At 36.8% G+C, this 72,089-nt stretch overlaps 1 protein-coding gene across 1 annotated transcript; it reads right to left on the reverse strand.

The window, feature by feature from the left end:
- Positions 1–28,030: 28,030 nt before the first annotated feature.
- Positions 28,031–30,906, reverse strand: LOC105231248 (trypsin-1). Its single transcript, XM_011212440.4, has 5 exons — positions 30,615–30,906; positions 30,251–30,492; positions 28,591–28,740; positions 28,282–28,513; positions 28,031–28,201 (listed from the first exon to the last, which is right to left on the reverse strand). Exons 1-5 carry the CDS (start codon positions 30,757–30,759, stop codon positions 28,080–28,082), a joined length of 891 nt encoding a protein of 296 aa, XP_011210742.1. The 5' UTR covers positions 30,760–30,906; the 3' UTR covers positions 28,031–28,079.
- Between the last annotated feature and the right edge of the window lie 41,183 nt (positions 30,907–72,089).

Raw genomic sequence — 72,089 nt, forward strand, 5'->3', positions numbered from 1 at the left:
ATCCAACATGGGCATAGTGTCTTGCACAAACTGCCGGTTCTGCGACATAGAATAGGAAACTCTCTAGCATCTGATTCTGGATTGCCCAGAAATTTGCAGAAGCAGACTGAAGACCCTAGGTTCCATCTATGTGGACATGGTCTACATTACCTCATTCGCGCCCAGCAGACTCCTGGAATTGTTCAAAATGCTGGACCTTTGAGACCATACGTGATATAGGGTCTATCTATCTATTTTCGGCAAGGAACGTGCAAGATCTGGTCTCACATTGCCGGCCGCAAAAGTTCGAAGTTTTTTAGATATCGTCCTGTCAGGTTTAGGTTTCAGTGTTGATCTCAGCGACGAAGACGGTGAATCCTATTTGGCTAGTTGAAACATTGACCACTTGTGATGCCAAAACTCTTGATTATGAAACAAGAGACTCTTATTTCTAAGCGCATTAAGTTTAATCTGTTGAAGCACACGATATCCTGATCAGCCAATCCACCCTTTTCACAGAAGTTGGGACATGTAACAAATTTCAACTTCGCTTCAGTGGATACTCTTTACAAGCTGATTTCTATACAATCGATGGTTCCATGACCAGGTGTGGCACATTCTTTGACTTTTTTTAAAGAATGAATATTTCATTTTCACATAATATTTACGGTTTTAGTAATCAGCAAACACATTTGATATATTTTTTCCTCTCCTTTCAAGTTTTCAACACATTTATTATTGTAAGTCTATCCACTTCTAAATTATCTTCTAAACCTTATTGCTTTTTTCTTTTTGCATTTCTTTGCTTGCGCATTGTTTCCGATTATTGACTCTTGATCTACGAGATTAAGCTTGAGCTGCTCACTTCTTACGCCTTCAACAGCCAAAAACGGCCTCTGGCAATAAGTAGATAATATTTTGTTTGTTGTTTTTGGTGTTTCGATAAATTTGAACGATGTAGCTAACACCCGTTTGCGGGTGCTAAGTAACGCGTGCGCAGAACAACGAAAAAGCGGAAAAAAGCGTACGCGCCAAAGGCGTTAGTCAAGTGATTTGTTGTGAGCATTTGTAAAAGTGTTTGGGGCATGTTAAGCTGTTAAGCGATACAGTGAGCAAACTTATTTAGAAATAAACACTTGTGTCACAAAGCAAGCAAGCGAGTGTATATGAAAGCCACTGAGCTGAAAGGCGAAAAAGAAATGACGCTGTTGTGTGAAGAAATGTGTCTTTTTTGCTGTTGTTTTTTCGCAATAAAGTAGCTGTAGTTTTGTGATGAACGAAGGTAGCGAAAAGTTAATAATAACTACAGTGAATATAATAGTAATTCAACAAGTTATGAGCAGTTTATTTAAATTTCTTTTGAGTCATAAAAAAAACTGCAAAAATAAACTTTTCAAATTTAAATATTTTGCATTAATACTTTCTTTATTTTGGTATTCATAAACAAATTTTCAAATCACGCAATATAAAATATGGAATGTTTATTTTCATACATTTTTCTTTTTAATTTTTTCTCTTTTTTCATTCGTTTTGATACTAGGCCGTTGAACTCTTCCGCAGATGCTAATCAATTTCTGCACCCAAACATTAAATTATAATTTGCTTTTTCACATAACTACAGTAGAAAAGGTTGTTTTTTCGTCTACCAAAAAAAGTAACCAATAATTACCTTTCATCGACTGTGTTTTGCATAAGCCGCCAGCCGATCTGAGCGCGATAAAGAGTTCGATGAATAGGAAATGCTGAAATTCTTTGACTAAACACGCACATTTAAGTAGAAATATTATACAAAACTTATACTTAAACGAAGAGGAAGCATATTATTTAAGTTTCTTTAGTGCAAAAAATCACAAAAAATTTTTGTATGCCTCACAAGTATAGGTGCAGACTTTAAAAGGTATGAAAGACCATCATTTAAATAAAAAAAAAAACGAAAAATAAACTATAATGGAATAAATTAAAAAATATAATAGAATATACATATTTTTTTATTTTTGTAACCAAAAAAATATTTTTTAGATGCATACTATTTGAAAGTTGAGATAAACCTGCTCCCTACATACATATTTTTTGTGGTTAGGCTGTAACTGGTGATCCAAGTTCCAACAGGTACTTTTTCCTATAGCCTGTTTTGACAGATCACACGTGAATCCTGTCATTTTTTTGTTCAGTATTGTTTGGCATTTCAGCATGGAATATTTCATTATCCTTTAAAGCTGAAGCTCTTGTGTTTTTTCTTTTGAAAAGTACGGAACGTCGAAATGTATAACCCTTTTTATGAAATTACCATGTCTTTACTTATAAAAAAGATATGATTACAAGTGAAGATAGAAATATTTGTAATATGAATATTTTATCGAGATCAGAGTTGATCCTAGCGTATAATATGGCTCTCACGGAGGTCGAGTTCAGATAACAGAAACGGTGAGGAAGAGATTTCTTCTCGACTCTAATGGCGTTGTGGTTCAATAGACTATTCAACGTAAAAGAGTTTTTTCCAATATTCAACAAAAATTTTATGATTCTATAAAGTAAATAGTATAATATAAACTATATATTTAATAATTTTATATGTACAGAGTTCAGTCGGCAATATTATAAAGCCAAGGTCATGTCTCTAGCTCCAACTTTTTTTATTTTAAAGGTTTATTATCTGCTGGATTGCGAGCGGTGTATGACGTGACTGTGATAGAGCTGCGCCCTCAAAGAAGAAGTGTCCTTTCGTATTACCTTTGAGCTTGCGACTAGGGCAAATATTGTTATAAGGCATTCCCCTTTTTCGCGCATGTTCTTCAAATGACCAATGTCTAGTTGTGCTGACTGTAAATTTATATATACAATATTATTTCTGATCCTATTTAGTAAGTCCAGAGTTCTTGTCCTATCATATTGTGGCCATATCAGTTTCACCGCCATGTGCATGTTTATAGATTTTCACCTATTCTGAGCTATTTGTTTAAATTAATTTTTAAATTTTAACTACCTCCTGATGGTTCACAGTGGGCATGCCTCGGACTCCTCTAAAAAGGATTTTAGCTTGGACAACTCGTCTGACTTTTTATTGCCAAAAATATTCGTGTGACCGAGATCTTTAATTTTTAACAAGTGGAGTTATTATATATTCTTCCGTTTGGAAAATGGTAGTTGAGTTTAGAGAGATATATCAAGATTCTCGGAGTACGGTATAACCCTGTCTCTACTCCGCAGCCCATTTTGAACCTGTTGGTATAGATTGAGATAGTATCCTCTTCCATTAGTAAATCTCTTCTCCAGTCGCGTGTAGAGGGTGTTTTCACCTGTAAAGAAATATTGAATTCCAACGTTCGGAATATTTATTCTGATCTATATATACATGTATTTGTTTTGAACTAGTAAATCTCATAAATCTACACTTCGGAGTTGGGCTTTAAGTATTCAAAATCATTCAGCTGTTATTGCAGCCAATGGCCTTTCCGCAGCCTTCTTCCACATGATAATTGCACAATCGCAATGAGAACATCAACTTATCCATTACAGGAATGCGTGTGCTCCAGCACAATTCAAATAATTCGACGACAAATTATTAACGAACCTAAATCAGCGCTAAAAGTATATATTATTATTGTCTTAATGCCCCACTGATTATGCGAAATTATTGCACATAATTGGCGCATGTCAACACCGCACACAACTGACAGCCAGGCAGCCAGACATATAGGCAATACAAACACACACATACACCAGGGCAACTATGCGATAAGATTTAGCCAACTTTTACGATCAGCTAAGTTCAATAATTAATCCGCTTAAATATGATGATTGTAATTTTCCCCAGCGCTTCTAAGTGCATGTGAATGCGGACAAGGCGTTGCAAGCAACGGCTGTGGCAATGGCATTGGCAAATAATGCCAGAAATGCTACATACAGGCGCATACTAAGCACAACCATGACCATGATCATGACCATAGTCACGGCGAACGCGGTTGTGGCAAGCAGTTGTTTGCAGCGATTGTGATTGTGTTGCGCGCAACATATCGCTGACGCATCTTTGCTGCTGCAGCGCTGCACAGCTAATCGCATTGTGGCAATTACTAGGCATATCGGCGAGCGTGGCGCGTTGGTCATTGCATTGTGGGTTTGTGTCTTAAGTCTTTCGCTTGCCATCATATTGCTGTGCATTGTTGTTGTAGCAGTTTTTTGCTCATTCACTCGCAAATAGATATTTTAAGATTTTATTTGATTTTTAATTTCGCATATGTACAATATAAAGATGTTGCATGTGTCGCTGCGTTCTTCTTTGCATTGTTTTCTTGTACTTCCCTTTATGGCAGCAGCATACTTCTGAAGGCCGTTTCATCATCGTCGCCGTCACAAGTAACCAAAAGTCACTCTATGTATGTACGCGTATATGTGTATGTGCGTGGTCGTTGTCGCCTGTCCTGTTGCTTGTTGTATATATAGAAGGCTGCGGTCCGCGATTCGCTCGCCGCTGTGTCCGACAATAATTTCGTTTGGCTTTACTGGATTTTTCTTTACTTTACGGCTCGCTGGCGATTATGTGTGATAATCTCTGAAATTACTGCAGCCAGGCGCGTATTTATATAACCTGCCATATTTGCCATTTGTAACGCCGGAGCGTCGCCATGAGGCACAGTGGTCAGTTTCGAACGTTTTATGGATTACATTTTTTTATTTTGAAATAACTTAGTATTGATATTAGTAAATAAAAAATATATTTTTAATATTTTTGTGGGGTTGCCACCCCGATTAAATACGGATGGGTTATATAAGTTTTGAAAATAATCTTGACATTTGCGTTATATGGTGTGCAAGGTACATAATTTATAAAAAAAAATAATTTGAAGTGGCAACTCCACTAAATTTTTTGAAATAAGTATATATTTTTTTGTCATATTTAAAGATGAGATGTGTTGTTGTACAACAATAATATTATTGATATTATTTATTTTGCTTATAAAAATTTACAATCCTCTCTTAAAAGTGTTCATTGGCAACCCTACTTCAAATCGATAGTGGTATTTTTTTTAATATACATATGTATATCTACATATGTATGTAAATATGTGGGTTTGTATGAGAGTGTGTATAAAATATCAAATTAAAGTACATAAAAATAAATTTAATATTTTATTCATGGGTGGCAACCCTAAATAAAATATTTTTTTGTATTTTATAAGTTCAATTATGTTGTAAAAATTTTGTTTAGTTGCATAAATAAGCAAATGTGCTACCAAATTTTATTTAGTTGGTAACTCTCTTAATACTACATATTTGCACACGTAATACCAATTAGGAGTATAAAGAACCTATTTCTATAAAATAGGTCTACTAATATATATAACGTTTTGCGATTTTGCTAAAAAGCTTATGCCATGTGAGTTATTATGAAGATGGCAACTCTGCTTCTCGAATTCTTTCGGTTTTAAATTTCTCAAATATCAAATTTTCTTCCATTTTTGTACTTACTATGAAATTGTTTTTTCAAATAATACTTACTGTGATACATACATATGTGAAAACTAAATTTCAATAATTTCCCAAGTTTTTTATAAAAATTATTTTTTGCTAAAAAGTGTAGTTCATATACTCTAATCAAAAATGTGAATTTTCGATAAAAAATGTTTCAACCAAATTTCAATAATTTCCCAATTTTTTAAATAATATTTTTTATTTGTATTTTTTATAAAAGCATGAATTTTCAATAAAAAGTGTGGCAACTAAATTACTATAATTTTACAAACTTATATAAACAACATTTTTTGTGTAAAAAGTAAATTTCATACACTCACACAAAAAATATGAATTTTTAATAAATGTTAACGCCAATCACCCACTGTGGACCTCCTTTAACCCTTACACACTCTCTACTTGCTACACTTTTCTACGAGCTACGCTTCCAGCGAACTGTCATAGCCATTCCTGCGGCTGCAACAGCATCTCTATTTGTTGAAATTACGTTAAAGTCCAAGTCTGCTATTGTTTCTTACCTCCTTATCATCCGCAGGCCCTCTTCTTATTATACCATGCTTTCTCATTTTTACAACTTCACCTCGCATTACCAGCTCACCACATATTTATTCAATTCTATTAAAAATGTATACAACTTGGTCACACTTTTCCCAGCATTGCCACGCTACCAGCCAAGGTCGTTCTCTCCTCTCTGTGCGTTTGTCTATTTTTCTTTTAATTCTCTACGCAATTTGTGTTGGAATCACTGCCTCATCGGCATTTTTATGCTTTTCATAATATTGACAGCAAATTATTGTGTCAGCCGCTTTCATTCAAACCAATTAAATTCCACTTCACAATGGTTAATGAAGCTTTACGCTCTGTGTTACTATGTCCTGCTACGAATGGGAATGACTTTGCCTATTTTTCTTTTGATGTGTATAATTATGGCGCTCGTTTGTGGCGATGAAATTGCCGAAAGATATTCGATTATTGCAAAATGCCTAGATAATTGAAATATTGGCGCCGCTTCATTGTTGAAAGAACTGTTCGGCTATTGGTGGGATCTCGTTAGGTGGACTCAAGGCTAAAGTCGCTACCGTGGTACATATTTTCCTCATCTGGAGTACTACGAAACTTTCTATATACATTTTGTTTTCAGATTTGTATGCAATGCTAGAATTTATATCCGATTAATATTCCAAAGATTCATATAGCTTATCTGTAAATATCCAAAACAAAGTTTGGAAAATTGTGGTAATTTTAAGCGGAAGATGATTTTCAAATCTATGAGTTAAACCAGTAATCTAAGGACTTTTGTGCTTTCATACCACTTTAATGTCCTTCAAGCTTAAAAAAATACTGGATCCGTAGCTGTACGAGTATATAGTAAACTTTTATTGTAACATATTTGAGAAGTACAGAAACATTCAGCATAAAGCGGATGAAATGATGTGCTAGCGCCTAAAACCATGCAAAGCTATACGGTAAATAACATATAAGCAGAATCAGCTAACTTTCAATTGGCTCTTTAGCGCAGGATATGCAGCACAATAGGTCATCTATGATACTCTATACTAGCAATTTTACTTTTAACAAATTTGAGGAGAGAAAAAAGTAGTTGGGTGTGAATTTCTACCGCCGAACCTTATAGTAACCTCTAGTAGGTGTTCAATTTCTGCTGCAATTGTACTTATAGCAATAATAAATGAGCTTCGCTTCCACATATATATCATTTTATCACCCGTAAGGCGCTGCCTACTCATTACACCGTAGATGAAAGTTCTGCGCGCCAAACGCCAGTTACAGCAGCTGCACCGAATTACTTATCAAAATCGAAACAAGTGCATATGTATGTGCCTACGATAGTGTGTATGCTGTGAGTTGCTCGTAAGTCTGCGGCAAATTGCTATCTCCACGCATTAAAGAAAATAACTTCTGTGTGTCGCACGATCGCTAACGCATAACTAAAACCTGGCATCTACGCCCTATCGCTGTACCAGCAGCCGCTAGCACCGCTACCCACCAGTCAGCTACGGCAGTTTGCAACAACACTTAAAGATTACGCTCAACATGAAATTGATTAGAAGCAATTTCATATAAGATAATATTGATTCTAGGCGAATGCCACAATTGATGGAAGAGGAGTAGTAGACGCCATCAATTTTGTAATATATAATTTTGCAAGTATTTATATTTGCAACATTTGATATGTGTGTGCACCTATGGCTGTGCGTGGTGGTGCAACGAGTGCGCAATTTTGCAATTACACAAAGATTAATTCATGTTATATTTCCAACACCTTAGCCGGGTGTTAAAATGAAATTTCAAATTGAGGGGCATATCCAATAGCCTATAAACCAAGGCAGCGTGTCGAAGCAACACAAAGCTATCATTAAGCGGGATTTGCAATTTAATTCCGGATAACAAATATGCAATATAAATATAGTGCTTACACAGGAAAGGAGGGGAATGGTAGGGAGATAGAGAGAAAAAATAATAATAAACAAAGGCATTGTTTAGAAGTCTATTTCTGTATTATTCTGCACAAAAATTTAATATTTTTTTTGTGCTTGGTGGTCTGACAAATACGTTCTTAGACACCTCTAGGAAAGTCTCTTCACGTATGAGCTCTTAGTTGCAATAGGAAGGTCCTCCGCCTAATAATTTTGTCTTATTTCTTATAATCAGATGGAAAAATCAAATCTGGCTTCCAAAATTTTTTTTGGCCGAGTTAACAACTGCGTGCTTTCTTACGGAGGGGAGCTTTTCCTTTTCCTCTACTTTCCCCGTTGGGTAATACTTTAAATACTCTCAAAGGTGGAGTCTTTTCATTCAGTTGCTTTCGTATCAGTGTGTAGAACCGTATTTGAATTGCTCTGCCGGCAATGCACCTTCTTCTTCAGACGGGTAATTGCTATTCGAACTTCTTCATGGTCGGGCAATGGAACGCCGCTCCATCGTAATCGATTGGGGAATCAGGTTCACTATCTCCTGGTGTAATGCTTTCATTGCCATTCAGTAGGCTGAAGAAGTGTTTCCTCCATAAATTTAGTATGCTCTGGGCATCAGTTAATCAGATAACCTCTAGAGGTTCTACAAGAGTATACTCCGGTCGTGGAACCTTCTGCCGCATTTTTCGTAGAATTTTCGAGCATTACCCCTGTCGGCCAGGTTGTCAACCTCCTTGCACTTACAGTTTTCGGCTTCTCTGGTTTTGGAAACTTAAGTATTTTCATTATATAGGGTGATTTTTTAAGAGCTTGATAACTTTTTTTTAAAAAAAAACGCATAAAATTTGCAAAATCTCATCGGTTCTTTATTTGAAACGTTAGATTGGTTCATGACATTTACTTTTTGAAGATAATTTCATTTAAATGTTGACCGCGGCTGCGTCTTAGGTGGTCCATTCGGAAAGTCCAATTTTGGGCAACTTTTTCGAGCATTTCGGCCGGAATAGCCCGAATTTCTTCGGAAATGTTGTCTTCCAAAGCTGGAATAGTTGCTGGCTTATTTCTGTAGACTTTAGACTTGACGTAGCCCCACAAAAAATAGTCTAAAGGCGTTAAATCGCATGATCTTGGTGGCCAACTTACGGGTCCATTTCTTGAGATGAATTGTTGTCCGAAGTTTTCCCTCAAAATGGCCATAGAATCGCGAGCTGTGTGGCATGTAGCGCCATCTTGTTGAAACCACATGTCAACCAAGTTCAGTTCTTCCATTTTTGGCAACAAAAAGTTTGTTAGCATCGAACGATAGCGATCGCCATTCACCGTAACGTTGCGTCCAACAGCATCTTTGAAAAAATACGGTCCAATGATTCCACCAGCGTACAAACCACACCAAACAGTGCATTTTTCGGGATGCATGGGCAGTTCTTGAACGGCTTCTGGTTGCTCTTCACCCCAAATGCGGCAATTTTGCTTATTTACGTAGCCATTCAACCAGAAATGAGCCTCATCGCTGAACAAAACACGCGCGCGAAACACATTTCGAACCGAACACTGATTTTGGTAATAAAATTCAATGATTTGCAAGCGTTGCTCGTTAGTAAGTCTATTCATGATGAAATGTCAAAGCATACTGAGCATCTTTCTCTTTGACACCATGTCTGAAATCCCACGTGATCTGTCAAATACTAATGCATGAAAATCCTAACCTCAAAAAAATCACCCGTTATAACCTTTCGTTCCGCAATACTATCTTTAAGAGCGCGCAGCGTGTATATAAATAAACCTAATTCAATTTTAGCGCTAGACTTTGTAGCTATTTAAAAATAGGAAATTATACACCGCTGGTAACTAGGAAATGCTTGCATAAAATCACTTTATACAGCGACGACAAGATCTGACATGTAGCGCTGACCACAGCGCTCCCAACACACGCTCACACCAGCACACACAACTTAATTAATAAATTAATGAGTTGCGGCGTACCGAATGGCGCGTTCGATCGTGCGACCACTTCTATGCAGCGGACGTAAGTACAAGCGCCCTAGCAACGCCACATGAAGAAAGAGCCGGTTCACAGGCGCAGACGGAGGCGATTGGCAGGCCTCGCACAAGGCGCTGCCATGGCAGATTATCTGCCGATCAATGCGATGTGTCTGCGCGCGCGCGCCAGTGAGACTTCTATCGGCTAAGGATTGCATAGGGCCGACAAGGCGAGAGTCAGTGCGCTTCTAAGCCGACTTTGATAGACGTGTGGCGCGCTGTTGAGACCCACAGCTTAGTTGATATGCAAGGCACAGTTGTTGCAGAAGAAGCATACGCACACACACCGAAAAGGGAGAATTTAAAACAAAAAAGCCAAGGCAGCACTGATCGACACTTTGATTAGCACTGCATGTAAAATTAAGTTGGTAGAGCGCAGAAAACTGCACTGCGCTCGGTGTCTTCACATCCTAGAACTTTGACTTTCCTCTTTGTTTTCTTTTTACACGCATTATACTAATATTTATGCCAATGAGTTGCGATACGCAGCGTTGCGTGAACGTGCGTATGCCAAGAGAGATTTAAATTAATATGTTGCAGGCGTTTTGTAATATATTCATAGAAGTGGGCGTGCTATTCTTTAGCTTGGGCGTAAATATTTGCAGAAGTTATTAAAATTGTATAAAGCGTGACAGAAATAAAACATATTTAAATGGGTTACTGGCACATAATAATGTTTAAGGTAGATGAGAAAACGCGAGACAAGTAAAAATGGTGGAACATTTGAGGTTTTTTATTTAATATAAACTGAAATGATATCACCTCAATGCGAATATGTGCCTCTCATATATGCAGCCTAAATTATAAGAAAAAAATTAAAGCATTCCTTTATCATACTCGTATTATAATCGTATCCTATATTAGTACATTTCATATTTGCTTTATCACTCTAGGACTGCTGATGCATTATTATATCATTACGTGATAATTTCTCTAGTTTTGTTATAAATTAATTGAAATATTATAGATGTGATGTGATATGATGAAATGTTAAAAGATTTGATATCAAGAGGTTTTATGTGATGACACATCATGTGATATGCCATCGAGTGATGTGATGTCATGTGATTTAATTTATTGTGAGGTGATATCATTCAAAGTGAAATCTTGTGACGTGATATGGTATGATGTGATATCATATGACTTCGAATCACATGATGTCATATGATGTAATTTCATAAAATTTGCTGAAATATGATGGGATATAAGATATTGTGATATGATGTGGTGTGATTGGGCTAATTGTCACATTAGTCCTTTGACGATGCGAATGTACTAGTAGTATAGTTGCATATCGGTTGGATAACACATCACTTATTTCCCATCAGATCTCATAATTTTGTATATGTAGTCTTATATATCGTAATTTATCTAAATTAATGTAAATTGATGTGATGTCACGGGATGCGCTTTGCTGCATATTGATATTTCCGGAACACGTCTATAGATTTGAAGGGTATGCATTTGCTCTGACTCCAGTCAAGGTTCCGTCATCTGCTCTGATTTATTCCGATTTTATTTGTTAAATTTTAGAAATCACCCTCCAGTGCCATTCGATGACTCTAAAATGTGGTTCTAAATAGTACCATATATAATTTATTTTGTTCAACTGGCCGCACACATACTTATAAGAAAGCAGAAGTTCATTTATATATAATATATGTACAGTTGCCTGTTACGGTTAATAACCCCTCATACACACATTGTGCTTCTAAGAAATTAATCGCTTCTTTCCTTACTTCTTTTTTGAACAAATATAAAAACTATGTATAAACCAGATTTGATTTTAGTTTAATTCGCTGAAATGGCATACAAACGTACGTTGAAATCCATCAGAGTGAAGTACATACAGTGATGTATATGGTTGCAATACAAAAAAGGTGATTTCAAGAAACTCGCGAAACATTAATGACCTTGACTTAACTTTAACTTTATCTATTTTTATGGTATATAACGATTTCGGCTTAATTGTGGGGGTTGAAGCCGAGAACAAGCGTTTGCGCAAAGCAAAAAGGCAGGGGAGTAGTGTGCAGATACAGGAAAATTATTGTTTGAGAAATATACTTACATATGTATTGAAGTAGAGGAACGTAGATAGGAATATAAATTTTGAAGAAACGGTTAGAGGAGAATACACGAATTATTAATTAAACATTATTTTTTGATCCAAAAGAATTTGAAAATACCAGAAATTGATTTAGTAAGCCTTATTCGTGCTCTACACCTAGAATTTATAGCGCTCGGAGGGACTATAGTCAATTTTATACATAAGTTGTGGGCTTGTTTCCTAGGTGCAACTGTATTATATCAACAGAAGACAATATTATATATTTTTACATTTTTATACGATCTTAAGAAGAATCATTTCCTTTAAGTCGATCTCAAAGCCGATTCAGGTTATTTCGCAAGCGTTTCTGAAGACAAGTTATACATACTTTAAAGGACTAGTGAGATTAAAATTAAGCCACCACTGCCTTTTACCCTCTCAAACCAAAATCAGCACTCTGATGTTTTCTAGATTATTGTCATTACAACCAAATAAAGGGTAATTTTTTTCAAGGTTCTCTACTTTTTTTTAAAGAAAAATCGCTGAAATTTCAAATTTAATCGGGAATCTTTATTATCCTTCGAAAGAACACTTTTTGGCATTTGTTTTTTGAAGATATCTCTTTCAAATGTTGGCCGTAGCTACGTCTTAGATGTTCCAATTTTCGATGACTTGTTCGAGCATTTCGACTGGTAACTGGCGAATGACACACGTGATGTTTTGCTCCAAAGCCTGAATCGAAGCGGAATTGTCCGCATAGACTTTAGACTTTACATATACCCACTGGAAAAAGTCGAACGGTGTGTTATCACAAAATCTTGGTGGCTACTCGACTATCCAAAACGTGGAATTATCTGCTCACAGAAGTGTTTTCACAATAAATCCATTGGTTGATGCGTTGTGTGGAAAGGGACGCCGTGTTGTTGACATCAAATGTCGCCAAAATCACGAGCTTTAATTTCAGGCAACAAATAGTCGGTTACCATTTCTCGATAACGGCTATTGACGGTTACGTTCTCAGCGGCATCATTTTTGAAGAAATATGGACCGATGACTCCACCTACACACAACCCATACCAAACCGTTGTTTTTTCTGGAGGAAATGGTAGCTCTTGACTTTTTTCAGGTTGCTCTTAGTCTCAAATGCGACAATTTTGCTTATAACAATCCCATTAAGCCAGAAATGGAACGCCAGCACGAGTTGCTGAGAATGGCGAGCTTTAACATCAATGAAATTTTGCTCCCAGTTTTTTAATACTTTTGAAACACTAACTATATAGTAAATTGATAGAGGTTCGATTTCAGACAAACCCACCACGCCCTGCAAAGGTTTATATAGGTAATATTTAATTTCGAATAGTTTTGTAATAACGAAAACTATGCCTCTTGAGAGTGTATTCTGCTTACTCTATAAAATTATGAATTTATATGAGTGAGTTTTTTTGTTGTTTTAGCCGAGTTGACAGTCCTTAACCGGATAAAAAATTCGGGTTCGTTCCGGTTACGTCGACCCGATTGTTATGGATATACAAGTGTGTTCTTATGATATGCTTATATGTCACATTACCATATTCAATATCGTCACACCACACCCACAAAAAGTAAGAGAGAACTAAAACTGGACAACTATGCGCAACGGCGGATCGACTTTGGTGACAAAGTGCGGAACTTTAAAGGCGTGTGTGAGCGCTTTGAACACACCAGCTTGTGTGGGTGAACTGGTCGGCAGATTTTGCATATATACACACACGCGATGATTATAGAAATATGTATATATAATATGCGAATTGCTGAAATATATATAATTCAATGAATGCAAGTAAAAAAAGGCAAATGATGTGTGTGCGCATGCTTCGTCGAAGAATTAGAGCTCAAATTACCACCAGCAGTCGGCTTGTGATGAATCATAGCGGCTTGGCGGCACATTAGCCAATCGGCTTGGCAGCGAGGTCATTGCGCATGAAATGATGCTGATTCTTTTGCTTACGCTTTTCAATGTTCTTGTTGTTGCCTTTGTGCTGTCTCATTTTTTTATTTTACATTGAAAGTTGTTGCTATGCCCACACATGCCACACGCAACACGCCTTCGAATTGTGTATTAAGGCTTAGGCAATAATCACTTTCCTGCTACAACAATTGCTAATGAGCGTGTATGCTTTTAAGCCTACATCTGTTTTTTTACTAAAATATAATCATTTCTCAAATTTCTTGTAGCTAACTATATTTAGGTTTTATTACTACTTTTCAAGCGAAATTTGTTCTGCCTTAATTGATGAAATGTGATTGATTTTTGTGCGTATTGCTGCGTTGTAGTTACCAAAATTGGGCAATTTGATGAATTTGCTGCCAAAAAAATTACATAAAATTCCATTTTTGTTATTGTACGCTTATAAGCATAATTGCTTAAGGAATCACTTTTATGCTTGTTTCTGTGTTTTTATGCTAATTAGTTCTCTGGCAGCATAATGCTGTGGCACATAAATTTATTAATTTATAAGAATTGGGCGTGGCTCTCATGAATATGGGTTAGTCGCTTAGATAATTCATTATCTCCTAAGTACACGTATGCTTACTGACATATATATGAGACGTGGGTACCTCTTTACGCATATAGAAATCCCTACCCACCCATACAAGCATATTTGCAGTGTTAGTCAATTCATTGAATGTTGTATTTTTTTAAAGAAAAAGGTTGCCTCTAAGCATGTAAAATTTATGTATGTTGCCGTTTTATAGCCATAAATGCCCTGCGGTCATCTGCTGTAACTGCGCTGGGCGGTGGTTTCACTACTCAACTTACATTTTTATGGCAAATCAATGCAAACTAGGCGGCACATCAACGCTCTTGTCTTTACTTTAACAAAGCACACTCTTGTATTCTAAATATCTAGGTTTCTATACACTTTATACACTGCTCTGGTAGGTTATAGGGAGGAATATGTATTTTTCAGCAACAAAAATTAACTTAAAGTAGTAGTTGTGCTTTAAACTAGCACTTAAGTTCGTAAATTAGTATTATGGTTCCGCCTAGTCGGAAGGTAAAAGGGTTACTGCAGTAAAGCAACTCTACTAATTTTTGGAAAGAGTTTGAGCCAGTTTCTTTTATTTCAAGTACTCATATCGACTTCAGCTACCTAGTTTAGAGATCTTACACGTTTAAATACATCTTGTATAATTTTTTATATATAAAAATAATTATAACTATAGATTTAAGCTTCAAAGATCAGTGCTACTTGATTTCTCTTAAATTCGAAGTCGATACCAAGTCATTAGGATGATCACGAGGATTTCATCGGTAGTTCAATGCAAATACCAGTTCATAAGATCAAAAATCAAAACAAAGTTGTGCAGAACACCTGTGAGCTGACCCCCAGATTCATTTAAAACAGAGCATAATAAACATATTTAGTATAATTCTTAGATTTTTAGGAATTTTCTTGCTAGGAGATAGAAATATTATTATTATATTTAATCAAGCTACTTAAATATAGGATAATCGAAAAAGTGTTTTCGTATTTCTGATCTAACTTTAACATATTTTTTTTATATTTGTAATATAATTTAGTCAACCAAATATGTACCATTTTGGTAAACCACTAAACTTTTATGGTTTCTCGGTGAAAAACTGCAATAAGTATTTTTCACAGGCTTTTCCTAAAGCCAAATTTACTCCAATAAAAGAGTTGTACATTGGCGGAAACAAATGGTAGTCCGGTGGTGCAAGGTCAGGGCTATATGGTGGATACATCAAAACTTCCCAGCCGAGCTCTCCCAGTTTTTGCCGAGTCAATAAAGATGTGTGTGGTTTAGCGCTGTCCTGATGAAAGACGAAGCCCTTTTTGTTGATCAGTTCTGGCCGTTTTTTTTCGATTGCTTGCTTCAATCTCATCAGTTGTTGACAGTAAAATGTAAAATAAATCGCGCGGCTGGAGCAGCTTATAGCTTAGACTTAAATTTCACTTTTTCAACACAATATGATACAATGTGATTAGTAACACTGTCTGCAACGACATCTATTGACGAAATACGAAAATACTTTTTCGACTGCCCAATAGTTATCTTTGAGGCCGATACAATGATTATAATAAGCATACAATTTTACAATACAATTTTCATAATTTATATTAAGTTAAGCACTATTTTGTTAAGGCAAAAAATTCCTCTTGATAAATTTTTTATAAAGTAACACAAGTTGCTTCAGTCCAACTGCTATATCTCATAAACTAAAACTAATAGCGGGACTATTGTCAAACTTGTTCGCATATCTCTCAAAGGTGGCGGCTAACTAAAATCATATGTATTTAGTATTACCATTGCCATCTATGTATCAGCCTACGAACTTTTCAGCCCACCTGTTACTGTCTCAAAAGCCACCAATAACGTTAACACCCCCATGAAAGCCTGTACTAAGATATGAACTTATGTATTATTGTTGCATCGCCAACGAACATCAAATAAATTAATTGCACTTAGCTCATCTTCAACAACAATTAACACAAAGAAAACGACAGTGAAGATTAATTGTTACAATGGCTTTGGTACAGAATTCTTTTTTAATGCAGAATGATTTTATTCGGCATTCAGCTTTAAGTTTCTACCTGTGCTAAAACAAAAGAGAATTAATTTTTTCTATATGAAATGGTTTTGATTATTTTTTATTTGGCTAAAGTAGTTCATGGAGCGCAGCCAATTAAACTTAAAAGGAATGTGTTAGCATCTGTTACATATAAGCATACATATTTGCTTATAAGAAGGTCTGCCAACAAATGAATATCCACAACTAGCCCGTTGCTTGTATATAAACAGACATATGTGTACCTATTTATAATGTGTAATTTATTTATTTCCACAGCGTTGCTTCAGGCGGATGTTGTCTTAATTTCAGTGCCTTCACTGCCAGCTACTGCTGGTCATCAGCCCAACGCCAACCACATTTGTTATACGAAGAGCATAGCGTATGCAAATTTTAGGTTTTTTTTGTGATTTTATTTTTTCTCAATTCTTACGAAATCGCACTTGCCACAGTTTTTTCTAAGTAATGCTAGTTAAATATACGCTTAAAATGTATTAGTTTTAGTAACGCCTTTGAATTTAGTGAAGTGTATCGCTACCAAGTTCGTTGCTTGAGTCTTTTGTTTTCCTTTTTTGATTTCGCTATTCTGATTTTTTGCTAATTACTGTATTTTTTGTTTTACTTATGACCTGTTTGATTCCGTATTTGAATTAATTAACACTTTTTGTGCGAATTTATTGCAGGAATTATTTTTAATTTGTATTTCGTTGTACGAGTATGTAGCTGAGCAGGGGTGTGTATTTCTTGAAAATGTTTCGGCAAACAGCAATTACTCATATAAAAAGTTTGGTAAGAGATAATTATTAAATAACGGTTCTCTAAAATGTATGTTAAAATATGTGTGCTACGAAGTATTTTGCTTCAGAGATTCAGTGAAATTTTCAACCGGGATAAGCAAGGTCGTACTAAATAGTTAGGGTTATCAACTTGTTGAGATTATTGAGTTGTGTTGAAAATTTACTTGCAGCTTGTCATATTTTAAAACGAACTACATCAAGTTGATAAAAAAATTATCGGAAATTATGTAAAGAACGGTGCTTATATCAACTTATACAAAGCACAATAGATTGTGTCTAAAATTAACATATAGACCTGGTTTGGCTTCAATAAGCTTGTTGCCTTGAATTTAAGATTGCGAAGAAATTCTCTATGGAAGCTTTGAAGACTAATGAAAGTTCCGAAAAAGCTCTACTAAAGCTTATTCTAACAGATATTCCTTGGCTTTAAAAAGCTTCTTACCTTGGTTTTAAGATTGCGAAGAAATCGTCTACGGAAGCTTTGAAGACTAATGAAACTTCCGAAAAAGCTCTGGTGAAAGCTTATTCTAACAGATAGTACTTGGCTTTAAAAAGCTTCTTGCCTTGGTTTTAAGGTTGCGAAGAAATGACCTGCCTGATCTTGAAAGTTTTTTTTTTAATTTTATTAACCTATGGAGACTTTAAAGAGTAGTAAAAGCTCAAAAAAGAGCTTTGGAAAAAGCTTAAGGTATCAAATATTGTCATTGCATCAAATTTCAATGCTACGAAAGCTATGAGGAGATAGTTAAAGCTCTCAAAAGGGTGATCAAATCTCTAAAAAGCTATTATGAAAGCTCAAATATTTAAACGTGCTTGATCTTGAAAGCTTTTTTAATGTCATTAATCAACGGAAGCTTTGAAGAGTAATAAAAGCTTCGAAAGCGCTTTGGAGTAAGCTTAAAGCCTCAGTTATCATCGTTCCATCAAAATTTTCTTACTATTTCCTGACTACGGAAGCTTTGAGGATAGAGTTAAAGCTCTCAGAAAAGTGATAAAGCCACTAAAAATGCATTGGCGAAAGCTTAGACTACCAAATAACGTACAATCCTCAAAGTTTTGCTTTTCCACAAAGCTTTTTTGAGTTACGAAAGCTTAAATAATCAAACATGCGTGATCTTGAAAGCCTTTTTAGTGTCATTAATCTATGGAAACTTCGAACGGTAATAAAAGTTACATCAGAAAAAGAAGACAATCACAAATATTTAGTTAGGACAAACTTTCTTTTATATTGGAACTAATACTGGAAAATTAAATGGATATATACTATACATGTACTCCATCAAATGTAATCCGCTAAATAGACTTCAAACGCCTGAAAATCTATATTTTATCTTACCAAAACCTCCGTACAAGTACTCATTTGGCGTTAACAAAGTAATTACGTCTACTTAGCCTGCAAATAGAAGTCAAATAGGGTGAAGTTAATAACTCATTTTGCGTGTTGCCAACTTTAATTGTTGACGGTGCATTTTGTGCGCAGCAACGTCGTAAAAACCAAAAGGCCACGAACACATCAACCAACAGCATTGCAGCATGACAAGAGAGTAAGAGTCACTCTGCTACTCGGCCTCTATGCCCGATGTCGAATATATTTTAATTTAGTATTTTAGTGAAATAAAAATATATACGCAAACCATTTAACTGGAAGCTGTGTCGTTTGCCTTGTGTCGATGACTTAACACAAGTATTATATGCCTGGGTCGACATGCAACTTGCAATTTGTAGTGCTGGACCGCTGATGCAGCTACCAAAGCTAGTAAAGCAAGGAAGGGCAATGGGCAAACTGCCACTTGAGCGATGAATGGCGGGCTTTGAATGCTTTGCAAAACTCATTAGGCGTAGGCTATAAGTGAATGAATGATTGCTGCTGTTAGTGTTGTGTCCTCAGACGCTTTTCAATAAATATCTGAAAGAAAATTATTATGAAATTTTTATGCGTATTTAGATTTATGGCATTTCAGAATGTTGCTTTTATGATAGTTTTTGTTTCGAAAAATATTGTTATGTTTATATTGGTTGCTTGCCTGTGATGCGCTGAGTTTTTGGTGCTCGTATATGAGTTTTTTGTATTATTATGATTTTTTTTATTATTATGAATTCTAGAAAAAATCGGCTTCTCAGGTTTTTGCTGGCGTTGTCCTGAAGGCACAAGACTCCACTCCTATTGGGTAATGCAGCTCGCTACTGGGCGTTTATTTCCTTCAGATGTCCCATTGTTAACAGTAGAAGTCTAGAGGATAGCCCCTTATATATAGTTGATGGCTCCCTGCCAATTTCACCAAATTTATAGCAAAATCTTCCTGACCATTAATCCTCGGTTTTCTTTTGGAAATGCATCGATTTCATTGCAATGGTGTTCAATATTTGATATAAATTTTACAGGCATGAAATTGGAATAGTGCGTGCATGGCTGTAACAGTATCAGTACCCTAAAAAATTTTCATACTTTCAGCTTCTGTATCGAAATCTTATCTTTCTAAGGTCATATATAGCGTAACCCGGTCTCATACATACATATGTACAACGCGAGTTACTAAATCTTATACTAGCGTAAAATGATGTATGCTTGTATGTTTATATGCACGAATACATATATTTATATATTTACTTATTTGATTTTAAGTTGATATATGCATACATATGTCAATAACCTTTGACCTTTAGCCTTATTACAGCCATTTGAACCCACATAACCTTCACTACTAGCACAATAAGAGCTGTAAGCATTATAAAACAAGCTGGAACAACTTAATACATTTATAATTTGCTTTAAGTCCGCTATTTGCTTACTTATTTATAATGCTTTTACACATGTAGGTATGAAGATAACATGACTTTGTTACTAACCCTGCAGTAATGATGTAATGACTGGCATAGGTTAAGACTTATATTTCAACACGAAGCACAGTAAATGTTGCATAGAAAGGGCATGTAAATAGCGCTCATAAATATGTAAATCTAGACCAAATACTGACGTGACCGATTGTGAAAACTTGTCGGAGTAACTAAAGGTCGATAACTTTAGGGTTTTCAAAACTTTGAAGAGAAATTAAAAATATCGGAACAAAGAAGTCATAACCTGCCGATGTTCGATATAGATTTGGCTTAAAGAGAGTATTTCAAGACATCAAGACATAGTAGGATAATTACGGGTCTATAGCGTTCACGATCGATTGTAACATTATGGCCGGTATTATTTTGGAAGAAATATGGATCAATGATTCCCACTGCACATACATCTCACTAAACATTGACTTTTTGAGGATTCTCCGATACACTACTTCACAGCGGCAATTTCGTCTCCAGTGCGGAAAGTACGGCATCCCTAAGGATACGCATTATTCACTAGAGTAAACGAGGTGTGAACAAATCCGTGGCTGCTCGAATTATTGACTCTGTTAGTTGGCGCTCGGAAAAGTATTGTCTCATTGAGAACCGTATGCCATTAAAACAATCGTATGAGCATTGCCTCACCACTGAATTTTGATAGAAGGAATGGTACTTGGTCCTACATATATCACTAATTTATTGAGGTTGGAGGTTTCTTCGAAACATATATGTAACTTTGTAGCTGCCAGAAATTAATACTATATTAATATATATGTACATTCATATGCGGAAATTATTTCAAATTCTTCAATATGCATTTAACCAGAAATCATTCAACTAGTTTTAATATGCATTTACAGCATTTCGTTGAAAAATGTTGCGAAACATACAAAAAATGTTGCGCAACATTATTGCTAGATTTTGGTGTCTTAACTTAACTGAAAGAATTTGAAAAAAATAAAGAATGCTATAAAAATTATTTTTGCAAAATGTTGCTGCAACAAAGTGAGTCCAAATTTGCATAAAATAAAAAGAAATCGTTCAAAAAGTTTCAATACATAAGTTGCTACAGCATTATTTTCTTTTGAAAAATGTTGCGAAACATACAAAAAATTTTGTAAAACAATGTTGCTTCATTTTGGTTTTTCATCCAAACGAAAGAATTAAAACAGCAACATAATATACGCAACAAAAATTCGTGTTGCAACATGTTGCTGAAACATATTGTGCCCTAAATTTTGGTTAGTATTTACTATCGCAGATTATTTTAAGCAAGCTGCATTATCTGCATTTAATACAGCATTAATGTATATGTAACCTGATCGACCGTAAGAGTTTTATGGCATTGCAGAGACCTCTCTTTAAAGAAAAAATTCAAAAGACTTTGGGGTTCTATGTCATATAAATTAAAAGTCCTTTAACATTTCCTCTTTGTTTACAATAAATTCCTACAACTCCTTAACCTCTATCGTGCTGCGCGCCTCCAGCAGTTAAATATATAATTTTCGCCTCATTATAACATTTCCGCGGTGAGTCCCATTTGGCTAACCGAAAACGCTAACTAATTTGTAGTTATGTATATAATGTCAGGGACTGCGAGCAAACGAAAATATAGTGGAATACACGAAGAAAACCAACAAAGCTGCCAGCGTTACAAAGGTAACAAAGGCCAACTGCCCAACGCATTGCTGCAACACAATTTGTTGCACACAAATACAGGCGTAATATGAACCTTTGGCGTTTTTTCGGCTGGTAGGGCGTGCGGACATCACTCGGGAAATGGCCTCAGGGGCAATATTTGCTAAAATGGAAAAACCAAATGCACCGGAAAAATGTAAAAAGTCGAAAAAGTGTTAAATAAATTGTATAAACCTAAAGTGATGCGCAAATGAAATGCACCCATACAAACTAACTCGTTGCAAAGTAAACTAGCATGGCTGTTAGGGCTAACAAATAAGCGAGCGCTGCGCATATTTTCTTTTCGGCGGCGACAGTGCCGAATAAATCGCCTGTTTGGGCGAGAAATGCTGGCGAATGAAGACTGCTTGCACGTTGCGCGCTTACCAAAGAGGCAACAACAAAGCAAGGCATAAAAACAATTGCAGTGCTGGACTATCAATTTATTTTAACACTAACAATTGAGTGTCAGTTGCAAGTTGCAAGTAGAAGACGACAATTGCCAGCATTACCGGCATTAGAGCATTGCCACGACGAGGCTGCAACGCGACGAGGCAGCAATGGTTGCAACAAAATCACCAGCGTTTTATTTTGCAAAACCTTGCAAACGAATAATACGAGTAATAGAAGCAATTCAAACTGCAGTGTACGCTGCAGCACTACTTGCAACACCGTCATTATCGAGTCACGACAAATTCCGCAGCGCGTGGTGCCAAGGAGTTTGGCATTTGAAAATCGTTGCGCTTGGCGACGCCTAGCGTGCGCATCTGCCTATTGTTGTTGTTGCTGGCAGCCAGCATACTGTACAGTCCGCACATGCGGCAGGGAGTTGTGTCAGTGGCTAGTACTTAAGTGCTGAGTGTGTGGCGCGGCTTATGTGGCGTGTTGCTAATTTTCTAGCGACGCTTGATTTGGTATTAGAAGGATGCACTTTTCCTATTTTTAGTGCCAAACTTGGCTAAGCAATGGTGGCCCGTGGCGGCTGATGACCACAAATGTTGCAACAAACGACGCGCCACACTGTCAATAGCAGCAATAGTAAGGCAAAAAACGAGCGTCGCATGTTAGATTGTGGCAAAAGTGGCAATCAAAAGCAGAGCAATGACAACAAATGCGGCAGTAGAGTACAGTTGTTGTTGTTGTAGCTGTGGAAATACGCTGTTGCTGGTAGCGACAGCAAGAGCCATGCTGGCGTTGATGGCGGTGGCAATAAAACACCGAGTAGCAGCAACAACAACGCATTAAAATGCAATGCTGCGCCACAGTTTGGGGCCACAATCTGCTGCGCTGCTGCCACATGCCACTTTGGCACATTTATTGACCATATCGGTGTGTGCTGTGGAAGGTGTGAAAATTACAAATGCAAACAATGCGGTGAGCGCGCGCTCGTTCTTAACCGAAAGCGACCATATTTGCCAGCAGCGAGCAATTCATAGGTGGCGCGCGCTGATCAAAGCGACTGGGGCGAACAGCGCGCCACTTGGCATGGCGGTAGCAACGCCTGAAGTGGCGGCTTTCAATGTTGATGGCTGCTGATTGTTCCGCATATATTGTGTGATTCGATAATGTGTGATTTGCAATTGTTGTACTCATTTGTTGTTGTTGTTAATGATGCGACTACCAACTCACTCGTCGCACTACAAAGTTGCTGGTGATGTGTGTCAGTCAGCCACATTTGTGTGATCGCTGATCGACAGCGCAGTTGTCATGGTAATTAAGAAAGATCCGAGAAAAGAGGCAGGAGAATATTTTCAGTTTTCAGGAGGAAAGTTTTATTTTGGTAAAATCAATATGAAGTACGGTACAGGCTTTGTTGAAACCTATTATTGTTGCTTATTTGAAAACTTCGAAGTCATGTATCTTTCCTTTGGAATAACTGATTGTTCCGTATTTTTTGTTGGTATTCGTTGAAAACATTTTAAGTGCTTTCTATGTATTAGATTAATCTAGTCAACTCAAATATTTCCCTTAGGTGCTTCTTCATATAATTCCATATGTTACGAAATATGCTGTTAGCAACAATTTCTTACAAAAAACGATAGTTCTATAAGCATTTCTCTAGCAACATGTTGGCTGACAAAAAATTAACAACTGTATTAAAAATTTGAAGCACGTAAATTTTTAGAAAATTTTTGATAAATAATATTGCTATTCATCATGTTTCAGCAACTTGTTGCTATACAATGTTGCCTAAAAATTTTCTTTGAAACGGAAAACGCCAGCAATTAGTCTTTATCATTTGTCTTTATGAAATTATTTTTACACTACTCTTACAGCAACTATTTCTTTTGAAATTTTGCTAAACAAGTTTGCTGAAGGAAGTTCAAGGAAGAACCTTTCCAAAACACATCAAGAAAGCATAAAATACAGAAAAAACAATTAATATCCATTTACAGCATTTTATTGAAATATTTTGCGAAGCGTATAAAAAATATTGCTCAAGATTGTTGTTTGATTTTCGATATTTCTGAACTGAAACATTTGAAAAAAACTAAAGAGCACAATAAAAAATAATTTTGCTACATGTTGCTAGATTAAATTTTGCATAACATAAAAAAGAAATCATTCACAATGCTTCAATATGCATTTACAGCATTTCGTTAAAAAGTGTTCCAAGCAAGCAAAAAATGTTGCGCAACATTGTAGGTACATTTTGGCTTTTTCACTTAACTGAAAGAAGTCAAAAAAATAAGAAAACGCAATAAAAACTAATTGTGCAACATGTTGCTGCAACAAAGTGTGCCCAAATTTCGCAAAAAATGATCAAGAATCATTCAAATAGTTCAATAAGCATTAACAGCAATTCGTTGAAAAATGTTGCGAAACATGCACAAAATGTTGGGCAACATTTTTGCATAATTTTTTTACTCAACTGAAAGAATTAAAGAATAGAAAATATAAGAAAAACTAATTATGAAACATGTTACTGCAACAAAGTAAGCCCACATTTTCCATAAAATACATGAGAAATCATTCAAAATGCTTCAATAATATTAACAGCATTTCTTTGAAAAATGTTGCGAAACATGCAGAAAATGTTACACAACATTTTCGTTTTTTTCACTGAATTGTAAGAATTTGAAAAAATAAAGAATGCAATAAAAACAAATTTTGCAACATGTTGCTGAAGCTTGTTGCAAAGCAACATTATTTGTCAAAAATTGTACCCAAAATTAGTGTACTTACCATCACAGCTTATTTTAAGCAAGAAAATAGCCATTTAGCATTAGATTCCAAGAAAGTTGCACCTACTTCGCAACCATTTGTTAGCAACATGTTGCTACAATTATACAAACGTGCAGCTGCTACATTTAAGTCCCCGATACACACCCATTTATTATGTTGGCATATATTTAACTGTCCGCAACCAATTCTCCACACAGATGGCCTCAATTACACAGCTTGGCATTCCAGTTACAGACGGGCGCTGATGACCATGAAGCAACAGCAGACTGCATACAATTCTGGTATTTATTTACACGATACCACTTTCGAGTCTAAGTGATGCTTTCGCCAGTTCCTTGCGGCCACCACAAGCGAAATGGCAAAACGCCTTCACTGTGCCACATAACGCCAAGTCGCGCTGCTCCACTTTAAATGGTACATACACACTTACACACATACACTCATGCGAATTTATTAGCACATCAAAAGCAGCGTGTCAATCTTATCTACTGGCGTGGAGGCCAAAAAAAAAACAAAAACACGGTCATACCATCATTTGGCGATTGGTTATGCGCATGCGCGCTTCCACGCCAAAGCTATAATAAATTCATTTCAACCGAGTTGCAACAACTGTGCGGCGACATCAATCTGCATACAATTGCGCGCCGGACAAGCGCACCTGAGTGCATCCACCACCGCGCCGCTTGCCGCGCCATACATCGCCAACCAAAGCGCGGACTTTTTTCGGCCCACTTGCCGCCACCGCCGCCGCCAGCACTTCGTCAACGCTACATCATTCATAACTTTTAATGTTTAGTCGGTTACTCTTCAAGCGCTCAAGCGTTTGTTGTTGTTGGCCTGTCGATCGTTTACACAGATAGGCCGTTTGTCTAGCTCAAGCGCACTCCACACACACGCACGCGCACGCGCACAGGTGTTTTTGTTTTTGCTTGCCGCATGATTTACAATGTGAACACTTTATGGTTGTTTAAGTTGTTAAATTGAATTAAGATGAAATAAATTCTGCACAACAACAACAACAATAACAATAATTTTTTTTTCGTATTTTATTCATATACTTGTTTGTTCATAAATTTTGTACGCACCTCACGGCGCTCTCGATGCCACGCAACAGCTGCGCGCACTCCCGCTCTTCGCTACATAGCGCTGAGCCGCTCTTCTCATGCTGCAGCTGGAGATTTTGCGCTCGTAAATTCACTTTAAGAGGGCGTAATCATGCGTTGGAATTTAAATTAATTCGCTAGTAAAATCATCGTCTGCGCGGACGTGCAACGATCAGCCGGCAAGTGATCGAACGCATGCGCAGCGCCCAGCCAATGCATCATTCAACCGATTGCCCCATGCCGTCGCTAATCTGCGCTCGGCTATGCAGCACAAGCGCACAAGCCTATTTTTACCGCATTACGAGCTCATAAATCTTGCTATGAAGATATCGCATTTAACGTTTAGTCGCCTGCGACCGCAGCGCTCATAAGATGACCCCTGCCGTTTTTCTTATTGTTGTTGCCTATTGCAAATTTAACGCTTAATTTCATGAAAGACGAAGTAAGCAGCAAAAAAAGTAAAAACTCATTGCTTCGGTGAGTACCATTTTGCTTGTGTCAGTCAAACAATAAATATCTATGTAGCCGCCGCCTGCCAGCGAGAAAATCACAGAAACACATAAATAATTCATTCCATCCACTTGGCGCGGATAATACGCTGTCGTGCATTTTATAAGATGCGCGCAGACAGCATAGATTTACGTTACAACAATAACAACGCGAACAACAAAATTATAAATAAAATAGAAATTAAAATAAAGTGTAAGTGCCCTTGGGAACGAGCGCGCCACTTGAGGGACATAATGTAGAAAGATGGAAATATATTTTGTTTATGGGGTGACCGTTCTTCTCTTGAAAAACATTAAAGCAGTAAACAATAGTCGCGCAGAGGATTCTAATTTTAGCTTAGACAGTGGACGCTAGGTAAGTTGGCCACACTTTGTGTGAGGGTTTTGGTGTCCAGAGTTTGAGGTTTTTGTTGATAAGAGGGATAAAATGGATAGTTGAAAGACATGCCTTTATTGATTAGTTAAAAAGAGATTTTTGACGCGCCAAAGAAATCGCAGTTCAGTCTTTCGAAAAATACAGTCATTTAATCGGTGGCATAGACTCGGCTCTGAAAAATATAATATTTAGTCAGAAATTCAACCATTCTCCAGACTAGATTTGACACCGAAAAGCAGCACGCAAAATATGCAAACTATCGATGCTACACTAGACTCTGACTCTGCTGCTCTCCTCGTTGAGAGCTTTATATAATCAACCGCTTGTTCTCAATAAGCTCCAGTTTCAGACTTACAGACTACTTGAGTGACTCAGATAACTTTGGTCTCGCTGCCTGAACGTTCAAAGCTACAGAATGAGTGTCTGGGTTCGTGGTTAATTGCATCAAGCTTTAGTGATTTTAGTGATTAAACTTCTTAAAGTCTAAAGCCAGATGGAGACCCTGCGGGATAAGGTCAGCGATTGCTAGGCGAGCACCTTTTCTTCTCGGCTGTCGTGATGTCGCCAGGTTAAGCATCAAAGACTTTGATGACGTAAATTGTCAAAGTTGTCTGAACATTCTGTTCTCGGCTGCCAGAGTAAGGTTGAACCCCTTGACATCTTGGGTAAGCCGACAAAATGTCATGTTTCCTATTGGTCGTCTCATCTATCTATTTATCTTTTCGCGGACCTTTGAGGATTTTTCAACCATGCGTAGGTATTTTAGCATCGCAATGGATTGGCTTTTTCTTGAAACCTAACCAGTTTGCTTTCCTTTTTGATCATTCAGCGAGCAACGACGAACCTCTTATGCATCCTGAAAGCTTCTTGTATTAGCCATACGCTTTTTTACTGCAGAAAAAGAGACTTGGCATTCACAAATTTAAAACCACCTACCACAAGTTGGGTTCCACTGAGCTTACTACTCCTTAAAACTACCAGAAAAAGCTTAACAAATATACATATATTTCAGTTTTATAAAATTTTACTCGTATTTCTCGAAAGCAAGACATTTTCTTTTACTCAACTACTGCAGTAGCAACCATCGCGTGTGTTTTGCTCAATCCAATCGAGGAATTTGCTGACACGAGTATAAACACCCGGTGCATTTGCTTGAGCGCAACCGTAACCGAAAGAGACAACTCCTATAAAAAAGGCAAATATTAAGTTTATTTCTGTTTCCTTACCAAACTTCACAAAATCGACAAAATAGTTTTGAACTCACCCGCCAATTTGTATCTGCCTTCATTGACAATCAGCGGACCACCGCTGTCGCCTTGGCAGGCATCCTTGCCACCGGTCTGCACGAGCCCGGCGCATAGCATAACATCGGTGATTTTGCTTTTGTAACGCGTTTGACGACATTCGTGATTAGTAATTATGGGCACGGTGGCCTCCTGCAGATAATTGGAGGTGACGCCACCCTCCTTCACAAGACCCCAACCGGCGACGATCGCCTGTGGGAAACACACCAACGAAAATTTTCTTAGTAATATTCAGTGTAGCTGTTGTTTTGTTGTTGTACTATACTTACATCTCTGTTGTCGAAATTGTGATTGATGTCGGGCAGGCAAACGGGACGCATGCTGCTGCTGAACGGTATGGGCGAATCCAACTTCAAAATGGCGATGTCATTTACAATTCTGCTCTGATCGTATTGCGGGTGTATGGTGGTTTGTATGACCTGTGTGAGTGTTTGGAAAACGTTTGCTGGTTAGTCGCACTGAGTATCACTTACAGTTATTATTTTGGCGTGAGCTGAGCTAATAATTTATTTGCTTGCTGGTAACAGCTGAGCTTTTCAGCTGCAGTGAGTGCTTTTCTTTGTTGGAAAGAGTAAATGTAGCATTTGCAACTTCCGGCAGCCGCTTGAATGGTAATGGTATACCACTTATTAATGCGAGTTATTTGTTACGGTAGTGGGTAACTCCTTAGCTTCCATTTTTGTTAGCTGGTTTTAATTTTTATACCCAGCAGACCAGAAATCAACGGATGCCGAAAGAAAAAATGCCTCAGAAACCACCGGGATTTCTTATATGAGCAAGTCAAGGTATTTTTGGTGTCTTTTCGTGGGACGTCTGTACATCTTATAAAAACTACAAAGCGAATTTTCGAACTTTCATTTCATAATGTTTATCTGGAGAAGCTAACTTTATGTGCTTTGAATAGAAGTAGTGTTTGGGGTCGTGAAGAGTAGGTAGGACTGCCACACTTGTTAGGCTGAATATTCTCAGAATTTTTACTTGGTATCTGTATATTTAAAACCTCAGCTATTATACTAGCTATTACCTTTTGGTTAGGTTAGGTTAGAGTATTAATCCTAGTACCAAAGGTAAAGGAGAATGCTCAGTGGATGGGTAAAGATGAGTCACCATACTCTTATAGATCGAAGAAGTTCTTTAAGCTTAAAAAAAAAGCGCTGAAATCAATCCCAGCTACTTCGTAAGGTTTACCGAAGATGTTCTGCGATTAGTTTCGACCACAGCGTGACATAAACCGGACAGTTGTGAAGAAACTTCTTATCGTTTGCATATCGCCTTCTTTTATACAAGTTTGGAAATTTTTATCCGACAAGATGCGGAAAGTCCATGGATTCGAATATAGAGCAGGAAAGGATATAAAGGTAAGGCTCCCTCCCAATCTGATGAAATTGGTATGCGAGTGTCGGTGGAAATAAGCTTACCGGCTTAGCAGTTTCCAGCCAGATTCTGTTGTGACCTGGTACTCAAACAAGTCTGATAACAATGAAGTTGATAAAGAGGACTCCTTGCGGAGACTACTTAGAAAGACTCCTTGATCGGTCTTAAGAGAGCTTATAGCCTCCCTGATAGTGTTACATAGTTTAGAATACTATGTACATGAGGAGTTTAACATATGACGTAGCTTAAATTTCTGGAAATCCCAATCTGGAGGATTTTGCGCTCAAATCTCATAAGGAAGAAAACGACCAATCTTCACGAGATTGTGAGCCGAGGTAGATCCCAAAAAGAGCTGGATTTATCAACGTTAGAGAAATATTCGGCCAAACGGAGTTCTTAACTAAGTCGAACCGAATGAATGTTGATTTTATCTTAATTTTGTCAACAAGAAAAATCTCTGTTGGGTATAAGAGCACAGCGGCGACTTTAAGATATTTCTCTATAGCCTTTTTTCTTTATCGTATTTTCTTTTTTTTTGCATTGTCACAATCTCACCTTTCTAGTGATGCCAGGATCCCCCGACGATCTATCCAATTGCAGTAATCGTACAGTTATCTGATCACGATTATTTTGTACACAATGCGCCGCCGTCAGCACATAGCGATCATTAATCAACGAGCCGCCACAGAAGAGACGCGCATGCCAGCGTCCCTTAAGTAGTTGCGTCGTCCAAGGGTACTTGTTGTGACGCACCTGTGTGCCGCCAACGATGCGATTGACATTCGGTGTACCACAGACTGCAAACACAAACATAGACCAACACGTAGAACGAGCACGAAATAGTCAACGAAAAAAAATTAAGAAAATAGTGAAAAATTAGAAAGTCTTTTGCAAAAAGTGTTATGCAAGCAGTACTCACAGCATTGCGCGCCACAGCGGCCGAAACGCCCTTTGTCTTCATCCAGAAATTCCGGTCCATCGGGACGATCGTAGAAATAGGCAGCTTGCACGCCAAGCGCAAAGAAACACACCAAACTGGCACAGCACAACACAAAGGATTTCATTGTTTGAACACTATGCACTTTTTGAATAAAACAAGAAACGAAAAGAACACACAATTCTACAGAGGTTTACGCGTAAATTAATAAAATTCCTTGAGGCAATGAAGCTTTTGGCTGCCGCTTGCCGCAGCAGACTGTTGTGAAATGTTTCAGCATTTAGCGAGCGGTGCCCTTCTTATAGTTTACGCACTGTCGCTGGCGCCGTTTATTGCGTCTGCGCGCACGCGATCCAGACCAAATGCGCAAAAGTATAACAGAAAGCAACAAAGAAATTGCTCCAATAACAAAAATATTGTCAGCCAAAGTTTACAACAAATTAAAATCACACAGAAATCATATTCGATTTTGGTATGTCGCTTAATTTATATTTTTTCATCTCTTCTCCCCCATATTCTCGCATTTTTGGGCTGAACTTTCTTTGTTGTGGCGCACAGACAGACATTCCCATAATCACGATGCGACCGCGACTTATCGTTCATTAAACACGGTCGAAGAGAAAAAAATACAACAAAAGTGTATGCAAAAACAAAAATAACTAAAGCACCGTCACAATCGATACTTTTCGTCCAGCGCCTATAAATTTATTTATTAGCTCATTTGAAATCGCTGAATTTTTAATTTTACTCACTGCTTTGCATAACCATAAAAGCGTGGCAAATGTGCTCAGAACAACCGTTGTGTCTAAATGGTACTTCCTCTGAAGTGATCCAGCGTTTAATGGCCCTTCGAGCACAATTTTTTGCTTTATTTTTTTTAACCCTTTTGTAATGAGCCGAGATACTTTTGGTGAAGGTGTGTATATATTTGTTGTTGGTATGGAAGATATCTGAATACACATACATATACAATATTAAAGTGCGAGTAACGACTTTACTTTTAATATAGCAAAGACTGAATTGAAGTGATAATTAAAATAATGTTTCATTTTTTGGACTGAATAAGAGAATATTAAGATACTTACACGAAAAAATGTTAGATTTTGAAATTTTTTTAAATATATAAATATATATATATATATATAAAACTAAATCTATAAAAAATATATAAAAAAAAAACAATAAAAAATATTTTTTTTAATTTTTTTACACTGAAAAATAAATAAAATTTTCCAAGAAAATTAAATGAATTAATCATTTAGTTTGAAATAAATATTTAGATATTTACTCGGATATTTTATTTAGAAATAAACTCATTGATTTGATTCGTAAATTTTTACACTGATAAAAATTGAAAAAGAAAAAATTAAAAATAAATGAAAAATAAAAGAAATTTAAATTAAAGAAAAATATTTTTTAAATTAATATTTAAATGTTTACGAGAAATATTTAATAAAAAAAATTATTGAAAGGCAATTATTCAAATCGAAAATATTGCACTGAAAAAAAAAATTAAAAAAAAAGAAAAATAAAAAAAAAAATAATAATTAATTACGTTTATTTACTTTTTAATCAAGAAAGAATTTTAAAATGTTTTAAAACCATTTCTAAAATTTTTTCCGTATCATTTTTTATATTATTTAATTTTTGTTAATTTAAAATTTCTGTATTTTTTTAGTTTCTTTTACATCACCCTGTATAACTACTATAACCGAAACACAAATTCTGTAGTTCACCTGTTACAAGCACTTTGATAGATCGCTTTTTCAACAATTTGCATACATATACAAGTATATATGAAAAAACGCTAAAGTGTGTGACACATGACAAATTCGAGCATTAGTTATAACTAGTCACGATTCTGTCTCATTAGTCCATTAAAATGTCACATTAATTATACGCTCGTTGAATCTGCATATGAAAGGATATCGGTGGTTGTGATTCAGTGCGTGTGTTATTAGTGAGAGAAAGTTTTGTTAGAAAATTTTGCTGTTTTAACATTGTTTTACTAATTTTCGCTAATTGACTTCGTGATAGAGAGCTTAATCCCAAATTGATTACGCATGTTTCCCCCAAAAGAAGTGAATAAGTAAAGAGGCTCGCATGTGTAAAGTGACTGACCTTAAATGGTTGCATTTTAGGGCAACTTTTTAGATAAATGAATTCATTGGAAGTCCACAAAATTTCCATATCCAGAGGGTCGTAGATGTAGATGTACTAAAAACGTATCAAATTTTACATTATTACTGACTGAGATATTGTAAACTAAATTAGAACAAGTAAAGAAGGGCTAAGGCTAAATGCTGATCATTTTATACTTTCACAATTTGAAATGATCAAAGGCAGGAAAGTACTTTCATGAGTTGCAAAACTGGGTATTGAAAAATGTTGCGAAACAGTCCAAATTTATTAACTCAAATGAGATATATATATAAATATAAATTCAATCAAAGCTGAATTTAATATTTTAGGTATATGAGCAAAACATCAGCAAAAGGATGGAAGAGCCCAATTCCGTTTTGCACATATGAAAATCATTACATATATTTATATGTAGTACATATTTTTTTTTCAACCCTTCTTGAAGTTTTCTTGGAAATACCCTACAAAATTCCCTGGAAATTTGAGACCTTAATATTAATATTAAGTACCAGACCAAGGCATTTAAGCTTTTCTATTGAAAATACACGAAAATCGCAATTTTTTATCTTTAAATTTCTGTAGCTCAGGGGCATTTATGGCATCGTTTTGACTTTAGACACATATTTCTCAGAATGAAACACTCTACAAAAGTGCATATTGCGGCAAAGACGTAACTCACACCGGCGAGGTAGTACGAGCTTCTAAACCTCATTTTTCCATGAAATTCGCCTTTTTTTCCATTTATCTCGTAAATGACAAGAGCTACAGGTAAAATCTGTATGAAAAACGTGTAGGAAATTTCATTTGCCACAAAAAAGTCGGTAGCGCAAAATTGCGTTATCGTTAATATTTTTCGAGATATTCGTCTTTTTCTATAAGGCTATATGGAAGTTTCATAGATTTTTTAGCTTAAAAGTATAAATTACTAATTTCTTATGTTAAACATTTAGGTGAATAAAACTATTATACTCTGTAGCAACATGTTAAGAAGGTATAAAAATTATATTTTACGGCAGACAAAACATATGATGTATTGAGGTTGAAAATCTTGTTTCGAAAAGTTATTACTTTTTAGGTAAAACCATAAATATCGTCAAAGTTCTCTGTGATACAGCCGCTAACTCTCCAGGTGGTCTATTTTTACGACAACTTTCTTCTAATAACGGCATAATTTATATGCATAATATTTAATCAAAGTTCAAAACACTTTATAAGCACCCAATTATATAACACATAAGAAACCGCTCCGTTTTTTAAATTCCTGCCTAACATCTAGCTCTAAGCTGTTAAACATTTTCACTACATCTTTTTCAAACAATTTTTACTAATTCAAATATTTACGACGCCAGATTGAATATATACAATATTGTTGTTGACTTATGGCTTTAAGTCTGGCTACTGTGACTTAACAACAACAAAAACCACTTACAAACATAGAGAGTCTGTATAAATTAACTCGTGCGAATTTATGTATGCAAATGCGATGCGCTGGCGCTAAATATTTGTAAATTTACATATAAATTACGGCTGAAAAATTTTAGAGAAATGCTGGCGGGCGCTAAAAATTTTAAAAATAAAATCAAATTTAAAAAATAAAATATTGCTGCGTATATATGCATGCCTACATATACGTACATAGAGAACATACAATATTTTATAGTTTCAAAGAATTTGCAGCAACATGTAATTACTTTTGCACTTGCAACATAATACGCGGTAAATGAGTAACCTGAGACCGCCCTTAAATGTCTGGCTGCGTGCGAACAAAAGTAAAAAAGCAGAAAGCCAAAAAGAAGAAGCAAACGAAGTCGCCCGATATTAAACGACATCGATTTATCATTTGGCTTTATTAATTTCATACATACGTGGCCCGCGGCACATGTGCGCGTCTGCTGCCACAAACGCGGCGGTGACGCATTTTTGCACGCCAAAAGGTTTGTTTTGCACTAATTCACGCACGACAGCAGGATGCTTCACGCGGCACGCCACATGCTGCCACATAAATTAGTGACTTGTTGTGTTCGGTTGCACAATGCATGTGGCATGCAGCATGCAGCATGCAACGTCATGCCGCTGTGCGTGCAAATAAATTATACAAACAGGTTGCAAGCGGGTGGAGCACCAGCTTCTTTTTCGGGATCGCTCCCAATGAAAGAGAGTGAGGACGTCAATTTGTGCACAGGTTTTTAATGAGTTTTTTTCATATTTTTTTTATAAGTTTTATGCGCAGGCATTTGTAGCGGACTGCGCAGTGGGGGACAAAGCCAAAGAAAGTTAACGGGTGTGTAATGCATACAATATTTAATATTTCGTAGCTATTTATTCGTATAAGAACTATAATTCTAGGTTAGTTAAGCGTAGTTTTTGAACGCCAGTCTGTTGTATTACCTAAAGCTCCTGTATAAGAGATCATAAGATCCTTACAAATCGACAATGCGGTTTAAGCTTATCGCAAACTTTTTACAGCGGCTAATGTCTTTGGGTCTTCCTCGGGGAAAAATTTTGAAAAAAAATGTTTAACCCTTAGACATGGAAATGCTTAACTATGGAGGAGAAAGTGCTTGCATGCTTCCATCTCACTCCCCTCCATACAACTTTGGGAACTTCCGTTCATCAAGATTTTTAAGTAATAACGCATGAATGCCTATTAGACAAAGTCCAACTGTTCGGAATATCTCGTGCGTTTTCTTTTAGTCCAGAATGATCTAACAAGCACACGGTCGTCGACTAGATCCTGCTACGTGTTAGCGAGTTCCATTGGTTCAGTGCTAGAATGTAAGATGCCAATGGTGTTCCCACTCTGTCCCATTTAAAAGTGAGCTGGACAATGGTACCTCGCTTAGGTGGATCGTTGGTTTTGGAGGCTCCAGCAAATCACACACCCAATTGAGTATGATGATGAAGTGGCTTGCTGATATTTCTAGTGTAGTCAGACTCTATTTGACAAATTTTTAATGCTCACCTCCCAGAAAGAGGCTGGACTTCTTAGCAGTACGATTACCGCCAACTTAATAATAGCTATTTCTGTTAGAATGGTCTAATAGCCTGAGCTCCTGATAGACCAACCTTCTCACCTTGCTTCGACCCTTTCGTCAAAAAGCTTACTGCTTCTCTTCTCCATCGACTCTTTTCCATCCCTAATTGGTTGTGTTCAAAGAAAAAGCCGCCTCTGCGACGTAGTTATCTAGCAGTTGAGGGTGGAGAGAATTTCGGCGTGTCCTTGTTCGAACCACTTCACATACCCAGTTTCCCTGAGCCTTAGAGCAATGTACAGGCGGACAGTGTCAACGGGTGTAAAAATGACGTTAAGTGCTATTGCTGGTGTAGTCCACAGTGGTCTAGAGATGCTTATGAGAAGCGCTTTTTGGATACGTTCAGTCTTCCTTCTAAGAGTAGAGTTTTCAAGCACCTTCATTACATATTAAATATTATTCGCTTCACTACAGTTTCGCAGAATCAATACACCACTTGTGGTGAGTGTCCCACCCTTCTCCTCTTAGCTTCTCTCAATACCCTCTCTTTAATACCTTGTCTCCGTTATAACACAAATATTAATCTTACCCCGAATAGTGATGCGAATCTTGATTTTAATGCAAACTGAGCTTCCTGTTACGAAACAGCGAAGATTCACGCTGAATTTGAGATGTGAGAAGTGAAATCCTGATAATGATTAAGCCTAATTTTTCGTTTTTCATTCAAGTTCATTCTTATTCGGTTCCCTTGAGAAAAAATAATAATTTTACATACAGGTGGTTAATAAGGAGGTGATCTCTTTTATTTTCCTGATCTTGAATCAAATATTGATTTACCTAATCACGGATTTGAATATTTTGAAACAAATTTTTCCGTTTCGAAAGTAGAAGAAAATCACAGAGGAGCTAAATATAGAGAAAGCGATGACTAGGCGACCACTCTTGTTTCATGTTTGGCCCATAATGTTAGTTGTTTTGATAGATTTTGTTGCAGTAGGTTGATCCCGTATCTCGATATTAGGATATCCTTTAGTTCATTCAAGGATTTTCATCTACCTTTTAAATCTTCGGCCAGTTAAGGTTCTCATTTTCTTTTTATAAATTGGAAAAAGTTACATATTGTCATGTTTGGCAAATATAGAGGCTGGGCACAGTTACAGTGTTGTTTTTGATTCACTCAGGAACAAGCAACGAAGTGCGAGCTTTTAACACACGAAAATCGAGAGCTTCGTAAATCACGCCTAATCTTAGTGGCTGCTATAGATTAATTAATACAAATTTCGAAAAGAGGTCTCTTCAAACCCGAGAAATCTTATTTTCTCTTTTTTCTGCCATTTTTTGAACATACCTAGAATATGGACCTGTTCACGACAGCTGAAATTTGATATTGGGTGTATATTTAGATATCGGTATCGATGTATCGGTTAATAAGAAATTGTTATTTATTCTGTACTTGATCACAATATTGATCACAATTTAAGCTTAGTGCTTAATATTGCATGACATTCTGGTGGTCTTGAGAAATATTAATATTTTTTCTTGGGTCTGCTATCGATTTAAGTTTTAACCAGGCCTTGATTCCAGTGCTAGTCCAGATCTAAAAATAATTAGGAGTAAAATCAAATCTATTTTAATATTCCTGGTCAATTTTATAAATCTTTAGTACCCTTTATAAATAATAATACTTTCGAAAAATAATGGTTACTAACCTAGGTTTCAACCTTGATCTGATCTGCATCCTAATCTTGTACATTTATCTACCAAAGATATTATTTAACTGCGGTTACTGTTGTTAGAAAAGGTTTGGCAGTAGAAGGAGCAATGGCTAAAATCTGTTGAATCCTCTTTGCAATTGAAATATTTGCATCGTCTGAATACTTCATTTCTATCCATGCAAATTCCGTTGCCACAAAAAATTGCATGAACTATATATAATTGTGTATGGGCATGTGCTTGTTACAAGGCCTAGCATTAATTGCAATTTAATCTGCAGTTGACCGCACAGTTCAACAATTTTCAGAGCGCTCAATTGGCGTTGAGGCATCTTCCTTCAACAGTGCATACCTCTAACTGCATACCGTCTAAAAAAAGTAACAACAACAGTAGAAAAAGGCAGGCTCTAACAGGGTAAATTGCAGGCAGCCTAATTGGCATATTCGCTGGGTTGACTTCGGAAATTCGCTGGAAAATGGTCGCGTTTTCTGCTGATGTTGCTGTTGCTCAATTAAATTTGACATGCATTCAACAGCCATAAAAAGGCACCACCTACCAAATGAAGCAACAGCAACAGCCAAATAACAGCACAAGTTCAAGCAAACGAAGAAGCAGCAGAAAAACTATCCAAAGATGCACCAAACCAACAAGAAACGTCACACACAAATTTGAGGTAGAAAAAAAACAAAAAGGCAAACAGCGCATGCGCAGCCAGTCCAAGGCAAATTTCACGACAATGAAAAATGCACAAATCAAAATAAAATGTATTGACTTGATTCAGTTTTCTGAAAATGCTCGCATTTTTAAGCTTACTTTCGTTGTTTTTGTTTATTTTTTTTATTTTTTTGTTGTAGAATTTTTTACCTTTATTTTTGCTCACTTTTTCGCCTGTCAATTTGTTGCCTGCTGTCGCGCGCAGTTAGCATCATTGCGACAGGCGACAGCCGCAATAGTATTACCGTCAGCTAGCCACAACAAAAACAACAACAACAGTAACAACGTAGTCATATCTATGCAGCATTACAGCAACGTCTGACAGTCGTGCGAACTCCAGCTTTGGTCATTGTCTGGAGCGCGGTACTGTCGCGCTGCCGCTGACGCCTCTGCTGCCGCTAAAGTCAGTCAGTCAATTTTAGTGCCTTCTGGAGTTTTCAACTTGTTAGTTTAGCGGCTATGGCCCCTCACCCATCAACCCATTAAAATGCTGACTTTTATAATAGGCGTGTAATACTTATTTACAGATTCCTGCTATAAATTGTAAGAGACAGCAATAATAAACATAGACACAAGTACGCATGCGCATAGCCACATCATCATAGCCAGTCGAAGGCTCTGCTGCCTGTCTGTCTGTCTGTATTGGGTGTATGTGGAGCTGCCTCTTTAAAATCAAATGATAATAAATCACCGCCAGATATCATAAAACATGTTTATGCTGATATTTTTAACTGCTCAGCCATCATAATCACAGACTACGTGCGTCCTCGTCGTAGGCTATTCAGCGGGCATATGGGTGAGCTGTTGCCGGCTGCCAAGCACTCAAGCACATAGTTAGCCAGTTAACATTCCTGCGTGAGACTCGTGAGTGTCAAGCGCGTTGGGCATTAGTCGCAGAAGGGTAAAGATAGCATGTGAAGTGAGCTGATGCGTTGGCTGGACTTTGACAAAATCTTATTTATTTTTTGAGATTTCAGTTCTTAGATATGGTGGGCACTATTTCACTTATTGTGAGCTATTTGTTTGGAAAATTTGTAGTTTGCCTGTTTTAGTGAAGCCTTTATAGGTTTTTTATCAATTTTTTATTCACTTGGTTCTGTTATGAGTTTAAAAAATCTAGTTTTTTTTATTTGGGTGTGACAAAGAATATACAAATTAAGTACTGAATAAATTTATCAAAGACGCACATACACATTTAGATCTACTTTTAAAAAGGTTACTTTCGTTCCTTAAAGTTTGAAGGGAAGGTTTTAGAGGAAGTTTTCAGTAAGAAGTCCTTCGATAATATTACCTTTAGGCTACAGGACCACTTTAGTGTTTTTCAGGCAGAAATCATTGCAGTAAAGGTGTTGGTGAAGGCACTGCTACGAAGTGGAGCTTCTTGTAGGGAGGTGAGCATTCACTCCAACAGAAGAACGGCAATACTAGCTCTGACCTCTCTAAGGGTGCGCTGAAAGCTAGTCAAGAAGTGTCTGACCTCATTAGAAATAGCACCATATTATTACTACTTCATTATCAGACTCGTTTGGGTACCTGGTCACAGCAAAATCGTCAGCAACCGCAAAGCCCATGAACCTGCCAAAAGGTCGCCCTGGCCTTGTACACATCGTAAACTTGCCTTGAGTAAAATCATCTTGCCGCAATCGTAGTAGTTCTTACTGGACACTGTTAAATAGGCATTTATACGGTAAGGCTAAGAATTTCGGCGGACGGGTGAGGCTGAAACATCTGGGGATTTTCTGCTTCATTATTCAACCTTTGCATGACTGAGGCTGAAACATCTCTGTAGATACTTTCAGCAAATCAGAACACATAATCGAATCTGACATTATCCGTCTCAACAAATTTGTGATAGGCTCGAGGCGCTTTGTCAATTTGTACAGGTCTTAGAATACAGTATATGTATATGAGTTTTCTGCAACCAAAGCGGTGAGATCCATGTAGGTATTGACCTCGTAACCTAACCTAACCCTTCTTTTCCTCAAAAATAATGCAAAATTCCTTAGTAAAATTAAAGTAAAAAAAATCAGCACTGACTGAACCCTTCGTCGCATACCTAAACGTGGAATACCTTGAAGAAAAGTTTTCATTATGAAGGGAATTAATTATTGTTGATTGAAGAAAAATTTAAGATATTTCTCTTTAGATTCAAACAATGTCAAGGTAATCAAAAATTTTCAATTTTATTGTTAAATGTAAACAGACTGTATTGTTTGCTATATACTTATCTCGTCTTCTTCTCTTTAATAACAAAAAAAAACTCTCTCGCAACATCTTTCAACTGCTTGTTAGAGCGTTGAAGCCTTTAATAATTTGTAGTTCCTTTGTTCTAATGCTATATTAATGAATTGAGAAGATATACTTTTCTATGGCAAATAATTGAAAAATTCGTAGCTTATCAAAGTCACACACCCACATGTATATGATATTATTTTATTGGCTGAATAGATCCCCGTGGCATATCTTGAAGAAAAGTTGTGAATGAAAGAGCATTAGTGGCTGTTGAGCTATAAAAAAAGTTAGAATACTTCTATCTAGATTTCAAAAATTTCAAGATAATCGAAGACCTTCAATACGTATACCACGATTTAAAGGACAAATACAACTCAATTTCTTTGCTATTTATCTTTTCTTCTTCTCACTAGGTTAGGTTAGGTTAGTCTGGTAGGTTAATAAGGCACGGGTAGACAAGCTTTGGTCCTTCCTCCAACGGTGAAGAACTTTTGACAAAATATCGAAACTAATTGATTACCTCTACCTCCAAGTCTGTGAAAGTACTACACTTTCTCTGTCGTTTCTTGCAAAATGTTTACAGCGATTACTTTCATGTCTACAAAAAAATTTTAGGATTGCTAGCTGGTGAAGAGTGTACATTTTTCTTTCCTTTCGGGTAAATATACATGCCCGTAGATATACCAAGCTATCTTGTTCCCTCTGTATATATGTAAGTATATATTAAAGTATTCATAACTCTGTTACCACTTATTTATTCATGTTCAATTTGCATAAATGACAATGAGCAGCTCATAATGCATGCGTTATTATTTCTCCCGCAACCGTCTCGACTGCCTTGGCTGCCTGTTGTGCCCCACCACATGCCACATATTGCATGCGACCATTTGCTGCAACTGCTACCAGCGTGCGGCAGAAGCCTTTTCAGCTCATATTTACAGAAGCCTTTTCAGCTCATATACAGCATGTTTGCCTTATTAAATTTTAAAATTTGCATAGTTTCGTAAGCTTTCAGCCGACACTCGTATGTGTGTGTATGCGCATGCAAATGGCCACTGGAATTTCTTCCTTTCCTCTCAGCGTCAGCGGAAGATTATAATCAGTTCTTCGTGCATGCAGATTGCATGCTAAAAATGTTTGATTACAATTTCGCTTTTAAACATGGTAAAAGAAAAGGGTTTGCAATTACAATCATATTTTCGTTTTGTGGCCCTACCACGGTGGAATTGAAGATGTTGCCAGCTTGTGGCAAGCGTGTTCAAAAATATTGTTAACAAAAGGTCTCTAAATATAATATTTTGCCATTGCTGGGAGAAAAAGTTTTTTATATTTCTGAAAACTATCTAAAAACGGTAGAGATTAAGAAATAGCGCTATTGAAGGCGTTTCGAACATCTCAAGTCGCCAGCAACACTATTATTTTATATTTATCTACGCTTTGCGGCTTCTACGCTTTTCATGACGCATTTTACACATACTGTAGTTGATCTGCCGGGTCTAAAGCTATGTTATCTAGGGGACAGTCCTCCAACTTCGTTTATGGCCGCTTCGTGTCTGGGTATAAGTAGCCTTTCATAGAGCTTTCTCGCTGTGTCAAGCATGCATAGTTGACGGTGTGCTGATAGCAAGTAGAGATCTCCTTTTCTCTTACTAATTAGCACCAGCCGTTGCTTTTCTCAGGGCTCAAGGAATATTCCGGCTTCAAGGCAGGTGTTGTACATATTCAATAGTCGCTTAGCAGCAGCTTTTTTCAGGATTTCTGCTGAGATCCCGCCTGAGCCGGGTGATTTGTTGACCTTGAGCTTGCCAGTGGCTGGTTGCAGCTCTTCGAGGCTTAAACGGGGGATTTGTGGATATCTTAGAGTATGTTCCCGATCACTAGCCCTTTTTTCGAGTGTGGGGAGGAGCGCGTTTACAAACTGATTCATTTTGGCAGCGGTTAGTCAGTTGGCTTTGCTCGAGCGCTGAGTTTTTTTTTTGTATTATTTTATAGCCAAGCCCCCAGAGATTTTTGCTATATTCTTCACGTAGTAGTATTTAGTACTTTATATTTAGAGTTAAATAATTAGAATTTCATATTTTTTATAAATTATATGGCAATCAGTATTTAATGTTTAGCTCACAGCCCATTCATTCAAACATTATGATGCTGTCATAATAATCAGCTATACACACAATATTTTTTATGAATATCTGACCATTGCCATAAGGTTCGTTCGATAATCGTTGTCGGCTCATTGCGATGCGATGAAGGCCACGCGCGTGGTTGGAAGGTCAGCTTTGCCATAACAAACAAGCACGGGCTCCTTATCATAAGCACACACCTGCCTTCGCGCACAGCGTTCACTAACGACATGAATGGAAATCAAAGCACCAGTAATGTATGAGAAATTCTGTCGTTATGCAAAAGAGAAATTAAAAGTAAAGACAAAAAACTAAAAGAAAAGAAGAAAAAGCCGCTTAGTAGACACATGGGAAGCATGGCTGCGAACTAACAATCAACATTGTCCTGCTGTCTATCCTGTCGTTGACTGCCCAACGATTGCCGTCGCCTAGTCAACCAGTGCCAACCAGCCAACTTTCCAACGACGCTGCCTGCCACACAGCAACCCGCATGAGTTGCCGCAAGCATAGCGCTGAGTGTTGGTTGCATGTGGCGGCGTCGGTGTTTGGCAGTTTTGCCTCGCAATTTATCTTAACAGCACTTGTCGACGAATTTGCCAGCAAACAGCGGCCTAATAATAATGCTCGTAATAATAGCAACAACAACAACAACAAGTGCGCTGCCATAAGCTAAGTGGCAAAGTGTTAGAAGAGACAAAATGAAAGGAAGGCACAAAATTTCACTTTATAGGCATAATTTATCATGGCACGTCTTGGTCGTGTTGCATGCAACATTGTGCCTTGATCGGTTGGCAACAATGTGCGTATGTGTATTGGTGTGAATGTGTGGTGTGCTGTGTTAGCACAATGTGTCACCTTTTTAAGGTTTGCTGTTGTCGCTTTTGCTGTCGGCGTTTGTCGGCTGGTTGGCTGCCTGTCTGTCGTTAGATTGTGGGCAACATGCGACATATGAAGGCACTGCTGGTAGTTGTACTGCGCTTATGCACATATATGCGCCTGCCAGGTATTCATATGTGCTTATTGTGTGCTCGTAAACACGTTTGTTGACTAAACTATTGGAAACTTCGCTTTGGCAATCATTAATGGTGTGCTGTTGTTATTGATGCTCTAGCCTTTTGTTGCAGTTATTATTATTATTGTTGTTGTTGTATATGTCACCATAATTGGTTGTAGCACGATTCTCAATGACTTATTGGGAAGATTATTATTTTCTTCTAACAACTGAAATCGGTACTCGACTGCCAGGCAATGTGTCGGCCAAATGTGTGAATGATGGCGATGGCAGGCGTTTGAGAGTTGGTGTATTATTTTATACTTATATGTGTATGAAAATATAAGTGTTTTTATAAATATGAGCATATTGCCCTTGTGAGGTTAATATATATATTTAGTTATATATTTTTTGGATCAAAAACTGTGTTGGCTTTGGTACAAGGTCAAGTACTGGGTCAAGTTTACGCTATTGCATTAAAAATTAATAATCTAAAACCCTAAGATATGTTAAAATGAAATTCACTTATTTTAATTTTCATTTTGTTGAAATTAAAGACCTTTAGTAATCTCAGAATGGGTACTTATCTCTTTAAGAGCAATTGTTTTGAACGAGTTGGCTTTTTTTCCTTGTTATGAGGAATTGCTTTATGTACTTCCATTATCTGATTAAGGAATATAAATCTAAAGACACATAAATACACATGGTGATAATTTTCGAAACTAGAGAACTTCGCTGACTTTATTTGTGCTGGTACAACCACATCCGTTTTCAACAAGTTACTACTTTTGTAAAAAATTTGTTTGGAACCTCTTTAAAGTCTTGTTTTGACATTAGGGTAGCTTATTATAGACAGCTGGGCATGAAATGAATGATCTCGTACAAAAGAGAAGCTGTTTAATTATTTTGGATACTACTCCTAAAAAGCCAAGAACCATTCAAATAAAAAAATCCAAGGAAATATTGGGCTGTCGAAAAAGTATTTTCGTATTTCTAATCAAACTTCAAGTTTAGTTTCAAGCTCAAATAAACATTAATGAGCCAAATATGTACCTTTTTGGTCAACCACTTTTTGCCATTTTTCCGATAGAGACATTGTTCCATCAGTGTAAAATTTTCTGATTTCTCGGCGAAAAACTGTGACAAGAAATTTTCACAGACGCCTCTTGAAGATAACTTTACTCCATTAAGAGAGTTGCGCGTTGACCGAAGCATTTGATAGTCCTATAGTGCAAAGTCAGAGCTATATGGTGGATGTGGCAAAACTTCCCAGCCAAGCTCTCCCAGTTTTTGCCGAATCACCAAAGATATGTGTGGTCTTGCGTTGTTCTGATGGAAAACGAGGCCCCTTTCTATCCGTTTTTTTTAGTGGTTGCTTCAATCGTTCGACCAGGCTGGAGCAGCTTAAAGTCGATGATTTGTTTCCAACCCCACCACAGCTTAATCTTTCGAGGCGTTAATCCTGGCTACGCGACACGTATACACGTTAAGGAATCTAAACTTTTGCCCACGTTTAGCAAAAACATAGTCACTTGTATGAACCAGCTTTTGTTACACTTTCCCACCACAACGCTCCCAACCAAAATGGCTGCTAGTAATGAAGTTCGCGCGTGTCAGAACCACTCAAAGCAGAGCCCAAATTATGCGCTATATTTAAAGATAGCTTCCCAACAACAAGTTCATTTCCGTATTGCGAGTGCTGCAGTAAGCAAATAGCACTTATCGCCATAATGGAATGAATTTCTCAAGAAATTCAAACTAAGGCACACATGCACACACACACTTAACCGCATGCATAGCAGCGCATGCGAATTTTCAGCAGAAAATTAGATGCTTAGGTTGTTTGGAGTGCGGCTATCTCTATTTTCATTTGCCTCCCGTATTTTGTGGCAGCTCATCATAGGGCGTAACAGCCGGAGATTATCTTGTCCGATTTTCATGGCATCTAGCCATCAATCCGCAGCAGATTGCTGCAGTTGGCAGGTATTTAAAGCCCAAGCAGTTAGTTGTTCGTAAAAGAAATGGTAGCAAGTTGGGCACCAGCAGCACTGCGGCAACGGCGGCAAACAATGTTAGATAATCTTCCAGAAACGCTGTGGAAGGGAGTCAACTAGGTAGACTAGTTAGATGGGCGCACGCTGATAGGACTGTGGCATGCAAACTTGGCTGCGCTGCTAACAAAAGCGACCTATTTGCAATTAGAACAATGACTGTTAAACATGCGAAATGTGTGCGCCGCCGCACATGCGCAGCGCATTTGAGCACCTGCAGAACGGCCGCTGGCACAAGACCAAGTTTGAGGTCGGCTAAGGCCGAAAAAAGTTAGAAAAATAATACAAAAAAGCTGCAAGCAGTGCAAAAGACATCAGTAAGATGGCAACTTCTCGAGCAGCAGTTGAATTTATTGCGGTGCGTGTGCATAACTCAAACAGACAATTACTCGGCGGCCTACAGTATGCGCCGGCGTAAGCGTGCAGGCTTCATGTGCGCCAATTTACAAGTTACACAACAATAAACAAACCTTAAATGCGCCACAGAAGCAAAAATTTGCGGCAATCTGTGGCAAAGCAGTAGCAAGTAATGGGCGCAAGGAGCCAACAACATCATTACAAACGGTTGCACTTGAGATGTAACTAACCGTACTTTTCAGTAGCGCCTGGCTTTACTTGTTGCAATTCTTTTCTAGTATTACTTTTTTATTTCTTTTTTTTTTATTTAATTTTTTTTCTTCGTTTTGCAATTTTTTCATACTCAAGCATTTTAGCCTCCTCCTGTTTGCCATCCTTTGACACGACAGCTGAATTTCTTCATTTCCTCAAATGCCACTCCAGAGTGTGTGCATCTAATTTAGCATGCCTGCCATTGAAATTGCATGCAGATTACAACAACAACACTGCCAGTCAGTTAGGCGGTTGTGCAACTGCCTGTGATGTCTCTGTTCACAATCTTGTTCTAAGGGCCTCATTTTATGCAGGAAGTGCAAAGTAAGTGGAAAGATATTGCTTTTTTGCTCGTTGTTACTTTTTGTTGTTGCTTTCTGTCGTCTAACGAATTGCAATTTGGCTGCAGTTAGAGACTTAAATTTTCGGCTTCTGATTTAGTCGACATGCAATGTCGTTGTTCCTCGTAGAATGTGTGTTGTAGGCAAAAAGTGCTGAAGGGAACAACCTCAAATAAATTCAAAATAACAACAACAAGCGTAAGAGAACGTGACAGCTTTCTACAGGTTGAAATCTCAAAACTTCGACCTGTCGGAAAATTTCATAGAAGAGGAAGAATAATCGTATTTTATTCAATATTTAGACATCCAAAGTCTGGATACTTAGTCCAATAAAATATTCTGAGCAAAAGAGTCATTTGATCACAGAAAAAAGGATTCTGGACCTACTTTATGGGCATGTCGTAATATCAGAAGTTGAGAAAGAACTCTAAAGTAAGTTCTTCAGACCGTTAGGGTCCCATGATATATCAATATCCTGTTCTTGTCGGACAGAATTGAGGTTTTAATGGAGGTTGAGGTTTTGAACTAGCAACCTATGTCCTCTAGGCCCTCTCCTATATCACATATGGTCACAAAGGTCCAGCACTCCGAACATTTTTAGGAGCTTGCTGGGTGGAATGAAGGGGATGTGATCCCACTTCATGCAGATGGATCCAAGAACCATGCTTCTGCGAATTGCCAATTTCAGTCAATTTAAAGGATAATAAAATATTGAAAATTTTCGTAAATGTGTATATTATATAAGTGATCAGTATGACGAGCCAAGCCGATTTAGTCGTATCCGTATGTCTCCCCATCAGTCCGTCTGTCGATAAATGCGCAAACTAGTTCGACATGTCTTCTTCTCACCAAGAAGCTACTTATTTGCCGGAACCGCAGATATTAAATTACTATAACATATAGCTACCACATAAACTGAGTGATCGGAATGGAAAGCTTTTTATTTTTAACAGATGTCTTTAAGAATGTCTTTAGGAAATCTCCGAATAAATTGTCGAGGTCGGAGCACTATATGCTATGCAAATTGAACAATAAAAATAAAGTTCTGCTACTTTCAAGAATAGCCAATGAAAGTATCTGATCTAAGACACGCAATGATCTGGGACCCATTTCAATAGCACTAGTCCTAGTCCAATCTTGACCCCTCAGCAAGTGTAATAGAAAAACCTTAGCAACAAATACGCTCCAGCGCTTCCTAATTTATGCAGGTACTGTTACTATTGTTGTTGTTGTTATTATTCTTATTGTTGCTACTCAGAGTCTTACTCTGCCAGGCAACATCTTTTTCGACTTGTTAACTGCTGTTGTTTACTTTATGTTAAATTAAGTTGAGAATCGTGCAATGCAAATCAGTGCAATGAAGAAGGCACTAGCTTACTAACTAAGCGCTAGAGCGTAAATATGTATGTGTGTGTGTCTAAGTAACTAACTAAGTGCGCATCAAGTTGCACAATCGTCTAAGGCACACAGCATTTTCTAATTACAAAAGGGACAAGCAAAAAATGCATAAAAAGCTAAAAAATAAATCAAAAAAGTTGCTGCCACCACAAAGCTTGTATGCAAACTAAGCTGCTACCAGCTTGCTAGCTCGTCTGCCGATGTTTGTGAATTCTAATGCGAACTGCAGCTACTGCCACTTGCCGTGGCTGCCTCTGCTAATTTGAATTATTTCATTACGGCGGATAAGGCAGAAATAAAAATAAAAGTAAAAAACGAAATTCATTTGCATAGTTGCAGCTACGCGGGTGCATCTGTGTGTGTGTGCTTGTATGTGTGTGCTTTTTAATTTATTTGCCAGTATGCAGTTTGTTGCATCCATTTAATTTTCTGCAACTAAGTAGAAGCACTAAGTGTGTATTGTGGCAGCTATAGACGCTACATGTGTATGTGTGTGTGCCAAGACACTAACTAGAACTTGTTATAAGCAATACCTTTATATGCATCTGTATATACTTATATATTTCTATTAACAAAATAATCCATACAAAGCTTTATTGCATAATTAAATAAATATTATAAGTTATGTAGTAACCCCAAGTAATTGATAATCGATTCGTAAAGGCGCTTAATATGAGGATTTATCTTATAAGCTGTTAATTAATTTTCTTAGGCAAGGCCAAGGTTATATTACACCATGTAAATAGCTTTAAATACCTTTGAGTTTGCTGGAATTATTTCGATGTGAATTGTCAACAATAGAGACAGAGCTATTATAATGAGTGAGGGCGTGTTAACAGTGCTATCAGCAGTTCTAGATGCATTAGAGACATAATGGCATGACTAAGAGCAGGCGAACTAACAAGCTAAAGCGATCTTACATATATCAATGGAGAGGGGAGCGATGCCGGAAAAAGAGAAAGGGATCTTCAAGGTCACAGGTTTACCACAAGCGCGGCAATAAAATCAGTCTCATTACTTAATTGTCAAACCTCGTACAAATATCCTGCTGAAATTAAAAATTGTAGGAGGTATACATATAAGCAATTATTTTCAAATTTTATTAAAAGTAAGTATTTCAAGATAGCTAAAGCACGAACTGGGCAAACCTTAAAAAAACATCACCCCAAAAATATCTTTTTATTTTTATACCCTGAGCAAAAACTTTGCAACGAAATGTACATATATCACTGAGAAGGAAAAATCGGAGACCCTGTCAAATATATTTACAACTTTGCTTCCGACGTTTTCCAATAGATGTCTCTAGGGTCAAGCACTGGTCGATTAAATCGTTTTATATCGGTCTTGGACATTTGTGTCAACATTAACCCAACAAAATATTTGTAGAGATCTATTTGCATCCCAAACTTATTCTTAACAGAAAATGTCAATTTTTGAGCCGAATTCTTGACATTTGCGGGAAATTTTGCTTTTCTTTTTAAATTCCAAGAAAAGTGCGGCTGAGAACCCGTCCACGCTTTACTGAGTCTGACACATACATAGATAATACTATTACTCTACTACTACCATCTATATGATTTCTATTAGGTATTAAAAAAATATAGAATTTTTGTAAAGCAACTTGTGTTAGTTTACAAAAAAATGGATCATAAAGCATTTCGTGTGTTAATTAAGCATTGCTTTTTGAGGGAATAAGGAAAACACTTTTGGACCGACAATAAAGCCTTAAATTTACAAAAAACAAAAAACGGCGGAAGCAAAGTTGTAGACCTAATATATAAATGATCAGCATTACGAATGATGTCGATTTAGCTTAAGTCCGTTTGTCTGTCCCTCTGCATCTCTCTATATACCCGAACTCTCAGTGTTTAAGATATCGATCTGAAATTTTTTACTGCTTTATTTCTACACAAGAACCTAGTCGTTCGTGGGAACTGTGAATATCATATCACTGTAGCATATAGCTACAATACAATTTGAGCAAAGTGCTTGTAAGGAAAGCTGTTTTAATTTAAGAAATATCTTCAAGAAATTTTACATAGAGCATTTTCTAAAACAAAAGGGCAATATTTTAAGAAATTTTTCTATATCGGATCCCTATACAAACTGATCGATCAAAAGAAATTTGCCATACAAACTGATCTATCAAAGTAAAGTTCTGGTTAATTGAACCTGTGAAGAGTATTGTAGCTTTGATGCAGCCAACTTAACAGCTTTTCAAGTTTTTAATTAATATTTTCGGGTCGCTGAATAAGAAAAACTTCTTTAAGTCTCAAGTTAAGTGTTTTTTTAACTCAAATTTGGCTATCTAATTCTTTCAAAGGATCGCCTCAGTGTAAAATTTTCGAGGAATCGATTTTTTGTTGCATTATCGAATAGTATGCACTATAATAAATATTCTTTATTAAAATAAAATCGTTTTGTATTCGTCATGAATGTATTTGTTTATAAAAAACCGAATCGATTTGTTAATTTCAACATTAAAAAAATATCGAAAATCAGTGGAGTTTTCGGAGGCAATCCCTTAATCTTTTACGACACTAAAGATTTAAATACTAAAACTGCCAGTGCATTGATTTTAGATTAAAAAAATTAGATTAGAAAATTAAAAGGAAAAAAGGGTATACACTTGAGCCAATTAGAGACCTTCTCCCACCACTTTAATCAGAAAATGCTTCTTTTACAGCCTCGCAAAAAAATTTTACAGCCTCCCAATTTTTTTTTGTATCGACTCATTTTCACTGCGGAACTAAAGTTAATTGGATTTACCTCACATTTTTCTTAAACGCTTAAAACATTTAACATTTTACTAGCGTCAATGAGCCATCACAATTAATTAAGACAATATTTTCCGCAAATAAAATATTTATGTTTATGAAAAACGCGGCGTTTAAAATAATTATCAAATTATAAACAATCAAGCAGCAGTGCGTCTCATAACTACCAAACGCGCGCTGTAAGTACACAACATATTCTATGCGGGAATATTGCAAAAATTATTAAATATTTTATGAACACACAGTAAATTTTTAAGCGCTGCGTAATGGAAAAATTTTACGCTGCCATAAAAATGGCCGCTGGTCATGAAACAGGAAGTATTGCGGCATTTTTTCCAACAACAAATGGGAAAATATGTTTACCTTTAGGCCGCAAGAAGTGTTGTTGCAGCGCCGTCGCCACCACCGCCGCTGTTAAAAGTCATGTAAATGGTGAAAAAATGGAAAATCAATTATCGCAAGGCATCTTCAAGTGCAGACAGCAGCTATAGGCAAGAACAAGGCGCACAAGCGCACCTCAGCAGTTGCAGAACGGTACATAAACTTAATTGGCGGCTGCAGCAGCAACAACAGCAAACAGCAAGAGCAGCAACGGCAGCAGTGAATAGCACAATTAACAGTTAACCAATTGCGCACAACGAGCGAGTAGGCCGCCAGTGTGGAGGTAGCCACCCATTAGCGGCGTTTATTTGCATGCCTTGCCTCCGCGGCCATCCACACTGCCTGCCACTGTGCTGGCGTCAGACTGACTTGCTCATTTCTACGCATAACTACCGCTACGCACTGCTAACCTACCAGCAGCAAGCTGAACGCCTCACAACTTCTGCTTAGCAGTCTGCGTGTGTGCTTTTTCGCAACGCCGCGTATTGAAATTGAAAACTCATCAAACGGTGAAATGGTGATTACGGCTTGTACGCCGACAGCAATGCAAGCCGGCGGAACGTAATCACACTAGCACAAATACCCAATTACAAGCATAATTTGTCTTACATACGCACTTATGTACATATTTACATATACTCGTATACGTGTGTATGTAGATTATTTCCTACTCGTTTGTTTGCTCAGACATGAATCGCCTTACGCGCGGCGTCTGTTTGAAATACGAGACTTTGAAAACAAAAAAAAGCTTGTATGTGTATATGCATGTGTGCTTTGTTTGTTTGCTTTTAAAACGCTGTTAAGCTAACTGTAATAATATTTACGCATCGTGTTGTATTCGACAGCTTGAGGTAAGACCTTTTCTTTGCTGTAGTAAGTACTCGCTCACTGCGATTTTTTCACTTTTCCTACTCTCTGTTTACACTTAAACTTTTTCAAGTAACGAGAGACCTTTAAGTCTGAATACCGTTATGTCTAATATATTTGTAAATACTACTATTTTCATTAGGGATTCTTTCTTATGGCATATAGTCAGTATATCACTGTGAGAGTCCTAAAATCTCTCTCTCTCTCTCTCTGATGTCATACCAAAGCAGTGTAAACTCTTCTTGAGAAAATATATACATATAATGCAAATATTCCATGACTATGATGAAGAAAACGCAAACCAAGTTTGTCACTTAAGTCTTTTATTGATTTTCATTCGTTCACGTTGAGAGCAAGTTCGTAGCTTAAGTCTTTTCAATACCATTCAGAGTTCTTCGGATTATGCTTAAAATTTGAATTTAAATTTGCTATAGAGTTGAAAAATGTGGATTCCCAGATCCTCATCTATTTTCGAAGAAGCGCCTGCTGTGCTTACCATAAATTCAGTAAAGTCAATCCAAAGGTGCTACGCCAGAATGTCACAGTATTTCAGCGAGCTCAAAAGCTGTACAAAAGCGAAGGAAGTGACAAGATTATTTCACACATCTAAAGGAGGCGACATTTTGGAGCAGTATACCCTTGATGGCAGCCACCTTCGCTTGAAAGACGCTACAGTAGTTTAATAGCATGAAACTAGAGCTGACGGAGAGCTCACGCCAGAAAACTTCACCTCCTACTCTTCCCTTTAGCCTCGACCATTCTCGCTAATAAATTTCACTCTGCCTTTTTGGTAACCATACTCGTATTTAGATACCCATGCATTAGATCGTAAACTGTTTTGAAGAATTTTCTTTCTATCAAAAGTATCAAACTAGATTTTTCACATATGAAACACAATTCACATCAACTTTTCACTAAAAATTGAGTTTAATTCAACCTTTATCACTTTAAAATATTGGCAATTAAAACAAAACACTTGAATGCTCAATCTTCTAATGCACCAACATATACACACACATGATGTACACGGCAGTATGCTACACAATCAAGCTTCATTTGCCATTGTTGCCTTGGCAGTGGCAGTGGGAATGTAACACTTTGTCGGCAACTTATTGCCAATCAAATGATTTATATCGCCTACAAAGCGACTGGCAGACGCCCTAACTATCGGAAAACATAAATAAATAGATGTGTTTGTGTATGTGTATATGTGTGTGCTTTAGCAGTGATCTTGCTTCCTACTCACGGGCAATTATTGCAGTAAATATGTACTTGAGCTGTTTTGATGGGCATGTGCTGTATGTATAGAATATATATAAAATATATGTATGTATATGATATAGATTTAGTTTTGCGGCTATGTGTGCATTGCACTGCGGCGTACTGTACTCCCTATGTGGCGAGCACGGAGACGACACCGTAATTTATTGCCAAACATAATGTCTATCTACTGCCTGATATCATTGGGTATTGTAGCTGTAGTTCAAATAGGTTTTTTTTTAGCTATAATTTGAAATATTACTGTAAATATAGCTTGCAATGCTTGTTATCTCTCTGCTTTGCTTTTATTAGCAATTTTTTGTATTTGTAAAGTTTGTTAGAAAATGGTTTAATTTTCAAAATATTGAGTGCTGTGACTAAAAAAAATATATATCTCTAAAAATTTGAAAAATTTGCTGGAGAAGATCAAGAAACCGCATTGTGTATGATGAAGAATTACTGGATCCTGCATAATCTGAAGGCAGCATTATAAGTGTAGACTGTACAGTTCGAGGTTCTGGCATAATTATCACACTTTTCTGATCTTCTGTCAGCGAATCTTCAATCTATGATGTTTTGGGAAGCACTTTGCTAACTTGATTTGGTTAATTTTTTCCCAAAACGGCAATTTATTGTGTCTCTTGGAAGACTTTTCAGCGTAACTTAACCTTAATTGATTATATACCGTTGTTTGTACGTGTTAGAATAACTATCCAACTTTTGAACCTTAAATATAGAAAAATTCCTACTTTCTTTAGTAATAGTCTCACTATTAATGTGTGACAACCGCTTCTGCTTTATTAAACTTTTGTATGGTGGCGTGACACACCAGCAATTGGTTCTAATTACACCAGAACTCACCCGTCAAAGAAGAACGCTGCTTTACCCAGCACATGTTTCTATATGAAAATACTCAAATACAAATATATATATACCATATATTGTATCCTAGTATACACACAGTGAGACTGCCGCCTCCTCTACGCCAAAAGGCAAGCAGCTACTAGGCTCAAGGGTCTGTTACGTGTAAAATGCGTATCATATTGCACTTCGTTGAGGCTGATTTATGAGTGGCATTGCCATTAAAAATTACATGCAGCATTAAAAGTAAAATAGTGCTAATAAAGAAATAAAATATATCGCATAGTTTTCTTAGTGCAAATGAAAAAAATATATAAATGAAAATAAAAAAAAAAAATATTTTTTAGGGATTAAATACAAATAAGGCAGCTTTAGCCTTTCAAAAAAAATTAAAACAATGCTTTTTTAAATTCAGTTAGTTTTTGGTAGAAAATATAAGGTAGTAAATGCTGGACAAAAGTCAAAATTAAAAATAAGTGGCAAAAGAAAAATACGAGGTCTAATAATATGAAAGGCTTTTGAGAAATAGTGGGTCCTTGTATCCAAATCACTAAAAACCTGACACCAAAAATGTGTTACTTTCTTATTATGCGATTTCCTAGCCTTTGATGAAATAGTCTATATAAAAAAAACTGTTTCCAATTGTGTGCCAGATTTAATTCCTTTGATTCTGTAAAAACTATGTAATCTCAGAAATTTAATTCTTAAACATTTTACCTATCAAACCACCTGAAAAACTTGCGTGCTTCGCACCGAACCGTCTACAATCAGGCTTGAGAGGGTTTAATCACTTTTGAGCGATTTTGTGCAGAAAACTTGTTGTGTAGCTTTCATTATAATAATAATTCATAAATATTTTTTCTAGCGCAAGGTTATACCGACCCAACTAACCACAAAAGGGTTAAGTATTTTTTTTACTATTCCTCTAATTTTCCACTCAAGTTATGTGCTGCCTAATCCCATTTAAGGCGCAAATATGTAAGGCCTAAAAACTTAAGGGCGACTCGTTTTATAGCAAGGCGAGAGACTTTGATTGGCATCAGCAAGTGAGAAGACTTGATGAGAATATTAAGCCTTTCAGCAATGCGCTTTTTACACCTTTTAATTGCTAAAAGCTAGAATAGAAATGGATTATGATTTTTATTTTATTGTATTCATTATAAATTTTGCCTGACTGTATAAGAATTTTAAAGTAACCCAGTGAGCAAATATACACATTTTTATTAAGAAAAAACAATAAAACTGATATTCAAGCAAAACTTGGTGCGGAGACATTCTAAGGAGCCGTGTGCCAACTTCGACCACTAGCCACCCAAAATTGTTTCTGCTTTTCGTGTTTAATTTCATACTTTTGCTCGCTGGGTTATTTCTGCAAAAGCTAAGTGTGCACAGCAATACATTAGATTAGTCACACCAATACTTAAGCATACATAACTTTGTATGGTTGTGTGTTTGAAATGATTTCAGCGTATAATTAAGTTATTAACTTTTGATGGTGTTGAAAGCCAAGTGAAAGCGTCTGCGCTAATATTTTCATTCTCTGCGCTTTTTTGTAACACCTTACTTGTTGTTGCAATTTAATAACATTCGCAATGGTTTGTTATGTGAAAGATTAATACCCTTTTTATTAAAGCTAATCTAAACGGAGTGCACAGATTGCGCTGCTCAAGTACTTTAATGGGAATTTGCTTACAAGAATATTTATATATACGAGAATATAGTATAGACGGATATATCCATTTATGTATTGTCTATATATACAGATGTGTATTTATATGCTTTGATGTGAGCAGATGCTCATACATAAACGCTAAAATGCTGCTTTAGTTGACAGGCGTAAAATTATTTAGTATCCTGTGTGTGGTAGTTTACTAGAATTGAAAATCCTTTTAATCCATTTTTCGATTAAGCGCTTTTCATTAAATCTACGGAACTTCAAGTAGTAATGAAACATGTTTTTTCAGAAGCAGATAATAGATAAATTCATTAAGCGGATTTTTAATAAAAAGTTCCACGACTACCCTACTTCAGTGTTTCAAACGCAGAAAAATTACTTGAAAGCAGAATGTTTGAGTTAAATGGAGGGATTCACATTGTAATCTTCGACCGTTTTGATACTAAAAATCTATCCGTCAAACACTTTTTAATAGCAGCTGCTTAAGTCGATGCACCTCGGTAGTGCATCGCCATTCTTACAAAGGATAAAAATATCAAACAAAGATTTTGGTCAAATTTTTTATTTATAACCAAATTTCGTTTGTGAAATCGTTGCGAACATTGGAAGAGGCTTTCGTTTTCCCAAAAATTTGAGCCTACATGTGGTACAAAACCTTCAAAGGCAGTCGAAAGATCTTGAAAGACATCTAAACGACCTTCGGCCTCTTCAACTGATGAAAATAATAAAAAAGTGAAGAATAAGTGGCTTAAATTAAAAATCGTCAGCAAGTGTTGACGAGATGACAAAAGAGCTCGAAATCTCTCCGTTCGAATAATTTTGATGAATATTTTGGGTATGAAACGCGTTTTTGCTCGACTCGTCCCTATAAACGTGAATTTGTTTTTAAAAAGAGTACCATGAGCCACAGTTGTGACGAAATTTAAAGCCAAACACGCAATGAATAACATTGATTAACCACCGTATTCACCAGAGTTAGGTCAGTGTATTTTTTCTTGTTTCCGAATTGCCGCTCCGTGGAGCTCGTTTTTATTCGAACGAAAATATAAAACAAAATCCGCCAAAGGAGCTGGAGTTCATCCCAAAAAGTTAGACTAAACGCAAATCAATTATTTTTTATCATGATAGTGCTCGAGCTCATGTTACAGCATCGGTTCAAAATGACTTGGTAAACAGCGGATAGAAAGTTTTATCTCAAAAATCTTATAGACCAGACCTTGCTCCTTCTGATAGCAAGTCAATGCAGAATTCCTTAATTGAAATACGGTTAACAACAGAACAGAGTATCAAAAATTGGATTGTTTCGATCTTCGTCGTGAAGCCGGCGCAGTTCTATTAGAATAAAATTCACAATTGACCAGGAAGATGGCAAAAGCGGCCACAAACTGAAAGTTTTAAGACCAGAGCATAGTCTTCCAGAACCCCAGAAGTTCTCTAGTGACATATGCTTAGAGCGTACTAAAATTATGGAAGGAACACTTCTCCAGTCTACAAGAAATGGTGAACCCGATTGCCCAATCGATGACGATGGATCGAAAGCCCGGCATGAAGAAGTTTGAAAAGCAATTACATACCGGTCAGAAAAACACCAAAGCGGTGGCGGCCGATGGATTTTTTCTTAATATAGAATTTGCCACCATTCTTTTGCAAAGAAATATTCTTCTAATGCATTTAGGTAAAATGTTATGACGGAATATGCGTGAGACTCGTGTTAGTCCAATGAGTTTTATCCGACACTGTATGTGTTTCCTATTCTATATAAATTTTGCAGCTGTGCCTAATCGGCTTGACAGATGTCACTCCGATTTTCAGCGCAAATAAACGACAAATGCTCATTGCAACAATTGAAGCATGCAAGCCCACATTGATAGAGAAGAGGCAAAAGGTTAAAAAGCGCCGAAAAAAATTTTAAAGGAAATTATATAGAATAACTGTTTATGCAAAAATGTACATACAAAAGCACAAATTATATGTTTTAATATTATATCTTTAATTTTTTTCTTTTTATATTTTTTCACGATAACTTTTTATTATTTTTTACGAAATCGATGAGCTGTTTTTAACTGCAAAATGCTCAAGCAAGTGTATGCTGCTTCCCTTTTACTACACTATTATTTTTATTATATGTATGTATACTTTAGTTGTGAGAGTGTATTAAAATAATTTCCCAACTACAACATAAGCAGGTTGAAGCAACAATAAACAGCAGCAAAAAGCACGAAATTACCGCATCAACACCCACATGCCACTCAGGCACTTTAATAGACAGTTAGATGGTGAGACTTTCGATAGGATATATACACAAACTCATATATACTTACATATATACATATGCATATATATATACATATAAAAACATGCATACAAACATACAACCGATTGCATGCGCGACGCTCGTATATCCATCAAGCGCGCAACCGACGAGTCACCCAGCAAACCAACCATAACAAACACAAACACACACAACCAATAAATATGTGCACAAATCAGTGTTGCCGACTTTTCGTAGGGACATCTGTGTGTGTGACGGTATGGCTGACTGCAATGAGGAAACACAGTGTACGCTCGTAGAACAAGACGAATGACCAGACTTGCTAATACTCGTACCCAGGACAGATCACCACCGCCACAATCATCAAAAGTCATTGGTTGCATCTGCCGCCTAGCATTTCCACCCTTTTTGGCCAAGCGTTATTTGTTGCCGCCGTCAATTTCGTCGTTGTGGCATGCCGCTTGCCTGCATACACAACTACATATTCGTACTTGGTGTTGTTGTTGACTTGAGTTGTAGCTGAGGTGGCGGCGGCGCTGTTGCCGCTTCGAAGTTTGCCGCCAAAACAATGAGAAATGGTAGAAAATGAGCCAGCAAAATAACTACGTATGCAAGTGTTGGCGGCACAGTGTTAAATCTAGCTGTAATTTCTAAGCCATTGTTGGAGTTGCCGCTTGTCCACTGCCTTTCTTATCGCACCCGCTTTTGGCGTTTGCGCCGCGCCTTCGCCTTTTGTTGTTGCATGCTTATTTTTCGTGAGAAATTCGCACGCTTTTCATTGTTATCGGTGTCGGCGATGTCTAGTTCGCTATTTTGATTGTCGTTGTTGTTGTTTAGTATTTTTTCCTCAACGCGCTGTGTTTTTCAATGGCAATCAAGCGATTGGCGTGTCTAACAACTGTTTGTACTGGTTTGTTGGCTTTAAGTGTTGCTGTTGCAGTTGTTGTAGAGTTCTTTTTATTCTTAACTGACCTTTTTGGGTTGTTTGTGCTTTTTTCTATAGTGTTTACATGCTTAGTCTACAGAAATTTGAAACTTTTCAGTATTGTGGCAACTCTCTTAATTCGTTCTCATTATTCGTAGTTCTCTCTGTAACTTTATTTTTACCTTCGGCGTTGGTTTCAGCTTCGTTTGGTTTTTGTTGTTTCATAGTTTCTCTTGTTATGTTCCTAAGTAGTAACTTTTGGTACAGCTTTGCGGCTTACAAGTATATATTCCTATAAATTCTAAATCAAGACCTTTGAAGCTTTCACAGATCTTTTGGTTTCATAAAAAGGGGTTTCCTCTCCATTTTTGAGATAAATCACATTCTTGACTAAATGATTTTTGTTTCGCCTCCAATAAGTCCAACCGGTCAGGTTCTAAAACAGATCCTTTCGGTGACTTATTCGTTCGGGTTTAATGATGCAAAAAATCGACATACACTCTTTGGAACATCAGTATGATCTTGCATCAAATATGCACAGGGTTTTCCGGAAAGTAATAGGACTGATTTTCTTCTGCCGCGACTGTACTTCGGAACGTGCGCGCACCGACTGGATTCGGTAGAGGGCATTCCTAGTTAACGAACGAGCGGCTGGTCAGTAGTCTCCGAGAACTTGGAGAGTCAGAACAAAAATTTTCGTCTTTCTGTGAGTGGTGAAAGCCGAAAATTCAGCGTTTAGCCAGTTGTTGGTTTAGCAAGAAGTGGTGTGTGGCCCAGGTCTTTTTAGAGGGCCGGGAATAGGTCGTTGGTAAAGATCATGAAAAACGATGTTCGTTGTTCTTTTTGACGTCAAAGGCACCGTTCGCCATGAATTTGTCTTCCTCCTGGACAAACCATCAACGCCAAGTTTTACTTGGAAGCCCTCAAGAGATTCAAACGAAGGGGCAATCAGCCGCCCTACAGACCAGATGTGGCTCCCGGACTTTTTGTGTTGCCTTGCCTGAAAAGGGCGATGAAAGGCAAGCATTTTAAGATGACAGAGGGGATTCAAGCAGCATGCGCCTCGGCTCTCAAGGCTACTCCGGAGTATGCCTTCCGTGAATAAATTTTTTTAAATCAACTCAGTCCCAATACTTTCTGGACAAACTCTGTATATGTGAGTATTTTCTTCCGCGGTGATGATTTAGCTTTTCGGTGGAACTTTCTTTGCCATAATTAATGTATAGCTCCATACAACAGATCTCCTTTAGTCTAGAGGACTATATTTTTTATTATTATAGCAAAAGGCACCATCCTTCAAGTAATTTGGAGGAGCAATGTTTAACAGTCCTTGATCCATTAAAAATCCGGGTCTATTCTGATTATGTAGACCCCACTCTCATAGGAACGGCAAAAGTTGTTCGGATGTTCCTAACGATTAGCCATTTTGGACCTTCTCATAGCATCTTGGTATAAATATTGCAGCGAAGTCTATTTTCCCCAAATCAGAAGAGACCATTTTAACCAAAAGAACGGTAAATTCACAAAGCTTCATTACATTTTTTTATTGGAATTTCTTGACTCCTATCAATAATTTATTCTTTCATAATTAAATTTTTTTCTTTTTGTGTTGAAGAGGGTATTACATATCTTTCAACACCCAAAACATTTATCTCTACATTTTGTGCTCATTAAGCCACTCAACACACGCTTCACATTACAATAAACGCGAGTTCGACTGATGTTGCCGGTAATTGAATTAAATTTGCAACTTACGTACAACATGGTTACAACAAAGCGACAACAAAAATGGGTTAACGTGCCGCAGGCTATCGAACGCCAAAAAAAGTAATTTACTATTGGCCCCATACGCTGTGAAGCCTGTACATGGCCTGCTGTGTTTAGCGGAACAGTTACTTACCACCTAATGACTTCATAAGAACCTTCATACACACATTCATACAACACACACATGAACAGTGCTGTCAGACAATTTGGTTGCTTACGTTTTTATGGCTCTATGATTAACCGTTGTTAGCGAGAATGAATGACGGCGGAGCTGGAGCTAAACGCTGACAGCAAACGCTTACGAACGCTTACAGCTTTCTCTGGCATTTATCGCTTATTGCGCTTACGTATTGTTGTAAAGCATTTTGTAGCGCTAATGTTGCTGATTTCTTTTTTTGTTATTGTTGTTGCTGTAATTCTTTACGCTGCCCACACAATTTCGTTGATTTTTATGCGCATAATTTTCATTGATAAGCCGTCGGAAATTATCGTTAGAGGCGGCTAAAATTGATTTCATGCGCGGCTGCCGGAGCTGCTGTTGCGCCTCGCACTTTTGACACACTTCGTGGTGATGTGAAGCCTATAAACATGTATACCTACACACACATATTTTTATATAAATTGCGAATGTGAAATATCAAGTGATGTCATACACACAAATAAACATTGTGTGTTTCTTCGCTATTTACAGTTTTGCCTTTTTCTCTCTAATGCAATCATTATTCTCTCCTTTTCAGTGTTTGTGTGTGTTTTGTTTTTGTTTTTGTGCCTTTGGCAGTGATGTGTTTTCGCGTTTTGCCACATGAGCGATGCGCTATAATTAGCTGCATGTAATCAGATATCTGCTCAATGACCCAAAAGTGCAACGTGAAGGTACTCACAGCGCAGTGACTCCAAAGATAATTGCATTTGGCTGGAAATGACAAAACTTACAGCTTTTAATATTTTTTATTTAATTTGCACTATGATTAATGAGGTAATATTTGTATACGTTTGCGAGCAAACATGAATAATAAATATAAAACGTCATCTTTATTAAATTTCTTTGAAAATATTTGATTTATTAACGCACGTGTGAGCATGTGCGGGTTTTTCTAAGAATTATGTTTTATTTCTAGTTTAACACATTAATTGATTTAATCCAAAAACGTTTTTCCACTTGATAATAATTTCTATTACAATATTGAGTCTATATATGTATGTATATGTTCTTCTCTTTTATTCTTGTTGACATCGTTTACGCCGTTATAGTAGAGTTTAGTAACTCGTAACGCCAAATCATAAACTGTTGTCATTGGCCATCTCTCTGCGCTATATAGCAGGACCATATATTTAGTCCGAAGTAGCACCTGTGACAAGAGTTATTCTTTTGTATATATCGTCACCTGAAATGCAAAATAACGTATCATCAAAAAATTCGAAATTGAGTGTCTTATTGATTACGCTTCATTACTTCAAATTACATACATAATATTACATGTGTTCTACATTTTCAGTTTCTGCGCTCAGATATAAACCAGTTTTAACCAATATTAAAATTTTTTTTCACTCAATTTCGATTTTATTTCGTGTTTCATTCATGCCACTGTAAATTTCCGAAAATGTTGTTACGTTATTTTGCATTTCAGGTGACGATATACTGAAGGTAAATCTGGAGGTAAACCTGGAGTCTAATCTTTCACCCGGAGAGTTGACAGCCTTTGTTGTCCTTAGTGTCTCTGTTGTTGTTCTCCAGTATTTCACAGTCTGGATATGCTTATTTGTCAGCAATTGCTCGGTTTTTTTAGTATTAAGGTACATTTGTGCTCTAATCTTCACCTGGTTTAACTACCTGCTCGCATTTTCAGTGTCTCTCACAGTGATTATCGCAGCGATGTCTTCCAACTATACCAATTATATAATTATTTTTATATAAATTCCAGAGTTCTGAGCCGAGGGGTGATCTTTAAGTGTGTTGATCTCTCAGAGGTATTTTACAGCAAGACTCTGTCTTCAGAATAGCTCCTCACCATTTTGCATTACATTCTGTACTAAAATTACTTTTGGTTTCACTTCACTTCCATTAATTTTAAGTTACATTTTAATAGTTGTTTGTATACACAGCAGTAATTATTCGCCGCTAGCCCTAAGTACTAGTACGCATAGAAGTAAGCTCCGATCATAGATAGGCAAAGTAGACAAGTTAAAAAATTGGCACAAATTTATTTGCATATTTAAATCATAATGTCTGCGTGTATATAGGCATATGTGCCACATAAATACGCAACATTGTTTGGGGCATGCTACATGCTTGTTTCAACTACATTTTATATGATTATCGACATAGTAGTACTTTGTTATTTAAAGTGCGGCGACAGCGCGCATCTCTATTAAATTATGCCTCCCAGCAAGAGATGGAGAGAAGTTGAGGCGGCATCAGCGGCACTCCGTTTTCATATGGAGATTTCGCGGGACAAACTATATAAAAGCTTCAAGGTTTTTTCTTTTACTACTTATTTTGTGACTATATAATAATATTAACGCTAGACCCTTTGCATTTATAATATAAATATAGCAAAGGCTCAAGAGATCTTTGAAAAATCAATCGCACTGGGGTGCTGCAAATATTTTTCTTTGGTGTTGAGAATAAAAGTTGAAATCCGCCTTGCTTTCTAAAGAATTTAATTTTTTAGTGGAGTTATTATAGATTATCGATTACAGATTATAGATTATAGATTATAGATTATAGATTATAGATTATAGATTATAGATTATAGATTATAGATTATAGATTATAGATTATAGATTATAGATTATAGATTATAGATTATAGATTATAGATTATAGATTATAGATTATAGATTATAGATTATAAATTATATATTATAAATTATAGATTATGGATTATAGTTTATGGATTACAGACTATAGACTATAGATTATTGATGATGGATTATAGATTATAGGTTACAGATTATAGGTTATAGATTATGGATTATAGATTACAGATTATATATTATAGGTTACAGATTAAAGAATATTGATTATAAATTATATATTATAAATTATAGATTACAGATTATCGACTACAGCTTATAGATTATCGATTAAAGATTATAGATAATAGATTATAGATTATAAGTTATAGATTACAGATTATAAATTATACATTATAAATTACAAATTATAGATTACAGATTATCGATTACAGGTTATAGATTATAGATTATAGATAATAGATTATAGGTTATATATTACAGATTATAGATTATAAATTATAGATTATGGATTATAAATTAAAGCTTATAGATTGTAGACTATATATATTATAGTTGTTGTATTATAGTTGTCCTATTGGAAAGGTCAGAGGTTGAGAGACTATTTAACCTCGAATTAGTACCAATTGGATTAAAGCAAGAAGAAGCAAAGTCTGTCAGCGCCTAAACAACACATTACAGCAACAATTATATTTAACCAGATTAGCGGTACCAGCACGCCAACTAACAGGAAGTTAATGCTTACAGCTGTTGCACATAAATTACCAGCTGTGAACAATTTCGCTAATTGCTTGCAACATGGTCAACATGACCCGCATCGGGGTGCATCGTTGCCCGACAACGCGAATACCAGTTGAAAGCAGCAGGAAAAGCGCAAATACGAAAGCAACAACAAAGCGCCTGAGACAACGAAAACAAAAGTAGTGTAGAAAAGCGTTTGTCCAACTCGTTGCCGAACACAAGCAAATTAGCAGCGGCAACGGCAACGGCAACTGTTGCACCGTAACACCCACAACCAAAGCAGCGACACACAGCAACACTGACAACAACAAATAAATACACAAAAGTTAACCACAAAGCGGGAACATTAGAAGACAACAAACAAGTACGTTTATGGAGTAGCGAAAAATAACAACCACAACAACAGCAAAAACAATAGAGAATGGCATTTAGTTGGTTGGAAATGGCATTGCATTTGCGCGCCTTGTCCGCGCCTTTGGTGGTCACCGACGTCTTCGCTCGCATGTTTGCTCAAATGTTGTGCGCGAATGTTCAAATGTCATGTTAGGCAACCGCTGAAGCTGAAAGATAGCTACAACAAAAAAAAAAACAAAAATGCCACAATCCCAGAATAATGGTTGGGGAGCGGTGTGCGGGTAGTTGTGACGACAGCCTCGCGGCTATTAGGAGCCCGCAACCTGGTCGGCAATGTGCGCTCGCGCTGAACAAATGTTGAAATAGCCGCGCAAATACAATAAATTATGGGAATGGAGAAAATTCTATAGAAATGGAAATGCAAAAATCTTGCCACGCGTGTATGTGTGTGCATATGTGTGTATATTTTTGTAGCTGTGTGTCTGTGCCATGCAAATGCATGCATGTACGCGCTGCCCGGCGGATGTTGGTGTGAAGCAGCTGTAGTTTTGCTCCAACTCTTCGCTGAGTGCTGACTGCGGATTTGTTCCGCTACATTTCCTCATACACAGCATACACACACACAGCGCATGCGTTGCAACGCGGTTGGGTAAAAGTGCAGCGCAAAAAAGCTAAAAAGCAGTTCAATAAACAAATCAACGCAAATAACTGTGACAACGAAAGCGGTTTGAAAATAGTTCTACTTGCGAGGCAGGCGCTGCAAATGCTCTAACTGGCTTGCAACGCATGCGCGCACACATATTGTACATACATGTGTATGTGTGTTTAAGTGCATGTGCATATGTCTGCTTGTACATAAACTCGTATATTCTATGTTAACTCGTAACTCTACAAGGATACCATCAAGGAAGTAATGCTCGATTGACTGCATACAACGCTTTTGTTCTTCTTGCTGTTGTTGCCTGTTGAACTGGTAATAGTTAGTTAAATATTATACGAATGTAGGCACAAACATATATATATGTATATATCTGTGTGTGTATAGTTATGTAAATGCATATGCTGTCCGCCAAGATTATAGTGCCGTTGCAGCACGTCATCACTAATTGATGTTTCCATGGAAAGCAAAACTGGTACGAAATGCGCACGAAAAAGCGTTAGACATAGAAAACGAACTCGTTATTGTTCTTATTGCATTGGCATTGCTGTGGTCGCCAACTAGCGTCGCCTGATTTTCTTGCATGCATATTTAATAGCATTTGCCATTTCTGGTTGCATTTGAAGAGGATAAAAGAATTTTGTTTCATTCCAATGATTGGCTTGCGTTTCGGTAGCGGTTGCGCAGGCGTAGAAAGCGACTAACGTCGTTGCTGGGCCAGATTAAGTTTTTCTATTGAATTTGATGTTGCATTTATGCAGAATTTCGGCGGATTCAAATAAGTGAATTATGCAGTTATAACGAAGTAATAGATATTGATCCATTTTTGGCATAATTGGATGAGTTTAGAGAGAGCTATTGAATGTTGGAATATATTTCGGGGTTCGGTTGCATGTGAAATTGACAAATCTGAGTTGTTAGGAAGAAATGTTAGAATAAGTTTGGAATAGATAGAGATAAAAATTCAAATCGGGATACTTAAGAGGATGAGATATTCGAGTTATAGAGAGTAGATTGAGAAAGAGTTGTATATAGAAAGAGAAAAAGTGAGTGGTCTAAGTATAGCAGTTTGTTAGAAAAGGATTGAGAGAGAGAGTTGGATAAATAAAGACAGAGAGGGAGAGAGGAAAAAAGGGAGAGAGAGAAAAAGAGAAATAGATACTAGAATTATAAGAAAATTGGTGTAGATAAAGAAAAAGATGTATATAGAGATAGAGGGAGTGAGAAGTCTACGCAGTTCTTTAGATAAGGATTGAGAAACAGAAATGCATAAATAAAGAGAGAGGGGGAGAGAAATTGAAAGAGAGAGAAAATGGTGGGGAGGGGAAATTTGGGAGAGAGAAAAAGAATGGAAGAGAGAAAAAATGGCAGAGAGAAAAAATGAGAGAGTATTAAAGAGAAAATGAAAGAGAGAAATATAAAGCTTGTGTAGAAGCAGTTCGTTAGGTAAAGATTGAGAGAGAGATGCATTGATAAAAAGAGGGAGAGACAGAAGTTAAAATAGAAAAAAATGAGAAAACAGTGAAGAGAGCAAAAGCGAGAGAGAGAATTATTTGAAGCCTGTGTAGAAGCGATTCGTTAGAGAAGGATAAAGAGAGAGGTAGAGAAATTGAGAGAGAGAAAAATTGGGAGAAAAAGAATAAATTAGAGAGAAAAAATGGGCAAAAAAGAGAAAATGAAAGAGAGAGATATAGCAATTACCATAAGCCTATGTAGAAGCAGTTCGTTAGATAAGGATTGAGAGAGAGATATATATATAAAAAGAAGGAGAGAAATTAAGAGAGATAAAAATGAAGAGAGCAAGAACTAGAGAGAGAGAGGTACATGAAGCTAGTCTAAAAGCAGCTCATTAGCTTGTCTCGCTAAAATATAAGTATGTAGAGCCTTTCAAGTCCTCCCTTTTCTAAATGGCACCATATTTTTCTTCCTTGACCCGGAGTCTATTATCTGGAGTTTTTATTTTTTGTTTCTAGAAGCTCAAGAAATTTGTTTTTAATATCATCTGTCAGTTCTCTATCAAAATCAAAGTAAGTTCTGAAACCTCAATCAATGAAAATGAACTCGAAGTACTGCAACAAAATGGCAAGCTTGAAAACCTATCTGAAAAGTAAAACTGATCTCAAAATTTAGGTGATTTCGAACGTCTTAAAACTGCTGGAACTCATACTCTAATATATTTGATCTAAATATTGCAGTCTATGTTGATCTGGAAGCTGAACTACATCTCTAGAAAGACTAAATAATTACAGATAATTAGTTTTAAGCACAGTACTAAGAGTATATCTATTTAGCTTCAGTTCTCTAGTCGACTATTGGTGTACTGAATAAGTCTAATCCCTTGATACCGCGACCATCTACTGAACCAATTAATCTAGGCTAGATTTCTACAAGATTACAAACAATCCAACGAAGTCGCAAAAGGCCACAGTGGCTTCATATAAATTTGGTGGTCAGTTTCCATCCATATCAAACGCGCTTTTGAGAACTCTTGATATGGAAAAGCTACTACTGAATACTTCATAAATACACCATATATTCCTCTACAATATTTCTTTCCTTTTATAAATATTGTACAAAGGCCAATTGCATTTCTGTCGACCTTTGAGTTCATTACAGCATACTTGCGCTTGCACACTCTTTTTGCGCAACTCAAGCAAACCGCAGTCTCATCAACGATTTTGGTCATTTATCTCTTGTTAACTGCCAGTCAGCAAATCGCAGCGCATCTTCTTCGTTGCCAGCAAGGTTGCGGCGCACAGGTATTTTCCGCATGCGCTGGCACTGTGCATACCTCAAGCTTCATTTACGTTACTGTTTTGCTTTTTTATCTCTCTTTTTTGTTGGCACAACACCCGCGCCAGTGGGCAAGCGAAAAGGGCTCAACTGCAAGTGGCGCGCAGCTAACACATCCCGCATCCGCGCCAACATGCCAGCTGTGTCTGTGTCTGCGTCTGCAGCTTGCAGCATTCACCTTGATTTCCGTTTTTGATTTTCGTTTTGTCTTTATTTCTATCACTTTTTGCCACTTTCTTGTTGGTCTGTTTACATTATCGCGTGGCAGAGGTCGCATTGCTGCTGCTGTTGCTGCTCATTCCAAGAAAGTTGACGTTGCTGGGTGCGCAGTTACTGCTGCCGGCATTGCGCTCGTCGTCTAGTCTGCCAAGCAGCTAGTGTAGCGGCAGCGTTGTGGGTTCGTTGACTGCTGCAACTGTTGCGTGGTGTTCTTCTTCTTTGTCAGCTGCGGCTCCCTTTGGCTGCGCTCGTGCGCTTGATCGCTGCTGCTGTGGTTGTTGACGTCTCGTTCTTGTCTCGCTGTCAGTGTCGCATTGCTGTAATGCAATGAATTTTATTTGAATTTTTTCGCATTCCTTCTTTTTTCGAATTCAATTCTGCAGCTGACCGTTTCTTCTAGATTCTAGCAGTATTCGTTTATTCGTTTTTTTGCTTTTATTCTTGTGCAGTGGGCGGTCAAGGAAGACTTTTCAATAATGGCATTCAATATGCTAAACGAGTTTATTGATGATCTCATTTATTTATCGGTATTATTTTTTTGTTTTTAATTTGCTCTTTCATGTTATGTTGGCCGATTCGCCGGGCTTGGCTTTTGGTATTATGTGAATTCTCATCAAAATTTGAGCATTTGTCTTTGAAGTTCGCCCATTTAGCCCTGCGGCTATGGGTGTGATTGGGCATTAGTTACCTGATGTTTGTTGTTGTGTTGTGTGTGTGTTAATGCGCAATATAATTTTGCATTTCTGTATTGGCGTATTTATTATAGTACTTATTGGTTTTCGCTTGGCAATAATGGATCAGTGCAATTTTTCTTGGCGCAAGTTCGTGTCTTAAGTCTTTTGATTTCGTTGGCAGCCGAAAGTATTTCATTTCGTTGCAAGAAGCAAAGTGTTTCTAGAAAGTGGCATGTTTTTTATGAGTTTTTGTTGCTTTATTAGTTGTGTAAACATAATTAAGTGTCAAGAATTGAAAACCCTCTTGATTCTTAAAAAAAAGATGTTTGAAAGCACATATCGAACTTCAAGCCTGACTTTGCTTAAGTACAGTCTAATCTCTCCAATGTTGTATGAAAAGCAAGAGCCTTAGTAGATTTTTTTAACCAAGTCATACAATTTCTTTCGTTGAATTCATTACGAAGACTTTCTTTTCGAAGCTGAAAACGTTCCTTGAACTTGTGGAACACTGCTGTAAATAAAAAAATCGATTAGTTGACCCTCTAGTGTATGGTGTATTCCATAGGAAGTCACTACGGATACTTTCTCTTTGAATCTCAAAGGTATATGGAACTGAAGACTATACTTGAACTTGTGAAACAGTACAGTAAACCTAAAAAAAGCAATCAGTTGACCTTAAAGACTTTGGCTGGAGCTACAACTATTTATGGAGGAGAACATTATACTTGAACTTGTGGAACACTACCGTAAATCTAAGAAAATATCAATTGGTTGACTTCTCTTTGAACTTCAAAGGTTTATGGAACTGAAAACTCTAGTTGAACTTGTGAAACACTTCAGCAAACTCGGAATAATATCAATCAAATGATCTTGTGGAGTAAAGGGTTTCCCAAAGTGAAGTTATTAAGGAGGACTGCAAAGATTTATGGAACTGGAAACTATAATTGAACTTGCGGAACACTGCAGTAACCCTACGGAGCTGAAAATTTTACTTGAACTTGAGGAACATTACCGTAAATCCGAGAAAAATCAATTGCTTGACTTGCAGAGTGCAGCGCATCCCAAAGAGAAGTCATGACGGAAACTTTCTCTTTGAACTTCAAAGGTTTATGAAACTGAAACCTATAGTTGAACTTGTGGAACACTACAGGAATCTTAGGAAAATATTAATAAAATGATCTTATGGAGGTCTCCCAAAGTAGAGTCATAAGGATATTTTCTCTTGAAGTGCAAAGATTTATGGAACTGAAAATATGTGTTTGAAGTTGTGGAACACTAGAGTAAACTAGAGTAAAATCAATCAGTTGACCTTGTAGAGACCGAATCGTATAGAGTAGGTATCCTAATAGTAGGACTTTAAAAGTTACGTAAAAGAGTGAACAACTAATCATCCAATTGACAGAGAACTCAATTTTTGCCGAACACATGCTAAAAATATTTCGTTTTTATTTGTGAAAATGTTAATTAAACACTTTTAATTAAGGTTAGGCTAAACAAAACGCCAATGCTTGCTGGTTCAATTGAATATTAATTGTTGATTTAGTATGCTGTAATATTTTGGAGGTCAAATCGCTTGAATTTCATAATTTTTGTAATAAAAAATTCGCAAGCGCTGCAGTGTAAAAGCCATTTAATACTCATTAAATTATAAGCGCTCACTGTAAATGCGAACGAAACGGTTTTTTTTACGTCTCTTAGTTCGTCAAAGTCAAAGATAGCCTAAGAATTTTAATAATCAAACATTTTTTTCATTTAATTACATATGTAAATGATACCTTAATTTGTGATTTAATGATAATGTTTGAATGACAGTGTGTGATTCCAATAAATATTAATGCATTTGCATATTTTGTATGTCTGTGTATGTGTGTGTTGTATAACTCGCTAATTTGCATAACACAGCATGCGAGTCGCTCAAAAAAGCATAAAAGAAAATTTATTTATAAAATGAGGCATAATCAAATTGATTGATGCATATGAGCAGGGATGTGTCTATAGACAGCTGCTGCTGGCGTTCATCGCTATACTCATATTTAATAGCCGCAAAAAGTTTGCACAGTTGCAGTTGCACAAACCCAGTAGCATAGAGATTAAGAAAACATTTATACGTTGCTTAATAATAAAAAGATATATATGTGTGTGTTTTTTTTGCTGTATTCCAACTTTTTATTATGAAATTAAATATGCGTACTTTTATTATTTCCTTTGCATTGCTTACACAAACTATTAATAAATGTAAATAAAAATATTAGAAAACTATAAAATGCAATAAAAGTTATAAAAATTTCAAAATTATAAACAATAGCAAATAATTAAACGAAAATTGATGAATTTATGCGGAGAATATAATATGGCGTCATATGCGCGCAGGCTAAGCGGGCGCATCGCGCAAATCATAGGCGACAATTCATGACATTTTATCAACGCTATACACACATATATCACATACATATAAATAAACAATAGTTAGCCTAAGATGTATGTATGAGTGTGTGCGCTTTTTACACGTGATGCTGTGCATTAATGATTTTTGCCACTGATAATGAGGAGGCTGTGATATGCACACTTTGCACCCATTGTTGCTGTTGTTGTTTTCCTAATCAATCTGTTAAGTTATGTTGATTAAACGTTATTGACTCTTAAAGTAAATAATATTTAAAGCATTAATTAAGCGTGATTTAATGAAGCAACAGGCAGGCACATAGAGGCTTTTAGCACACGCAAGCACACACACACATTCCAGCAAATAAACGGTGTCATGCAGGTCAAGTGCACAGGTGTTTTGTGATACCTTCATTTGCAGTCTCCATACAAGTTTCATTGACTCCTTGTACTAAAGAATTATATAGAAATGTGCTAGAACTCAGAGGCAATTTCAATCTCCAGTCACTGATATGATATGAATGTGCAAGACAGCAAATACTTTGAAAATTTTTGACAGCCGAAGTGTGCTTCTGACTTCGAAAATAGTAGTTGTTCGGCTAATTAAAGAAAAAGATAACCGTGTCACTTAACCCGAGTGAATTCAGGCAAGTACGCACTTTCTTTATTGTTCACTACTTTCCCATTTTCTTTAAAAAATTTTCGTAGTTTCAAATTTTAATTTTCATTAATCTAAAAGTTATTGACCTATACTATGACTACACGCCAGAATTTTGTTTTCTTTTCACTTATACCAAAAGCACAACACG

This window comes from Bactrocera dorsalis, chromosome 1, assembly GCF_023373825.1.
Source record: "Bactrocera dorsalis isolate Fly_Bdor chromosome 1, ASM2337382v1, whole genome shotgun sequence".
Taxonomy (NCBI): Eukaryota; Metazoa; Arthropoda; class Insecta; order Diptera; family Tephritidae; genus Bactrocera; species Bactrocera dorsalis.

What these genes read in the sequence shown, in the direction of transcription:
- LOC105231248 (XM_011212440.4), bottom strand. Translation starts at nt 30,759, where the DNA reads ATGAAATCCTTTGTGTTGTGCTGTGCCAGTTTGGTGTGTTTCTTTGCG. An exon ending in CCGCTGTGGCGCGCAATGCT is followed by an intron (nt 30,493 to 30,614) that starts GTGAGTACTGCT and finishes TTGTGTTTGCAG; the next exon opens with TCTGTGGTACACCGAATGTC. An exon ending in ATCCTGGCATCACTAGAAAG is followed by an intron (nt 28,741 to 30,250) that starts GTGAGATTGTGA and finishes ACACTCACACAG; the next exon opens with GTCATACAAACCACCATACA.